Source organism: Pan paniscus, chromosome 8, assembly GCF_029289425.2.
Source record: "Pan paniscus chromosome 8, NHGRI_mPanPan1-v2.0_pri, whole genome shotgun sequence".
Lineage (NCBI taxonomy): Eukaryota > Metazoa > Chordata > Mammalia > Primates > Hominidae > Pan > Pan paniscus.
Genome location: NC_073257.2, coordinates 111,398,403 through 111,469,589, shown reverse-complemented (window position 1 = coordinate 111,469,589; position 71,187 = coordinate 111,398,403). Strand labels below are relative to the sequence as shown.

Genomic DNA, 71,187 nt, shown 5'->3' with positions numbered 1-71,187 from the left:
CAATGCCATCTGCTTACCAGCCATTGAGAATATTAACAAGAAGTCATTTTAATTGATTTTTTTAAAGACAGGGTCTTGCTCTGTCACCTAGGCTGGAGTATGGTGGCATGTTCATGGCTCACTGCAGCCTTAAATTCCTGGGCTCAAGTGATCCTCCTGCCTCAGCGTCCAAAGTAGCTGTGATATTGTCCGGCTGTCCCCCCACCCAAAATCTCATCCTGAATTGTAATCCCCATAATCCCCATGTGTCAAGGGAGAGACCAGGTGGAAGTAATTGAATCATGGGGATGTTTTTCCCCATGCTGTTCTCGTGACAATGAGTTCTCATGAGATCTGATGGTTTTGTAAGGGGCTCTTTCCCCTGCTTCACTCAGCACTTCTTCCTGCTGCCTTGTAAAGAAGGTGCCTTGCTTCCTCTTTGCCTTCTGCCATGATTGTAAAGTTCCTGAGGCCTCCCCAGCCATGCTGAAATGCAAGTCAATTAAACCTCTTTCCTTTATAAATTACCCGGTCTTGGGCAGTTCTTTATAGTAGTATGAAAATGGACTAATACACTGGGATTACAGACATGAGCCACTGTGACCAGCTAATTTTTTAATTTTTTGTAATGATGGGGTCTCACTATGTTGCCCAGGCTGGAAGCAGTCATTTAAAAAAAAATTGGGGTCTGGCATGATGGCTCACACCTGTAATCCCACCATTTTGGGAGGCTAAGGCAGGAGGATTGCTTGAGCCCAGGAGTTTGAGACAAGCCGGAGTAACACAGTGAGACCTTGTCTCTACAAAAAAATAAAAACATTAGCTGGGCATGGTGGCATGTGCCTGTAGTCCCAGCTACGTGGGAGGCTGAGGTGGGAGATCCCTTCAGCCTAGGAAGTTGAGGCTACAGTGAACTGTGATCATGCCACTGCATGCCAGCCTGGGTGAGAGAGCAAGACCTGTCTCAAAAAAAAAAAAAAAGTAGACACTGCCATTGGTATAATTCTAGATGGATTACTGGTTATACTGTTAAAGCATAAAGTCTCAGGGAGCAGAGAGTATATAACCCTAATCACTAAAGGAAGGAGTAATCACAAGTCACCTGCTATATTTTTAAAAAGCACTTTACATGTATCACTTCTTCAATCTTCACAAAGACCCCACTAGGTAGGTAGCACTGTCAGTCCTACTTCAGAGATGAAGGATCAGAGGTGCAGAGAGGCTCAGTGGCTTGTCACACACTGGAAGTGGCAGTCAGTCCTTTAAAACCCACGTGGTAGATGCTCCCCAAGCAGAGTCTGTGGAAAATATAAACAGCTCCCATCACAGAAGGCTAATGTTCCTCCAAGACCACCTGGATCAGAATCCCCAGGGACTTAAAACTGCAGACTCCTGGGCCTTATCACAAACCTGTGGAATCAGTAGTATAGGACTCAGGAATCTACACTTGATTTTTTTTTTTTTTTTTGCTTTGTATATTGTGGTAAAATACACACAACATAAAAATTTCCCATTTTAATTATTTCCTAGGTGCAATTCAGTGGCATTAAGTACATTCACATTGTGGCAAAGACATTATCACCATCTATTGCCAGAATGTTTTCATCTTCCCAAACTAAAACTCTGTACTGTTAAGCAATAACTACTCATTGCCCTGCCTCCCAGCCTTTGGGAATCATTATCCTGCTTTCCTTCTTTATGAATTTGCCTCAAATTCATAGGTACCTCAAAAAGTAGAACCATGGGCCTGGCACAGTGGCTTATGCCTGCAATCCCAACATTTTGGGAGCTGAGGTGGGAAGATTATTTGAGGCCAGGAGTTTAAGACCAATCTGGGCAACATAGCAAGACCCCCTTTTCCTACCTCCCCCCAAAAATTATCTCGGCATGGTGGCATGTGCCTATAGTCCTAGCTACTTTGGAGGCTGAGGCAGGAGGATCACTTGAGCCCAGGAGTTAGAGGCTGCAGTAAGCCACAATCATGCCACTACACTCCAGCCTGAATGACAGAGCAAGATCTTATCTCTAAAAAAAATAAATAAAAACAAAAATTTAAAAATAAAAAAGTAGAATCATACAATATTTGTCCTTTTGAGTCTGGCTGATTTCACCTAGAATAATATTTTCAGGGTTCATTCATGTTGTAGCACGTATTGGAATTCCATTCCTTTTTAAGGCTTAATAATATTCCATTGTATGCATATACCAGATTCTGCTTATCTATCCAGCTGTTGGTAGACATTGAGTTGCTTCTACCTTTTGGCTATTGTAAATAATGCTGCTATGAACACAGATATACAAATATCTGTTCGAGTCCCTCCTTTCAGTGCTTTTGGGTATATACCTAGAAATGGAATTGCTAGATCATATGGTAATTATATGTTTAATTGTTTGAGGAAACACCATACTGCTTTCCTCAGTGGCTGCATTGTTTTACATTCCCACCAGCAATGCACAAGAGTTCAATTTCTCTATATCCTCACCAATACTTGTTATTTTCTGTTTTTTTAAAAATATATAATAGCCATCCTGATGAGTATGAAGTGGCAGAATCTGCTCTTTTGACGTGAACTCCCATATTATCCTTATTTATACTGAAATTTGAGAATTGTTGCTCTTTAGAGGTCTTATCAGCAGGAAGAGAAGCAGTGGGGAGCCTTCTCAGTCTGAGAAGCAAAGCAAAGGATTTGGCTACAAGTATCATCCATAGAAGATTGAGAAAGTTCGACATACATCCCACACCCCCACATGAAAAGCTTTTTAAAAAAAGGAATGGTCTTAAATCTACCATTTAAGAAGTTGGTAGATTGAGAAAGTGTAACAAGGAGACTGTTTCTGATCTTGGGAGCCGCTCTGAGTTGGGTCAAAGCAAGGAAAACGGTCCTTCAAACCAAAGAGTTCTCCACAGCAGCCTGGTCAATACTTTGAAACAACAAACAACATTTATCCGCACAGTGCACAAAGGAAAAAAAAAAATGTTCCTTTCTGGAAATAGCTGGCTAAGTTTAGTGAAGCTCTGCTACTACAAGAGAGGTGAACTGATACCAGTTAAGACAGAGAGAAGGGAAGGAGGCAAGTAAGAGGAGGTCCATAAAAGGGTGGAACTGTGAGCCTATGACCGTGGGTTTCCCTCCACCTGCAAGCTTCCCTAACACTTAGGTTTGGTGGGAAAATGTACTGGTAAGAAACTGGGGAAATGGTACCTAGGCATTCCAGTGATGAAAGTGTGCCCCCTAGTGGTTGTTCTCTACAATGTTCAAGTCATTAAGGATTCCCAGAAAAAGCGAGGGAATAGGCTGGTGGAGGGGTCAGTGCTCAGCCCTTACTAATTCATGACAGTTGGCTGGAATGCGGAGAATTTTGAAAATATTCCGATCAACTCTATTTCTCGTGGTAATCTGGATGTTGGCAGTACTTTCACTCATGAAGAGTGAGAGCTGCCCTTCTGTAATGCTTACATATCATACTGTGTTCCTCCGTACAACACTGACAGTTAGGTTTTATTATCGTTGGTGTTATTATTACTATTCTCATTTAATGGGTGATGGAACGGTGGCTTAGAGAGATTAAGTGACTTTTCCAAGGCCACGGGCTCTTAAACCATAGTTCCTCTCAATGTGTAAGCACATAATGACATAATGGAAAAGAAATAGTAAGATTTTTGGAAAGAAAATCCACACCACCTTACTTGAGTTCTCTGCTGTGGCAAGCGGGAAGCAGAGATATATATTAGAAAATAACTGTGGGGCCGGCGTGGTGGCTCACGCCAGTAATCTCACTACTTTGGGAGGCTATGGTGGGAGGATCCCTTGAGGCCAGGAGTACAAGACCAGCCTGGGGACACAGTGAGACCCTGACTGTACAAAAATGAAAATAAATCAATTAGCTAGGCATAGTGGAGCACATCTGTTGTCCCAGCTACTCGGGAGGCTGAGGTGAGAGGATCACTTGGGCTCAGGAATTCAAGGCTGCGGTGAGCCATGATTGGTCCACTAATGCAATCCAGCTTTGATGACAAAGTGAGACCCTGTCTCAAAAAAAAAAAAAAAAAAAAAAAAAAAAAAAAAAAAGAAGAAAAAGTAGATTTATGGTTGCCAGGAGGCTGAGGAAAGGGTGAATGGGGAGTAACTGCTAAAGAATATGGGGTTTCTTTTTGGAGTGATGGAAATATTCTGGGCCAGGCGCACGCTTATGCCTGTAATCCCAACATTTTGGGAAGCCAAAGTGGGCAGATTGCTTGAGCTCAGGAGTTCAAGATCAGCCTGGTCAAAAGAGCAAAACCTCATCTCTACAAAAAATTAGCTGGGTGTGATGGTGCATGCCTGTGGTCCCAGCTACTTGGGATGCTGAGTTGGGAGGATCACCTGAGCATGGCAGGCAGAGGTTGTAGTGAGCTGAGATCATGCCACTGCACTCAGCCTGGGTGACAGAGTGAGACCCTGTCTTAAAAAAAAAAAAAAAAAGTTAAAAAAGAAAATATTCTGGAATTACACAGTAGTAATGATTGTACAAATCTATAAATATACTAGCAATCACTGAATTTTACACAATTTAAAAGGGTGAAGATTATGGTATGTGAACTGTATCTCAAAGATGTTTAAAGACAGAAAAAGAGCTTCATAAATAATTGTATTTAAGTTACACCTCAATAAAGATAATAATAAAAGGGGAGAAGGCTTCACCAGCTTCCTCCTTGACTTTGGAAAGTTGGTCAGAAACACTTGTTTGCCTGGAGGATGGGACAAATTCCTACAAAGCCAGAGTCTCAGCTTCCAAAGCCTCCAGTGGGGAGACCTGCAGGGACTGGGGAGAGCCCAAGTGACATCTCAAGACCTCAGACACCCTCGGTCCTTCCTAAGGGAGCACAAATAGGGACACATGAATCCATCCTAACACAGCTGGAGGGCTGTCATGGGACAGAGGGACTGGGCTTCTGAGTGACTCCAGTGGGCAGAAATAGGACCCGTGGAGGAAATGACAAGACAACACAGTCTGGTCAATAAGAAGAAAGAGTCCTGAGGGACTGGAGCGGTCCAGATGTGGTGTGGGTCACGCCCTGTGTGAGTGCCCAACCTGGGCTGCACTCAAGCCAGGCCGCAGAACCACATCTGGGACCTTGTATATTGATGTAGTCTCCTGGCAGGGGACTGGGTGTTCCAACACAGAGATCCTCAGAGACAATATAAAGGATGAAGGAGGAAACAAGAAGAAACTGTTGAGAAGGGAGAGTCCAGAGAGGGTGCTGGCAGAATCCATGAGACAGACGTCTCCGTGGGCATCCTCTCAGTGTGAAGATGGCTGTTTCTTAGCAGATGAGCCTACAGATGAAGCCGGCATAGCTGTTAGCAGAGCTAGACTATAGACAAACCCTGAGGAAACATTATTCCAATTTATGTTTATTTATTTATGTATTTATCTATTTTAAACGGAGTCTTGCTCTGTCACCCAGGCCGGAGTCCAGCGGCACGATCTTGGCTCACAGCAACCTCCACCTCCCAGGTTTAAGCGATTCTTGTGCCTCAGCCTCCTGAGTAGCTGGGATTACACGCACCCACAACCATGTCCAGCTAATTTTTGTATTATTAGCAGAGACGGGGTTTCGCCATGTTGGCCAGACTGGTTTCGAACTCCTGACCTCAGGTGATCTGCTTGCCTCAGCCTCCCAAAATGCTGGAATTACAGGTGTTAGCCACTGTGCCCAGCCTCAAATTTAAACCCTCAAATACTCTCAGGCAGTAGTAGGTAGTGATTAAGCTAAAGGGTCTGGGGTTTTGCCAGTCCTGGGTTCAAATACTGACCCACTGCTTAAAGGCTGTGTGATCCTGGGTAATGCTTTAAGATTTCTGAGCCTCCTTTTCCCTGGTTAAAAAAAAAAAAAAAGGAGGCTGGGTGTGGTGGCTCACGCCTGTAATCCAGCACTTTGGGAGGCCAAGGCAGGCAGATCACTTGAGGTCAGGAGTTTGAGACCAGCTTGGCCAACATGGTGAAACCCAATTTCTACTAAAAATACAAAAATTAGCTGGGAGTGGTGGCAGGCACCTGTAGTCCCATCTATTTGGGAGGCTGAGGCAAGAGAATTGCTTGAATTCGGGAAGCAGAGGTTGCAGTGAGCCGAGATTTTGCCACTGCACTCCAGCCTGGGCACCTCAGTCCACCAAAAAAAAAAAAAAAAAAAAGAAATAATAACAGGACTTACCTCACAGATTTGTTCTGAGGATTAAACCAAATAATGTAAATAAAGCACTTAGCCTATCATATATTAATGGTAGCTATTTCCAATTGAGCTAAACACATTTAATTATGTCAAAACTATTAGGTGTTTTTTGGTAGATACAGGTAGCTGGCAAACATTATGGGTTGCTGAAAGCTATCTACTCCTCCTACAACTTCACATCACACAAGTTTTGAGTCAAATTCTGCCACATTTTGTAGATAAAAGACACACTTTTATCAGCCAATTCACACAAAAATAATCTGTTTTGAAAGCTGATTACAGCTCTGTCCTTCTGGGTGCTCTAAACATGCCCTGCATGAAAGGTCTGCTTGAGGGGGACTCGATAATCTGGAGGCAGGATTAGGTTAACCTAAGGCTTTGGGCAACTTGACTCCCTTGGCCTCATGGCTGGACTTGGGAACATTTCAGAATCTAGCGTCAGGTACCACCCAGAAAGGTGAAATGGATATGGCCCAGCAGATTCTTTTTTCTTATCATGAAAGGGCAGAGAGTGACTGCAAACTATTCCAGCCAACTTGCATATCTTGGATACCACTGAGTCGTGGGGCTTTTTCTTTCTTTCTTTCTTTCTTTTTTTTTTTTTTTGATGGAGTCTCGCTGTGTCGCCCAGGCTGGAGTACAGTGGCGCAATCTCAGCTCACTGTAACCTCTGCCTCCCAGGTTCAAGCGATTCTCCTGCCTTAGCCTCCCAAGTAGCTGTGATTATTGGTGCGTGCCACCACGGCCGGCAAACTTTTTGTATTTTTAGTAGAGACAGGGTTTCACTGTATTAGCCAGGATGGTCTCGATCTCCTGACCTCGTGATCTGCCTGCCTCGGCCTCCAAAAGTGCTGGATTACAGGCATGAGCCACCGCGCCAAGCCTGTTTGTTTTTGAGATAGGGCCTCGCTCTATCACCCAGGCTGTAGTGCAGTGTCAAGACCACATCTCACTGCAGCCTTGACTTCCTGGGCTCATGTGATTCTCCCACTCCAGCCTCCCAAGTAGCTGGGACCACAAGTATACACCACCACGCCCAGGTAATTTTTAAATTTTTGTAAAGACAGGGTCTCACTATGTTGCCCAGGCTGGTCTCAAACTCCTGGGCTCAAGCAATCCTCTCACCTTGGCTTTCCAAAGTGCTGGGATTACAGGTGTGAGCCACTGTGCCCGGTCTGGATATTATTGATTTTTAATGGTGAGCACTCATTTCTAACTGGGCTTATTAACACACATCTTTTCCCCAGTGAATCCCCATCCAACATATTTATTATGCTCATTACAATGCTGTGGTGCTAATGGGAGACAATAAAAGGCCATGTAGTAGAAGTGAATGTTTGACTAAATGCTAGCTGATCACTTCTGTATTATGTACAACCTCAGATTAAAGGGCTGACCTCCTCTAGAGCACAGTTTAAGTGAACATATATTTGCTATTATACTGTAGACCACAGACATCTGGGAGCTGACTGCATTTCTCCAGTGCTTCATACTTCTGAAATAGAAACTTGCTTTTAGTTTAGAGCAAAACACCTAGATTCAGAGTCCATTAACATTACAGAAAGCCTCCTATGAGCCAGGCAATTTTTTAAATCCTTCAGCTCATTTACATCTCACCACAGTCCTTTGAGGTGCAGAGTATGACTCACTTTATCGATGAGGAAACTGTGGTTCAGAGAGGTTAAGTTACTTGTCCGAAGTGGTCAGATATTAGGCAGAGGAACAAGGAAAAAAAAAAAAGAATAAGAATCTCTCTGTAAAAGCAATATCTCACTTTAGGTGAGCATCAAAAAGGAGACTAAGTGTGGTCACCGAGCCTGCCTCCCATTTCCTGCAGAGAGCCTGCCCTTAGTAAGGAATGCATTTTTCTTCTCGTGTCATTTCAGTGCATCTAATTTACCTCCATTTGGGCATTAATTTCATGCTTTCGATTGACTGCAGAGAAGTATTCTCTTTTCTTGCGGTCCGGCTGAGGATCTCCAGGCCTGTTCATGCTGCCTGGGCCATGCCCAGTCCCAGACCACCCCCATCTAGAGTTACAGCGAGCTGAGGGCTAGGGTTACTGCACTTAACACTGAAAGGCCCCCTCATTTCAGCCTTTTAGAGCCAGGAGGCTCATCGCTCATCACTCATCACTTGCCAGTTGGCCGTTGTATTTAGGGCTTGCTTTGTTTCTGCAAGTGCTGAAAACAAGCACTGGGTGAGGGGCCATCGAGAATGGAACAGGCTGAGCAGGGCTGGAGGATGAGTGACAGGGGAATTAGGAGAGGCGACATTCCCAGGGTGTTGGGCTCGTGGACACGCGTGAGGGTTTCCACGGTTGACACTGTGCTTGTGACGAAGGACCGCCATGCACTGTTCCCAAATGGGATGACTGAGGGCCTACTACGTGCAAAGCATTTTTAAATGGGAACTTCAACACAGACCCTACCTTTGAGGAGAGGCTTATAGGAAAAGGATAGGGTAGGTTTCCCCCAAATTTACCCCCAACACACACAATCAATCTGTTCTTCCTCCTCTCCCCTTCACATATCTCCAGTCTCCATGAAAGATAATTGCCCAAAGATGTAGAATATTTGGCAAAAAGAAGGTGAAGAAAAAAGAATGAGAATCTCTCTGTAAATGTGTCATTTCACTTTATGTGAGGAACAAAAATGAGAACAAGTGTGGCCACTAAGCCTGCCTCCCAGCTGCAGAAAGCCTGCCCTTAGAAAGAAGATTCATTTATCCTCTCATGTCACTTACCTTCTCACCTAGTCCAGGAATCAGGAAGTCATCCTGGAGTCTCCCCTCTCCTGCACCTCTTACATCTGATCAACTATCACATCCTCCAAATATTATCTCCCCTTCTTTCCCATTTCTATGACCCTGGTTTAGTATTTCCTTGTCTCTTGCTGGGACTATTGCAATAGCTCCCCATGAGTTTCCCTGATCCAGGATCAGCCTCTTAGCCCACCCGCTCTCCACTGCAGCCAGAGTGATCTCTCTAAAGCGCACAGCTAATCACAGTGGAAATCTGCCCGCAGCTTTCCCATCACCCACAACATAAAGCCCAAGCTCCCTATTCATTCCGTCTCTCTTTCAGTAAGTATTTGATGAGCACATTCTGTGTCCTAGGATCAAGTATACTATGCCAGGATCCAGAATACAGGAGTGAAGGAAATCGACATAGTCTTTGTCCTCAGGAAGTTTTCAGTCTAGTGAGGGAAACAAAACAAGTAAACAAGGAAACATAATATCAAGTTGTGACACAAGCTGCCAAGTAAAGGAACTGGGGGCTAGGATAAAGAATAACCATGAGTATCAGAATCACAGATAGCTATGAGAGAGAGAGGAGAGAGAGGAGAGATAGAGAGAGAGAGAGGAGAGAAAGAGAGGAGGATGAATAATAGTGGGCACCTACTTATGACCAGACACTCAGGGGGCATCTATGAGAACTGAAGAAGGAGTAGGAGGTGGCTGGAGGAAGAATGGGCACAGCACAAAGGAGCTTGATGCATTTGAGAAGCAGAAGGCAGTCGTGTGGCTGCATAGTGATGAGCCGCCGGGAGGCACGGAGAGTGTGGGGTGGAGAGAGACAGGGTTGGACCGTGCCTTGTAGGCCACGAGGAAGCATCTGGATTGCATTGTAAGGACACAGGAAAGTCACTGAAGGCTTTTAAGCAGGTAAGTCATGCAATCTGACTTACATTCTTAGCACATCACTTTGGTGACTGCCTGAAGATTGGCTCAGAGGGACACAAGAGAAGTCACATTATGTGGTGAATTGAGTCCCCCAAAATTCATGTGTTAAAGTCCAAATGCCCAATACCTCAAAATGTGACTGTATTAGGAGACAGAGTCTTTAAAGTGGCAATTAAGTCAAAGCGAGGTCATTAGGGTGAGTCCTGACTCAATAGGACTGGTGTCCTCATAAGAAGAGGGGATCGGGACACAGACACACACACAGGGAAGACCACGTGAAGACAGGGAGAAGAAGACCGCCATCTACAAAGGAAGGAGAGAGGTGTCGGAAGAAACCAACCCTGCTGACATTTTCACCTTCGACATCTAGTCTCCAGATTTGTGAGAAAGTCGATTTCTGTTGTTCAAGCCACCCAGACGGTGGCACTCCGTTACAGCAGCCCTGGCAAACGAACACCAGAGGGCTGTCCAGTTAAGAGCCCATAGCCAGGCATGGTGACTCACGCCTGTAATCCCAGTACTTCGGGAGGCTGAGGCAGGTGGATCACGAGGTCAGGAGTCTGAGACCAGCCTGGTAGTGAAACCCCGTCTCTACTAAAAATACAAAAATTAGCGGGGCATGGTGGTGCGTGCCTGTAGTCCCAGCTACTTGAAAGGCTGAGGCAGGAGAATCACTTGAACCCAGGAGGTGGAGGTTGTGGTGAGCCAAGATCACACCACTGCACTGGGCAACAGAGTGAGACTCCATAAAAAAAAAAAAAAAAAAAGAGCCTACTGAAGGGGCTGGGCTGGGGGAAAGATGAGGGTGGCTCTTTCTGGAGGAGAGAAAGAGGAGATGGACTTCAGCAAGAGCATAAAGTTCGATCTACAGAACTCTGCGATGGGCTAAGGTGAGGAGGATGGAAGGACTGAGGAAGATGCCCAGGTTTCTAACCTGTGCTAAGAGATGATGGTGGGGCCCTTCACTGAGGTGGGGGAGACGAGGGAGAAATAGGAGTGGGAAGGGAAGGGAGACACCTGATCACAACCTCTGTGGATTTCCATGTTTTCTATGACAACTGAGATAACTTCGGCTGTCCCCCAAAATAAATAAATTAACCCAACATAAGGGTTTTTTTTTTAATTAATAGACTTTATTTTGGGGAATATTTTTAGAGTCACCAAAAATTAAGCAGAAAGTATGAGAATTCTCTTTTTTAAATCTTACATTTTTATTTTTATTTTTGAGAAAGGGTCTCAGCTCTGTCACCTAGGCTGGAATGCCATGGCACAGTCACAGCTCACTGCAGCCTCACCCTCCCAGGCTCAAGTGATCCTCCCCCCTCAGCCTCTTGAGTAGCTGGGACTACAGGGGTGTGCCACCATATCTGGCTAATTTTTTCATTTTTGTAGAGATGGGGGTCCCACTAGGATGCCCAGGCTGGCCTCGAACTCCTGGGCTCAAGCAATACACCCACATCAGCTTCCCAAATGCTGGGATCACAGACGTCAGCCACTGCACTCAGCCAAGAATTCTCATATGCCCCTCTCCTCTGCATGATTTCTCTTATCATTCCAACATAAATTTTTTAAAATTATTTTTAATTGGCAAATAAAAATAGTGTGTATTTATGTTGTACAACATGATATTTTCATGTGTACACAATGTGCAATAGCTGAATCAAGCTAATTAACAATCTATTACCTCCCATATTTATCATTTATTTGTAGTGAAAACACTTAAAATCCACCCTCTTAGCAATTTTTAAGTATACAATACATTGTTAATAACTGTCATCATCATGTTGTACAACAGGTCTCTTGAATTTATTCCTCTTGTTTAACTGAAATTTTGTAACTTTGTCTGCCACCTCTCCTCCCATTCCCATTCCCGGTAACCACTGTTGTACTCTCAGCTTCTGAGTTCAACTTTTTAAGATTTCACATATAAGTGAGATCATATAGTGGTTGTGTTTCTGTCCAACATAAGTTTTAAAGCCAAAGGAAATTGTTGTTAGAGTCAAAACAAAACCTACACATTTCTGCCTGTTTCTCCTCAACATAGAGAGATGGTGTCCATGTGGGGAAGCTTGGTAGTGATGTAGCAAGTGAGGACAACTGGCCCCTACTTCCCCCTCCAACCCCCCTCCTCTAATTTCCTACCTCCCCTTTTACAGAACTAGTTTTACTTTCCTTCATTCTGCCTGGCAAATGCCTTGCTATTTATGCCTCAAGGCTTGACTCAAGTGTCATCTCCCTGAAGTCTGTCCTGACTCCTCCTATTGGGCCAATAATACCCTGTGCAGCCCCCAGGTTTTCACCTCCCATCGCAGAGGGAGGGAGATGTTCTTCCCGAGTCTGTCGTCGCCCCCACCCCACCATGACACTTAACTCACTGGAGGGTGGGGAGCCTGGCTTATTCCTAGTGCTCAGCACAATGCTTGGCTGTAGTAAATACCCATGAATATTTTTTGAACTGAACAGAAAGTGATGGGTGCCACTAAAAAAGAAAAAAAAAAGGCAGGAAGAAAGACCAAAATGCTCTGGGAATTTAGGACTTCAGAAACTCAAAGTCAGTCGGCAAGACTGCCTACTAACTGCAGATCACAGCCTCCCCGGGAAGAGGAGTCATGTGGCTTATTGCAGGAGAAGGTACTTAGAGAAGGCTAAAAGCTGCTAGCAACAGGAGCAGCTGTTTGTGGTGAGCTGTTGTCTAACATGTCAGTGAGCGAGGCCCTGGGTATGTGCCAAGTGCTGAAGGGAAAACAGATCATCATCTGTGTGGATGGCCCAAATCCCTGACCCTCCATTAGCATGACCTATTGTGTGCGAATGTAATTTGACACGTAATCTGTAGACTTTTGGGTTGAATTTGATTTTGTCAACCTGGTAAATGAGTGTTGGTTCAATAATCTATCTTCTCCCTGGAGGCAGTAAATTTCATTTAAGAGGTGACTGGGTCTTATTAAGCTGTGTGAATTCTTGTAGCTCCTACAGAAGAGGATATTACATATCCCTTGTCATATATTTGTTGTGTTCGACAAATAGGTTCTGCTGGAGGTTTTGCCATGAACTGGCTGTGTGACTTTGGAGAAATCATGTAACTTCTCTAGACCTGCAGGGGGTGGGTAAGGTGCAGGGAGAGCCTGGAAACAAAGCAAAGAGCCTTGAAAATTTCCTTCCACATTCTGTGATCTGAAATCTTCCTTGCTGCTGGTATCCTGAAGAGGATTGATGCTCACCAGACGAGGGCCTCCCTGCGGGCTTCCTTCCTTTCTATAGGCATGCACCACGGTTTATTGTACAAACCATGGTGGGGGAGATTTCCTTACAAAAATCACTGATGCACAGAAAAGAGCACTTATAGTTTATATACAAATAGAAGAGCCAGTTAATATGCTGCTATTTTTATTGGAGAAGCATGACTGGTTCAAGTTGTCTAATTTTAAAATATAAATAATAGAATGTATAAAGCTATTGTATATTCTTTCATTCCATTTTTATTATTTTTTGGGACGGAGTTTCACTCTTGTTGCCCAGGCTGGAGTGCAATGGCGAGATCTCGGCTCACTGCAACCTCCACCTCCCAGGTTCAAGCGATTCTCCTGCCTCAACCTCCTGAGCAGATGGGATTAATGGCATACGCCACCACGCCCGGCTAATTTTTTGTATTTAGTAGAGATGGGGTTTCACCATGTTGGTCAGGCTGGTCTCGAACTCCTGACCTCAGGTGATCCACCCGCCTTGGCCTCTCAAAGTGCTGGGATCACAGATGTGTGCCACTGCTTTAATTCCATATTATAAAGTCAGTGAGTTGGAGGAGAGTGGCACCAGCGAGCTGCACATAATAAAAAAAATTAAAATTAGGCTGGGTGTGGCAGCTCATGCCTGTAATCCCAGCACTTTGGGGGGGCCAAGGTGGGTGGATCACTTGAGGCCAGGAGTTTGTGACCAGCCTTGCCAATATGGCAAAACCCCGTCTTTACTAAAAATACAAAAATTAGCCCGGTGTGGTGGTGCACGCCTGTAATCCCAGCTACTTGGAAGGCTGAGGCAGGAGAATCGCTTGAACCCAGGAGGCAGAGGTTGCAGTGAGCTGAGATCGTGCCACTCACTCCAGCCTGGGCGACAGAGCAAGACTCCATCTCAAAAAATAAATAAATAAAATAAAGTCAGTTAGTGGACAAAAGGAGAGGGAGGGAAGAAAGAGGGAATGGAAAAGGAGAGAGGAATGACAAGCAGAGGATTTCAGAGGAATACAGATACATAGAAAGAAAAGGGGGTGAAGCGAAGAGAGGGAGGAGAGACAGGGAGAGGAAAATAGGGGAGCAGAGACAAGTGGAAAGAGAAAGAGATTAGTATCAGGTAGACAGAAAACAACAGAGTCTAAAATGCCCGGACAAGGTTGGGCATGGTGGCTCACGCCTGTAGTCCCAGCACTTTGGGAGGCCGAGGCAGGAGAATTGCCTGAGCACAGGACTTCAAGACCAGCCTGGGCAACACGGTGAAACCCTGTCTTCACAAAAGATACAAAAATTAGTAGGACATGGTGGTACATGCCTGTAGTCCCAGCTGCTCGGGAGACTGAGGGTGGGAGGATGGCTTAAGCCTAGGAGGTGTAGGTAGCAGTGAGCCAAGATCGTGCCATTGCACCCCAGTCCAGACAACAGAGTGAGAACCTGTCTTAAAACAAATAAAAATAAAATGCCCTGCCAGGCCCTGCTACCCACAGTACTGTCATTTTCCATCAGAGGGTCATTTATTCTCACTTGCCCGCAAAGTGCAAGTCTGAAATTTATCATTGTCCACAATCACAGTATAGGATGACGGTCAGCTAAGGGAGGAATTCTTCTCTAGGCTCTAGGGCCAGTGACAAGAGCACTGTTTGCCCCATGCCTGAGGAAATCAAGCAACCCCAGTCACAGGGCTGGGAATTTCCTCCCCCAGAGGCCACATCACCTATTTATGGCTGACTTTTTCCTAATGTAATGATTTAGTGTCCTTGAAATGTGATCAGCATATCCATTTGGTTATTCAGGGAATAGAGAGAGGGATAAACAGAAGCTGATGGCATCAAAACCATGATGTTTGGCTGTGTGGTTATTCACTGAATGAGAACACCTGCCCCAAGAGAAATCCATTTCCATCCACCAAGCTGAGCACCTGGCAAAAGCCATATCCACTCAGAGGAAATGATGTCTTTTTCTAATTGACCCAAAGGCACTGGTGGTCCTAAGTAAGCCAGCATCCAATCAGAGTGGTGAGCTTATTTATCTGAAGGAACACTGAGATGGTGGACAGCCCTGGAGGCTTGGTCTGCACGTAGGCTCTAGTGCCCCGAGTCGACGTTGGAAGAGGAAGGAGAGCTACCTTCAACCTCACCCCATTTTACACTGGCTCTCGGGCTTGATCCTCATCACATCCCTAGAGGTAGGCGAGGCAAGAAGATTTTCATTCCCTTTTCAGATTAGGATGCTACTGCTCTGAGAGATTAAGAGACTGGCTCAAGGTCACATAAAATAAGTACATTTTGGAACTCATGACAATACCAGGCATAGGTGTGTATCAGTGAACAAAGGGCCATGGAAGCTAAGAACAGACATCCGTTCTCTGGACTCTGAGTCAGATGCTTTCGCTGACTCCTTGAAAAGGAATTTGGGGCTATCACCAAGTCCCTCTCTTATCCGATTTTGGTCATTGTCAGGAATGTGTGGGTCTTCCTTAAAGGACCAGCAGGAGTGGGGGGCCCAGAGAACCCAAGACTTCCCTCAAGGAACAGCCCAGGAAGGAAGCCTAGGAGACTTGTACCTTTCTGTAGCCTTAGTCTGTGTGGCCTCCGGTCCCTGGCAACATCAGAAGGTACTGACAGGTCCCTCAGAGACAGTGCCAGGAGGAGTTGTGCATCCCATGGTCATCACTAGAGGGCAGAGGCAGGTCACTTGACTGCTTCTCACCACTCAGGAGATGCTAAACTAACAGGATCATTGATAGAGCCAAAGTATGGGTGCAGTTCTTAGCAGAGACATCACCAAGAGCAGCTATTGAGGAGGAAATGGACATCCACTTGAAGCGGCCAACAATTGGTCAATGTGTCTCAAAGAGTTTTCTGGAGAAGGCAAACAGATCAGCTTTATCTCCAGCTCTGATACTAGCTGCGTGACCTTGTACAAGTTGCTTAACCTCTCTGAACCCCTCAGTTTTCTCTCATCTGTAAAATGGAGCAACTATTATTTGGGCCTTCCATGTCCTTAACTAGCCAGTCATCTAGTGGACAATGTAGGTGCCTCTCTAACACATTCAGTCTGAGTAGGCAAGACAGTGCTGTTAAGGATTAAATAGAAGGAGGAAGAAGAACTCTGGGCCTGTTTTATTTATCAATTCCCTCAAGTTACTGTTGTTTGCTGAACTTGTACACAATTCCAACCAGACAATAAATTCTCCCAATGTTTATAACATTAGCAATATTAAGAAAAATATACTTCATTTATATTGCATTTTATACTTTTCTAATCTTTTTTCCCTAAATTATTTCATTTATATCCATCTCTGTGGGTAATACAAAGGAAGCAAAAAACACGATCCTTGCCCTCAAGGAGCTTATTTTCTAATTGAGAATGGAAATAATGAGACCACAAACAAGACTACTTTTTTTTTTTTTTAAGAGATGGAGTCTCACTCTGTTGCCCAGGCTGGAGTGCAGTGGCACAATCATAACTCACTGCAGCTTTAACCTCCCAGGCTTAGGTGATGCTACCAACTCAGCCTCCTGAGTAGCTGGGACTACAGGTGCATGCCACCATGCCTGGCTAATTTTTGTATTTTTTTGTAGAGATGGGGTTTTGCCATGCTGCCCAGGCTGGTCTTGAACTCCTGTACTCAAGCCATCCACTGCCTCAGCCTCCCAAACTGCTGGGATTACAGATATGAGCCACTGCATTCGGTCACTATTTCATCTACCTTCAGAGAATGTGCAATCACTGTGGGCTGTGCTGGCTGGAAAAGACTTCATCATTAAGAGGCACTTGACTTGAAGTTCGGAGGAGTTTTGGAAGAACTGAGATGTTTCCCCAGGAATGAGCATAGTTAATAAAGGGGTAGCGGGAGCAGGATGGTAAGGAGATTGTGTAGATCATTAAAAAAAAGTGGGAAATTTGGTTGACTAGGCAAAGTAATAGGAGTTCATTAGTGGCCTGAGTGTATATTTGATCCTATGCACAGCGAGGAGCCATAGTGTGGTTGAAAAAAATATAGGTACCTTTGAGTAAGAGTCACTGGGGAAAATAAATCAGTGCCTGCATGAGGACTGGGTTTGTCAACTATATACTCACACCAAGGGGGCAAGTTAGGAGGTTATTACAGTAAAGTGCTTAGGCTTTAAAATCAGATAGACCTTGATTTGAACTTGATTCTGTCACTCTAGAGCTGGATGTCATTGAACAAGTCTCAACATTCTCAAAGTTTGATTTCTTAATCCATAACATGAGAAAAATGGCACTTACTTTTCAGAATGTTTCTAGTATGAAATGGGTCAGGGTGAAAGCCCAGTACCTGAAAAGCATTAGGTGCTCAGTAACGTTAGTCCTCCCTTTCCTTCTGCTTTAAGTGAAGAGAGACTCTTGGGGAAATCATTTGTTGACTGATTGGTTCAACAAACAAACAAAGGGAAGAAAACAAGGACAGGTCATGCCATTGGCCGAAGCTGAGATGTGAGTACCTTTGGAGAGTGGTGATGAACTTGAGATGACAGTGGGGTGCACAAGTAGAATTATCCTCTAGGCATTTGGAAATATGACATTAGAGGGAAACCAAGGCCAAAGCTGTAGATTCAGGGGCCCGTAGTATGAAAGTGATAGTTGACACTGTACAATGACCAGCTTTAGGATCTAAAGAGTGTTGAAAAGCCACTGAGCCTTGGAAGGTTCCCTTAAGTGGGGATGGAGAAGGAAGACTGAGGAGCTATACTTTGTGCAAGGAAATCAGGCAAGTACGTGGTGTCAAAACTATGAGAAGACTTTCCAGGAAAAAAGTCATTATGCCAAATGTTAAAGAGAAGTAATAAAGGACAACCCTGAAGAGAAGCCACTGGACCAATGCTGACCTCAAAGAGTGACTCTTTGAGAAGAATGACTCCTCAGGAGTGCTGGAAAGTGGGCACAGGTGTCTGGGAAGAACTGAGCCAGAGGACCACAAAGGCAACTTCCAACCAGGCATCAGTGTCCACCACCTAGAAAGCAAACATCAGTTAGGCTGGGGGAGAGGGAAGGAGCTGGTGAAAAAATAGGCAGAAACTGACAGAAAAAGGGAGGAAAGATATTTAAGAAAGAGGCACCAGTATTAAGAGAAGGTAATATGGAGAGATGGCTACATGTTTGAGAGAGAAAGGAAGGTAGAGAATATTACATTGCAGGGTGGTGGTAGGACCTCAGAACTCAAAATTTAGAAGAATTATTTCTTTTTCTTTTCTTTTCTTTTCTTCTTCTCTTCCTCCCCCTTCCGCCTCCCCCTCCTCCCACTGCTCCCCCTCCTCTTCCTCCTCGAGACAGGATCTCACTCTGTCATCCAGTGGCACCATCTCAGCTCCCTGCAGCCTCAACCTCCCCAGGCTCAGGTGATCCTCCCACGTCAGTCTGCCTAGTATCTGGGACTACTGGTGTGCACCATCATGCCTGGCTAATTTTTGTATTTTTTGTAGAGACAGGGTTTGGCCATGTTGCCCAGGCTGGTCTCAAACTCCTGGGCTCAAGCAATCCTCCCACCTCAGCCTCCCAAAGTGTTGGTATTACAGGTGTGAGCCACCATGCCTGGCCTCAGAAGCATTATTTCTAGAAATAGGAAAGAAGCTTTTATCTAGACTTTAAAAGGAAGCATTACTTGTAGAGAGAAGAATGGTACTTATTCCTCTGAAGACTAAGGAATAAAAACTTAATTTGAGGAGAGCCTCCCAGCTGGCCCCTTCCTTCTCAGAAGAGTGGGGGAGAATGGATAGATGTGTTTAAAGGCTTAGGAAGGGGGGCCCTCCCTTGAGGAACACAGCAGAACAGCCCAGGCACAGAAGAAACAGGGGAGCTAGAGAACATCTACTGAGGAATGGCCAGGAGGCTGAGGATAGTCAAAGAAACCGAGGTTATTTTACTGGGAGAAGAGAGGGTCTACACAGCATTCAATGGCTGACTTTTAAATATGTGAAGAGTTGACATGCAGAAGTAGACATCTGTGAAAACAGGAGTTGCCAGTGATGGAAGTTGCAGGAAGGCAGATTCCATGTGAACATAAGACAGAATTTTTTCACACTTATTGAGTAGAGGGGTGAGTGGTTCTCCTATGGGTAGTGTCCAGGAGATATGGGACAGTGCCTTGCTTAGGATGCTGCAGGCAGAACTGGGCATCGGAAGAGTTAGACTTTGGTGATTCTTAGGTGAAATGTACAGCTGAATCTACAGGCATGTAACAAATTTAGTTTAAAGACTCTCAAGGCTGGAAGGGGCCCAAAAGGTGATGTAATATAATAATCCTTTGACTCTTGAGTCCCCTCTGTGAGAGGTTCACCAAGTGATCAAGGACTGTAAAATATAGCCATACTGAGCCTGAATCCACCAGTAGCCATGGGGGCAATGGGTTTCTAGTTACTCATTATCTGGATTGAGAACAAATCTGCGTACCTCCCAGATAATTCACTCTCAAGATGACCCCAGTGAAACTTTCAAGATAACCCTTCTCAATGAACCAGGAAATAGGTATGAAATATTGATGAATCTTGCATATAATTTTGAGTTGTTCCTCACTTTTTAAAAATTACTTGTAACCCTCAACTTAAAAAAGAAATTCTGGGTTATTATTCATATTTCAAAGGAATCCTTCCCTTTAAAAAATAATTCAGCTTGGGATATTTTTAAAGAACAAACTCCAGTGATAAGTTTAAATGTACTCAATTTTTCTCCCTACCCATGGCAAAAAGCCCTTTGCATACAACTTTCCAAGAACTCATTGTATCACACAAAGTGAATTTCACTGGTATTTTAACATAACAAACGCTTTGCTTAATTTCCAACACATAGGTGGTCAATGGTCAGCCTAGGTCCATACAAAAGGAAGTGTAGCATAGGGCGTCTAATTTCATCCAGAATTTCAAAATCTGCACTAGTCAGTTTACCCAGAGGAGAGAGGTAGAAAACAGAAATGTTCTTAGTGGCACTGGGTGAAAAGTCCTATTGAGGTTATTGCTACTGTTTACTTGCTGTGGCCCTTGGGGAGAGTGACTTAATCTCTCTGAGCCTCAGTTTCTTCATGTGTAAATAAGGAATCTTCACATAGCTATTGTGAGGATTAAAGAGAATGTCTACAAAGCAACACACACACACACACACACACACACACACACACACACACACACACACACAGCCTGACACATAGTAAGAAATCTCCCTGCTGCCTCCACAGGGTTGACTTTGCTTTACTTCCCAGCAAGCACACCCAAGGGTTGTTTTTTGTTTTTGTTTCGTTTTTGCTTTTGTTTTGAGACAGTTTCTCTGGGTCACCCAGGCGGACTGCAGTCGTGCGATCTCAGCTCACTGCAACCTCCGCCTCCCGGGTTCAAGTGATTCTCCTGCCTCAGCCTCCCAAGTAGCTGGGACTACAGGCCTGTGCCACCATGCCTGGCTAATTTGTGTGTGTGTGTGTATTTTTAGTAGAGATGGGGTTTCACCATGTTGGTCAGGCTGGTCTTGAACTCCTGACCTCAAATGATCCTTCCACCTCGGCCTCCCAAAGTGCTGAAATTACAGGTATGAGCCACCGTGTCTAGCCTGTTTTGTTTTTGAGACAATCTCACCCTGCCGCCTGGGCTGGAGTGCAGTGGTGAGACCATAGCTCCCTGCAGCCTCGACCTCCTGGGCTCAATCAATCCTCCTGCCTCAGCCTGCCTAGTAGCTGGGACCATAGGTACGCACCACTGCACCCAGCTAGTGTTTTTTTATTATTTTTAGTAAAGACAGTGTCTCACTGTGTTGCCCAGGCTGCTCTCAAATACCTGACCTCAGGTGATCCTCCCACCTCAGCCTCTCAAAGTGCTGAGATTATAGATGTGAGCCATCGTGTCTAGCCCCAAGGATTGCTAATGCTGTTTTACACGTTGTAAAGCCAAGCCACAAACTAAAACTGCGGCCAGAACAAAACCTGGCTTCTCTATCCTGGTTGCAGCCTGCCAAGCAAGCTCACCATCTCCGCTGGTGAGGCATTCTAATAAGTAGCAGTAAAAGAAGAGCAGACACTGATTTTGAGAAGGCATAAAGTAACAAGAGCTATGGGAGATAGATAACCTCCAAACACACAGCCCTTCCCTCAAGTCCTGCTGATGCCCTAGGTCTAGTTCCTACGGGAGAAAGCGACTGAGCGGGAGGTCTGACTGCAAGGTGGAGTCATGAAAAGGGTGGGCTTTAGACTCACATGGCCTCTCTCAGCCTCCAAGAAACCCCCAACCACCACCATCATCTTCTTCTTCTTCACTATGGTTAAATGGCAATTTCACAATCTTACACAAAAGTGAACAAAAGCCTTTTAACTACATGCTCACCAGAATGGCTAAAATGAAAGAGAAATGCAATAAAAATACTAAGTATTGGGGCATGTGGTGCCAACACTGGTAGGAGTGTAAATTGGTCTAACCAACTGTAGAAAACTGCTTGGCAGACCCTATTAAGGCTAATATTTGTGTCTATGACATAGCAAGCTGGGTGCAGTGGCTCATGCCTGTAATCCCAGCACTTTGGGAGGCTGAGGTGGGCGGATCACCTGAGGTCAGGAGTTCGAGACCAGCCTGGCCAACATAGTGAAACCCTGTCTCTATTAAAATTACAAAAATTAGCTGGGTGTGGTGGCACAAGCCTGTAATCCCAGCTACTCGGGAGGCAGAGGCAGGAGAATCACTTGAACCTGGGAGGCGGAGGTTGCAGTGAACCAAGATTGCACCACTGCACTCCAGCCTGGGTGACAGAGTGAGTAAGACTCCGTCTCAAAAAAAAAAAAAAAATAGCAATTGCACTCCTAGGCATATACTGAATAGAAATATGTATTGTGGTCACCAAAAGACAAGCTAGAACTGTGCTGTCCAATAGAGTAGCTCTAGCCGTATTAGCTATTTACATTTAAATTAATTGCAATTTTAGAAAATTAAAAATTGAGTTCCTCAGTCACACCTGTCACCTTTTGAGCATTTCAAGTGCTCAAAAGTCACATGTCACTAATGGCTACCATGTTGGACAGCACAGATATAGAACATTTTTTATCATCGCAGGAAGTTCTATTGGACGCTGTTTTAGCATATCGTAGTGGTGCTATTCACAACAGCCTAAAAACTAGAAACAATCCAAATACCTATAAACAGCAGAATGGATACATTGATTGTGGTATATTCACACCGTGGAACACTCTAAAGTAACTGAAATGAACGACCTACAACTACATGCAGCCGTAAGGATAAATCTCACGAACGAATGAAGCAGGCGCACAAGAGTGCAATCTATATGATTCCATTTAGATAAAGTTCCCAAACGGGCAAAACTAACCTGTGCTGTTAGAAGCCAGGACAGTGGTTACCCTTAGTGGCTCCAGGTAGTAGTGACAAGAAGAGAGCATGGGGGTACTTTCCGGGGACTGATAATGTTCTGCTTCTTCATCTGGGAGTTGGTAGCATGGAAGGGTTCCGTTTATAAAGATAGAGCGAGCCGTACGCTTGGGGTTTTCTATATGTATCTCCCACTCCAATAAGAAGTTTACTAATCGCTCCTTTGGAAAACCTCAGCTGTTATTAATCTGTTACTTACAATCTAGGTGGGGTGGGGTGGGGGCATATTTTCAACAAAGCAAACGTGGTTTAGAGATCAGTGCCCCCTCCCCCTGACGCCTCCCCAGGACTCCCTGCAGGGGCCTCCCCGTGCCCCTTAAGCCCCACCCAGGACGTCCTACCTCCGCGACCGTCAGGACTGCTGGCTCTTGCAGTTTGGACTCCCACCTGCAGAGTCGGCTAGGCTCTCCCGGGGCTCGCCGGGGCACTCCCGGCCCAGCTGGCTCTGACCGCCCCGGGCCCGCCTGGGAAGCAGCGGCCGGCCCCTGAGCGCCCCGCCCCGTGGCACCTGCGCTGCTCCGGGCGGTTAGAAAGGATCCTTCCCTCTCGCGCGGGGCCAGACTGCACTGAACTCTCTCCAGTCGCGGACAAATCACAGTCCTTCCAGGGCTCGGGCCCCTGGAGTTGGGAGGAGGCGCCCGGGAAGTCCCCACTGGCGTCCTGAACCAGAAAGCGAGGAACTGGGCGGCTGCAACTGGGGCCTTGGACCTCCCGGTCTCCCGCGCGAGTCTCCAGGGAAACCCCTGCCCACCCGGCCCCACCCTGGCAGAGGCGCGGCCCCAAGTCACTCCGGCGGCGCGCGCGGGCCCAGGAGAAGCTCCGCGGAGAGGGGCCGGGTTTCCACTCCTTACCCTTTCCTCCCTGCAGTGGTGGGCTAGAGAGGACTCGAACCTCCCCCAGGAAACGTCCTTTCACCTTCCCCTTCTGTCGAATGTCCCAGATGCAGCCGAAATCAAAGCCCTGCAGACCCCGCCGGGCGCCACCTGTCCCAGGTTTACCCGCAATGGCTCTGCCGGATCTCTGTGGTGACACGCGACCGCGGAGCTGGGGTTTTCGGTCCTTGTGCCGCCCTGTTTCCCACGACCCCCCCGCGCCCCTGTTCCCACCCCCCTGTTTCCACCCCCCTCACCCCGGGGACCTGGGAGTGCCTCGAGGGCGGAATAGAGTCCTAGACATCTTCCTAGAACGTCGACGCAATATCCTAGGTATTGAGCTTGATCATCTTATTTAACTTTTAAAGCCAAAATGATTGATACACGAATGTTTACTATATAAACATTCACTGAGTTGCATCCTTAACTATTTGCATGTTTTACTGTAGGCAAAAAAAAAAAAAAAAAAAAGAGGTGCTACAAGCATACCCATTTTATAGAGGAAGAAACTGAGGTTCAGGGCACTTCTAACTTATTCAAGGTTTCCACTGCTGGTTGTGGTGCTGCTGAGAATAGAATAGACTCAGTCTGACTTCAGAATTCATCCTCTTAACTCCTCAAGATCAGGCTTTGCAGGAAAAAGTACTAGCCATCTAAAACCTATCCCACTTCTTCCCTCAGTGGTGCCAACCCACCCTGAGCTTATTGGGTGGGGAGGGGTTACACACTCATCCAAGGGAACCCAGGAGGGTTGAACCTGAAGTGACCTCTGAAATCATATGGTTCACCCTTCTCTCTACCATAGATCTCAAAAACCACAGCCCAGAGGAACAACTTACTTGGCCTGTCCCAAGTCTCATGGGTCATTAGAAGGCCTGCCTGGATTTTGATTCCTCCTGACTCACAGGACAATTTAATGAAGCAGCAGTTTGTCCTGTCAGGGGGAACTTTTACCCTGGAGAGGGAGCCCAAGGAAGAGGTACCTGCGTTGGTCAAGGGTTTTCAACCTCTGATGGAGGAACCCCAGCAAGGAGCAGTAGGGAAATCCTCCAGTGAAGTGGTGGGAGCTATTTATACCTGGAGACTGCAGGCTCCAGAGCAGGGTAGGGAGCGGGCTGGTCTAGGCTGGCTTCAAGTATCTCAAGACACGCAAACTTGCGGAAGCCAATCCACAGAACCAGTTCTGTTTCCTCTGTGAGGATCACAAGCCACTTTTCCAGAACAAGAGGGAATGCAGAGTGAAGGAAGACCAACGCAGGGCAAGAGGAAGCCCAGCAAGGAAAGTGGGGGTGTGGTGCTGGGAGCACTGAGAGGCCAAGGCCCAGCAGGATAAGGGACTGCATTGGAGGCAAAGTAGTTTCTTACTTAGGAAACCCCCAGTGGAGCAAGGGCAGCTATTCCTAGAGACTTCAGTTCCAAGAGCGAAGGTGCTGAAATTCCACCTGGGGAGTGAGCTCTCACAGGGTGCTTGCCCAGATCTTGCTGACTTTCCATTCCCTGCACCTAATGAATGTAGGGGAAGTCGAATTGGGTCCCAGACGCGGGTCCTGGGTTTCTTACACATCCTAGTGTTCCCCAGGCCCCAAATTTTGTGCCCTGGGGTCAAGGTCTTCACCAAGGTCTTAGCCTCCCTCCTATTCTAGGTATTGAGCTGTAGGACGAGGTGCAACATTGTGGGCAGGGATATCCTTAGGCAGCATTAGGGGGTACAGAAGAGGTGGGACCTTCGGCTGGGTTGGAGATGGGTTGCCAAGTGTCCTGAACTAGGCCCAGGGAAGCCAAGATTCCAGTTCCACATTTCCCTCGAAGCTAGCAGCCAAGGCCACAGCTCAACAGCACCCAGGCAATTCAGGCAGCCATGAAGCACCAGGGAAGAGGTGCTGACGGAGCCCAGAGGGCATCCCACAACCCTCCTGGCCCCATGAGCTCCTACTGTGGTACCTGTCCCAGAGGGAAAAGATGCCAACCTGGCCCTCCACAACCTCCTGTGGAGGGACAGAGACAAATAAATCTTTGCATGACACCATGTTATGATATTGGAAAGTACCTAAGACTCTGGTGGCACAAATGTAAGAGTGATTACCTCTACTTAGGTGGTTCAGGAAAGAAGCTTGGCCTTGAAGGAGAGGCAAAAGTTCACCAGAAAAATGGGGGTGGAAGGGCATTCCAGCTGGACGGGAGGGCATGTGCTGAGGCATGGAGGCTGAGATAGCAAAGCACTGTTGGAATGACTTCGTTTTGTCATTCAGGCATTGACTTAAATGTAATCTCAACAGGCTTTCCCGACCGCCTACTTGAAAAGACCCCCGCTCCCAGCGTTTGGTTCTATTTCCTTTTTAGAATTCATCTTCTGTTTTTGCATTTGTTTATTGTCTCACCCTCCCTCCACCCACACCTTCACACCTGAAAATAAAATCCACCAGTCTAGGGACACTTTTTTTTTCACCGTTCCCAGCAACTCAACAGTACAAGTGAATACATAGTAGGTGCTCAGTATACCTAGTTGAATGGATGCATGAATGAATGAAAGTCTGCAGCCGCAGGCTGTGAGAAGCAAGTAACAAGCCAAGAATTTCCTCTCCAGCCCTTGGCCTAAGCAATCCATGGAAAGGTAACGGCTCCAGAAGAGGGAGCGCGGTAGGGAAGGGGATTCGGGCATCACGGTGGTGGGAGGCTGTGTCCCAGTTCGGGGACGACGTGAAAGAGGAGGGACCCGGCCGCGAGTTGCTGCGGGACCAGCAGTCTGGTGCACTGGCTCACGCTCGGCTCTGGGGTCTTTCTGCCGCCTGAGAGGCAAGGGGAGGGAAGGTCTTCGCCCCCCAAGTGCCGCTTCTCTAGCCTCCCGCTAGGCCCTTTCGGATGTGTCCAAGTCGCATCCTGGGCGGTCAGAGGGCTTCGGAGGGCTCCCTTGCCTGCCTGCCTCCCTCCCTCCCTTCCCTCCTTCTTTTTCTTCCTCCTCCTCGGGTCTCTACAGCTCCCCAGCCGGGCGGCCCCGCCACAGCCTAGCAGCCCCACCCCCTCCTGTAAGGGAGAAATTGCTAAACTTGTAGCAATAATGACCCAGCATTCAGGCCGCCGACTCCCGCTGAACGTCTCAGCGCCCCGGCCGGCCCGGCCTAATCAGCGCGCCCCTCCCTGCTGCCCGCCCAGCCCCCGTCCCCCTGCCGCCCCCTCCCCCAGCGCACAAAAAGTGGGGAACAAAACCCCCGCACATTTCTCCGTCCCTCTGTTGAGCAGACTGCTGCACAAAGCCCCCGCTCTGAGAAGCAATGGGGAGCTCGGGGGGGACGTCAATCCGACGCGCTGGGGTTTTTGTTCGCGCAGGGGACCTCGCCTTCCTACCACACCTTTTGTTCGGGACTCCAATAAAAAGCCATTCTTTCCGCACCTTCCCGGCCCGGAGCCGCCTTTCAGCGAGGCCCGGCCCCACAATGGCGCGGCGCTCTGAGGCCTCCCCATTCACCCGCCTTGGCACGCTCACAATCGGCCGTGTGGCAGCACAGCCCTCGCACAGGCATTCTCCGCAAGTGACAAGGAGCCGCATAAAGCCGCGGCCGCCGGGGGAGAAGGGAGGGCGGCCAAGGGGGAGAGCTCGGCCGCAGTGGGGCGCATCGCAGCGCCCCCGGGCGCGTTGGTAGCCCTGGCTGCAGCCAGGGAAGGAGCCGCCTTCGCGCGGCCAACAGCTGGGACTGCGAGCGAGGCTTCCTTCTCCCTGGCGACCCTCGAGGTGGGGCAGAGTGCAAGACTTGACCGAACGCAGGTCTATACAGCTAGTCCAAGCATCTGGGTAAAACTTAGGGGGAACTGCAAAGCCAGGGACTTCAAATGGCCCTGAACCTTCGACCTGTCCAGCCCGTAAGAGTAAACAGAAATTAATGAACAAAGCCCCGAAGAGATCAGACTTGCAGCCTGGGGCCTGGCTCATGGGAGACCAGGCCTGCGATCGCCCAGGGAGGATGATTTTCCCCTCGCACCTTTTCCTCCCCTTCCCGCCCTATTTAAAGGATTCCTCTCCACTCTTTGGGGCTAAACCAATTCTGTAGCCGGCCAACGATTTGAAAATATTGCACCTTGTTTATTGACTCCTGTAGTGTGTGGCAGCGGGTGTGTACACGGCGTGTGGTTATAGTTATATAGATAGATAGATAACATGTGCTGAATACAGAATACGAAACAGAAAGGAAACCCGGTAACACCTCCGGTGGGCCACCAGGTCCCGAGTTTGTTCAGCCTCCCCCCACCCCCAACTTTTGATCTCATTCGGCTGGTTTTCCTCGAAGAGTCCTGCGTCCCCCGACAATCCGGAGATCTGGACCGAGGTATCTGCTGCGGAGGGGAGACAGCTGCGAAACGAAATCGACTGTGCTATGGCGCTCCAGGCCCGCAAAGGGGGCAGAGGATCGGTAGGGCCTGGAATTTCTCAAGCCACGACCCCCATTTTTCTCTCCTTCATGCTTTTAATTTGTTATGTCCTTGGGCTCCCCGCCAACGCTTCGCGGAGGCGGCGGAAAGGCCGAGGGAGAGAAGCCCTTCTCGCTTTGGAAGAACCAAGCGCGGCCAGGGTCCTAGCCTCCTGGTCTCCTCTCGCTGCCAGGGTCGGGGCCATCGTCCTCCCCGGCGCCCAGCCGGCGTTTCTGCCTCAGAGACAGCCCTGGCGACCGGACCCAGTCATCCTCCTCGCCCCTGAGTCCCCTTCCCCAGGCCTCGAGTGAGCTGCGATCCGAAGCCCTGAGGAGCTAGACGTATATATTTTTTTAACGAGGGGACCTGACCTTTAGGTCAGGCCCTTCTCGAGCTTCAGTCCCGCGGCGCCAGGCTGCGCTGGGGTGCCCGCCGCGTGACCCGCCCCGTCCCTACCAGGCCCGGATGCCCTGCAAGGTGCCCTGAGCGCACGCGGCCCCGGCTGCAGTACCCTGGTGCAACGGCTGTGCGCCGCCGCCGCTGCCGAAGCCTCCTAGGTTGCTCACGTTCACAAAGGGGCCGCCTCCGGCCGCGCTGCAGGCGGGCTGCATGGCAGTGGTCGCCGCCGAGGTCCCGCCGCCGCCGCCGCCGCCGCCCGCCGGGTACGCACAGCCATAGCTGCTGCTGTAGGCCGCCGCTGCTGCGGCGGCGGCAGCGGCGGCGGCGGCGGCCGCAGCCGAGTTCCCATAGCCGTAGGCGGGGAAGCTGTTGTAGGAGTAGGCGCTGGCACCCACGCTGTAGGGCGCGCCGTAGGCCTGCGCGCTGGGCGTGACGCACGGCTTGCCGTCCCGCACCAGCACCGGGACCGCCACGCGGCGCGGCGGCGGCGGGGGCGCGTGTGCGCCAAGCTCCAGAGACTTGTCCTGCCGCTGTCTCTTGCACTTGTACCTGCGATTCTGGAACCAGATTTTCACCTGAGTGGATGTGAGCTTCAGGCTGCTGGCGAGGTGCTCGCGCTCGGGTGCCGACAGGTACCGCTGCTGCTTGAACCTGCGTTCCAGCTCGAAGACCTGGGCTTGCGAGAAGAGGACCCGGGGCTTCCGGCGGCTGCGTGGCTTCGGCCTCTCGCTCTCCTCCGCCGCCTTGCAGTCTCCGGCCGTCTCTAGAGACTTCTTCAGCTGGCAGCTTTCTGCGGAAGAAGCAAACAACAGCGTCCTTAGCTGTTCCCGGCCGCACCGCGGCTCCTGTCCTGGAGCACCGTGACCCTTTTTGGTGGCTGCGCAGAGCGTGCGGTAGTAAATGGCTGGACTTTTGGGAACGTTTGTGGCTCCTGGCGCTGTGGGACCCTGAGACAGCCCCAGTACCCAAAGAACGCCCTTAGCAGGCGGAGGCGCGTTTCGTGGAGAGGGGTAGTTAGTGCGTGTTTATTTGGATCTTGAGCATCTGCGAGAGAAGAGATTACTCTGTATTAAATATGCGGCTCGACGTGCTAATGACTATTTTCAGGATGAAGGCTTGCAACTACATAATAACTACAGTATTTGCAAACTCGTTTGCATTCTACTCCACCAAGGATAACTGAAGGTGTGAGGCGTGTTGGTATGAGTGGGCCGGTGGGCATGGGTTGCGCGAAAATCTGTTCTGAGTGTAACGCTTGTGCATGGCTCAGGGACTTGTGTGTGTGTGTGTGTGTGTGTGTGTGTGTGTGTGTGGCTTATAAAAGACTACATGCGAATGTTATGACAACATCTGTGTGCACTTTGAAAATGAAGTTTGATTGACTAGTTATAGACAGTTTCATGCGGATTTTCGGCTCTGGGAACTATGAGAGCATAGGCCTTGGCCTCTGCCACATCAAACCGCCTCTTGGGGAAAGACTGTGATTCTGTCCTCTTAAATACACTTCCTTGGGGACTTTATTTGATTATCCCATCTCCCTATCAATTCACTTCCCGTCCGATGTGAGCAGCCAAGATCTCGGACTCAAGTTCGGCGCGTTTTCTATTAGGCCCGCAGCCTGGGACACAAAGCAAAACGTTACGGATTTTCAAAAAAGGCTGGCGCCTTAGGGATGTGAGAGCTATGGTCGCGCGGAATAGACATTGTTCCCACGCACTTTCCGATCATCTCCTCTCTCTCTACTGAGTGCCACGGGTTCAAGGACGCTGAGCTCCAAGCAGAGAAGGGAGGAAACCGCCCAGCTGGCCTCCACCAAAGTTCCTGCCCCTGCGGGTGCGAGAGACACAGGCTGCTTGGGCTGTCTTTTCGGAGAAGAAGGGGTGGCTGCCCTGGGCTAAGAGAACTCATCTCACCCTAGAGGGAAAACGAAAAAGGTCCAGGCTCCTGCCCTTTTTGGGGGAAGAGGCTTTTGGGGCGGGGGGAAGAGCAAAAATACTGCCAGTTATGAGGACCCAGGCGTTGAGCCCACGTCGCCTCTCAGCATCAGGGCAGCAGTAACCACCTTCCCTTCCCTCATTTCCCCCTTTGTGGGGGAGTAGTTGTCAGGGTCACCTCGTCCTTGTCTCTCCACCCCGGCTCCCTTGCAGGTACCTGCGCTTTGTGGAGCTGTCGGTGACCAGGGCGGAGGCATGGCCCCAGCCAAAGGGTAAAGGGGTGGGCAGCTGCGCTGGCAAGGTTTGTGGGCTGTTTGTGTGCGCTCTGCCATTGCTCCAGGTGTGCGGGTGCGTTTTCTTTCCCCCTCTACTCACTTTGGCTCCGGTCCCTCACGACCTCGGGCTCCTCTTCATGTTCCTTGGGCTCGCTGCACGAGTCTCGCAGGACCGTGTGGACATAGCCCTGGGGACACAGCCCTGAATCCCCGTGGCCGTCTGCTGCGGCTAGTGAGTTCAAATAGGACAATTTCTCGCCCTCGTCTTCCTCGTCCTCCTCCCCTCCGTCAGAAAATTGCGTCCCCTCAGCTGCGGCCAGCATGCAGGGCGCAGAGTGGAAGTGGTGCTCCAAGTCCGCCTGCAAGTGCGCACCATGGAAGTGCTGGTGCTGCTGCTCCAGATTCAAAATGTCTTTGACTGAGAAAGGGGTGGAGGTGACCGGGCTTGGTAACATCATCAGGGCCACTTAATTGTCCAGTCCAAATAATAAATCCCGGCGGGGGCGGGGAGGCAGTGCGGCGGCTCCAGCTCTCCTCCTGGACTCCGCCGCTGCTGCCGAGTCGGGCTTTTGACAGACGCGGTCCCACTCCAGTCTAAATCGCCTCCATTGGCCGGGACCTGGGGGTCTGGGTTTTGTTACAGCCACTGCAGGGACTGGGGCCCGGGCTCCTAAGCCTCTGTCCGGGAGACTTGCGTCACGTCGGGGGGCGGGGCTGGCGCCCCAACCTCCCTCCCTATAGGTTCTGGCTCATGTGGGCCACGCCCCCTGCTCTCTGCGAGTGGGATGTTGCGGCTCTACCAGAAATAGACAAGGACTAGTATAGAGTCCTGAAGTCCGAGACGCTGCGGGCGAGGCTGCACTGATCCGGTTCCTGAACCATTGATTCCCGCGTGGCTGCACCTTCCCGACCTAGGCCAGTTCTGGGAGGCTTGCTGTCCACGAACCAACGCCAGGGAAGGATGCCCCAGGAGTGTGTTTTTTTCAGCTGCTGCGCGGGGCAGGAAAACTTCCTGGCGGGTAAATACTGGGCGCTGGATCCACGAGGAGATGCAGTGTTTTATCTATCTATGGGTGGGCGACATGTCCTTTTTCAACTTGTTGCCTTTGCTCAAGCTTTCTCTCCACTTGGAACATGTTTCTGACCCTTAGCCTCCACGAGTGGAAAATGTTCTCCAAGGAAGAGCTCCTAGATCGTCTAGCCGGAAGTCCCCTCTTTCAGGCTCTGAACTTGCAGCTTGTGTTAGCAAAGGACATGCATGTCACTTATCACTTCCCACTTAATTCTATAGCTGTATGTGCCTGCCTGGTCGCCCCAGTTAGACTGTAAGCTCCATGAGGGCAGTGTCCCGGGGTTGCTTTTGCCCTTGTATCCCTGGCAGCAGCCGCACAGAGCAGTATGTGAAAGGAAGATAGAGTTATGACTAAACTTTGGTATTCGACAGCTCTTGCTTGGCCTAGTCAGTGTGTGATCTTCGGCATTTCTAAGTCTGTTTTCTCGTCTATAAAACGAAGGCAGTAATACCTTTTTTGGTTGTTGCTAGGGTTGAATGAGGCAAAACATGCCAGAATCTTAGTGCAGGGCCTCACGCGTGTTAAGCGCTCAGTACGTGTCAACGACTGCTTTTCTGTATGGGAGGTCAGGCAGTGTTTGTTGACTGCATTGGTGGTGCGTGGCTGGAGTGTGGCACATACTGAGAGCAGGATCTGTCCTCACAAGGGAGGTGACCCAGCCTTGGCAGCCTTCTTTTCCGCCTATTGAAATCAGGAGCCTGAATGTAGGCCTTGCCTCTCCGACAGGCTTTTAAAATTTCTCTACCTACACGCCTTCTGGCACCTTCATGAGGCCCTGGTTGTTTTCTGGGGGAGTCTATGCAGTCCCCCACAGATTCTGGAAACTCTGAGCTGGAAACTCTGGGACCATCTTCTCCCACAATAGGCATTTGCTCGCTACCAGGCCTAGCCCAGTGAGGAGCAGCGGGCGCTGCTTTGAGGGCCACAGAAAGACCCGTGTGCAGCGCTGGCCTTAAAAAAATAGAGAACGGTTCCAGCTCAACCGTGGCTGTCCTCATCCGGCCCCAGCCAATCCAAGCATTTTTTGGCGGTCAGGATGGCGGAGCTGAAAGAGACCCGTCTCACCTGGAAGGGGCAGGTGAAAGGTGCAGGGACGGTGGACATTGCCTCCGAGCGGCATAAGACACCGGCTGGGAGTGGGTACGAAGGTGGAGGGCTGCCACGCGGGTCCCGCAACGGCGACAGGAGTGGGTGCCCAAGGTTGAAGGGAGAAAGAACAGCCTGTCGGGAGGTGGGAGAGGCGGGGCTCTGCAGAAGGGAGCGGAAATGTTGTGGAGAGGCAGCCCCTGGGTCCGCCCGGGGAGCTGGGATGCCGCGCGAGCCACGTGCGCCCCGGAGTACTTAGGGTAGCGGCGGCCCGCAGGCAGTAGGGAGAGACCCTCTGTGGGCAGGGTCTTGTGCTGGAACCGCCATTCCTCAGCCACAGGGGCGCCCGGTGTCTTTCTGCTTTAAATCCTGAAACTATTGACGCCCCAGGCGGAGACCAGTGTCTACAAACCAGGCGGTGAGTCTGCAGAGGGAGGAATGTGCCTGGTTTTGCCGTGGATCCCGAGCGCTCGGGCACAAAGATTCCGAGGTGGGGGCAGAGGGGTGCACGGCACTGCGGGGTGGCGGACCTCGAGTGTGTGTGCATCACGGTGGCCGCCGAGCATAAAAGCAGGAAGCTGAGCTCCAGCCCCACTTCCCCACCCCACCTCCGGGGCAAAACTGTCTCAGGGGAAATGTTTCTGCTTCTTCTAGTCCCCAGTTTTCTTCTCCTCGGTGATTTCATGATTCTGGAAAAAGAAAAGGAGAAAGGCTATCGAAACAATCTCTCTCTCCCCAGTTTCCAACCGAAGCCTGCATTTCTCCTTGTTACATTCCCTTGCTTCCCATCTCGCTTCGCTCCTAGGCCTTTCATAAATCTAGCCCAACAATCCAGGTCTTAAAACTGCGACCAGGACAAAGCGCCCCTCCAGCGCCTGATCGCCGATACACGCCCACAGACGCTCTGCAGCCGCCGGAGCCCACCAGGGCGCCTCTGTGAGCTCATGCAGGGGGCTGTCTCCTCCCCACCAGCCGGCCCACGGGTGCCCCTCTACCCCAAATTCCGCCACCCCAGCCGCTCCCGGGCCAGGTACCTTGCGCCAGGCCTAAGCGGTTGTCTCTTGAGGACCCTGGGCAGGTTGCTCCTCAGTAGGCCACCAGGGCCTGTGAGGACTTCCAGGCGAAGGGGCCTAGCGGGCGGCGCCTAGACCTTATCGCCGCTTCCTTTCCTCATACCCAGCCCAGTGCAGTGCTGTTCCAGCCTGCGGAAAACCTCTATCAGCTACCGCATCCCTAAGGTTGATCTGAGTTTTATGCCCAGAGCAGGAGTTTGGGTTGTCTCCAGCTACCCCCTCAGTATTGTTCAGACTCCCTTGGTCTGGTTCCCCAGTGGCCGTGCTTCCCCGCAGGGATCCCCGCCAGGCCAATCTCATCTAGGTGGCCTCCTTTTCCCGCGCGCGCAGCCTGTACCCTCGACGGCCGCGGGCCTGAAAGGAGGAGAACTCGAGAGCGGTAGTTGTACAGCAGCAGTCGCTCCACAGGAGTCTCTTATCAGAGTGGGATCTGGTTCCAACGCCTATCCAGTTACGATCGCCTTCTGGGGCATTTGCATTCTCTTGTCTGAAAAGTAGATCTTTGAAATCCTCGAGCTGTGCTCTACTAATAATAGGTTTTCGTTCCAGACAGTTTAGCCAATTACTGTCAGATAAAGTAAGTATGGCTGCATCCATGGAAGCGTTTGATTTTATTTTAATCGAGTGTATCTGCCTTCCTACCCTTTCATCACCTCATACGTTTATACAAGCTCTCTCCCCCACCCTATTATTAAAGATCATCAGTAAATGGTGGCAAAGTCCTTGAAGGGGAAGTGCTGTATGGATGCCTAAACGTCTGTACCTTTTTTTTTTTTTTTAAGGAAAACCACATGCTAGCCATTACAATAAATGCATTATCAAATGAAAAATGTGACAATTTTTTGAAAACTGTTAAGTGTTCTCATAGCTGTTATTGTCTACACAAAGATTGCTTAATGCACATATAAATATAGGCAGATAATGGATAATTTTAGTTGTAAATGCCACTGCTTATCTCGTTGTCTCTCAACTTTTCAAATTGTCATTTAATTATGTAACCAAGGCTGCAAACAAGTTGAAAGTTATCGTGGCTTTCTAATCAAAATGTAACAATGTAACACTACAATCAGAAGAGATTTTTCTATTAAAGCCTGAAAAAATCATCCTGTGATGAACTCAGATAGCGAAAACATTTCAGGTGAATCTTTTCATTTTTTTAATTGCTCTCCTATAAGTTTCATTTTCAATGTCAACTTATGAGAGAGAGACTCACTAAATGGGTTTTTGTTAATTTGTTGGTGGTAGTGATGGTGGTGGTGGTGGTGGTGGGTGTGTGTGTTTGTGTGTATGCGCAAGTGTGCTTTGCTTTGGTTTTTTGTTAAGGAATGTTAGAAAGCTATCCATTTTTTTTAAAGCAATTCAGAAGCAATAGCATTTTAATTGCGAGACGGGTGAATACATTTTGTGCTTTTAATGTCAACTAGGTTAGTGAGTCCTAGAAGGCATTAAACTGTTCTAATTTCTTGGGAGGTTTTTTTCTTGTCGAAGGAATTTCATAAAAGAGATTTTGAAATGCTGTTTTAAGCACTAGTTTGTTTTGCATGTGTTTGCAGGAATGCCAAATTTTCCTAGATTTTATTTGGAATTGAGTTTTCTAAATTAACCACTATTTCTCTTTCCTGGGAGAAAATTAGTCCGAATACAGTAATTTGTATAGTTCCTTGTAAATTACAGGTCCTTGCTGAGAATGTGACTTTCGATTTCTCAGGGAGAGGACTTCACAGCTATCTTTGTGGATCTGCCCCTCCAAAAATTTTAAAGATAAAAATGTAAATTACCCTTTCTTTACCAAAACCAGTTCTGTTAATAAAACATGTCGAAAAGACTGTATCTTTGTTGAATGAAAATCAATTCAATATTTTTTCAAACGAAAAACACCTAAATAAAGGACTCCTGTATACAGACATTTATTTGTACTGTTTGCGTGTGCTATTTGGGCGTGCAGTGAGCAGTTTTAACTTGAGGATTAAATTGGAATTCTGAATGCATTCCTTAACTTTTTTTGTTGTTGCTAGCGTGCTTTTAACTTTCTGTAGCGAAATTTCAATGTGTATAAACTTTTAAAAATGTAATCTGACTTCAGAAGAGCGGCTGCTGTCTTGGGCAAATTAATTCATTCGAATCAGAGCGGCTGCCTGCTCTGTGCGGATTGCTGATTTTTAGTAGTGGGGGAACAGAGAAAGAAATGTGGTTATCGCGTTCCAAGAAGCAAGAGAGATTCTTCGTGTCTCTTCCAGCGTTATCTACTCGAAACCGTCTGCTCTCAACCGTAAACCGGCTCCGTGGGATCTCAGCCTCCTAGGACGTAGAAAGCTTCCTCCAAATCTCCCTGGGGGTCACGTTGGCACAAATACCTTCAAACCGTCTGAGAACGAAAAAGACCTTTCTCATTTGGAAAGAAACGTTTACTGCAGTCTTGTTTAAGTAACATGTTTAAGTAACGTCTTATGCGGCCTTCGCCGCGTCCAGCCTGGAGGTCCGGGCCTTCGGTCGGCACTGGGAGAGCGATCCCCACGGTTCCGCTAGACCTTCGCTGCGTCAGCGGACGGCCAGGTCTGCGGGCCTAGCCCCCCGATTGCCCTTGGCCCCTGAAGCTGCAGGGACGCCCAGCCATCACCACTGCCCCGGCGCAGTTCCTGCTCGGCTCGCCTGACCCTGCGGAGATGTGGGGGTCGGGTGGGGCCGTGGGCTGCTGGCCTTGCTCAGAATCAGCCAGGGAACAGCAGAGAGGGCCGAGGCTCCAGGCGGGTGCGGCGCGCCAGGACGCACGCCACAGGGGTCAGAAGGAGTGGCGCTCCCTAGGAACCAGGTCCAGGCTCTGGACCTCGCAGCCTCGCCTGCATGTCAGGTCGGAGGTCCCCGGTTCGGTACCTCCAGGTTGCAGCGACTGTAAGGGCCCCAAGCCTCATTGTGCCCTGCCTGGTACTGGCGCCCCGTCTCCAAGCCCGTGCACGTAGGGCCTAGCAGTGCTGGGCTTTTTCCTGGGGCATCTCTCTCCATCCGCCCGCCAAGGGCCTGGGGCCCTAGCGAAGAGGACTAGGGAGACTTGGTCGGCCCGCACAAGGTGTGCCTTTGTCCTTGAACCTGCCTCTACGTTCTCGAACTCCCCTCCACCTCTCCGCACTCCTGCCAACCAGAGGCGAGGACCTTCTTACCTCTTGAGGCTCGCCACATCCTGAGGCCAGGCAGAGCTTCTGAGTCGGGGATCCTAAAACGCGCGCGCTCTTCCGCCTGCAGTCCTCCTCCTCTCCCTCACTGCTAGCCTTTTTCCCCTCGTAGCCCCTTCCTCTCTGACGGAGCCCATTTTACTCTGCCACCCCTTTTCCCTTCTGCCCTTCCCCCACTTCCTTTCTTCCTCACCTCCTCCCCCATCTCCTCAGCTTCCTTTCTTACTGTTTCCACTCCTCCCCACCTGTTTCCCTCCTGCCCATTTTCTCACTCTTCCCCTCATCTTGTTTCATTCCCCTCTTTTCCCTCCCTTCTTACCCCCTCCACTCTGATGCTCTCAGGCTTTTTTATTGTGGCCCCTGCAGATGTTTGATGTGAAGGGAATCAGGGCAGCACAGGAGGGCTTCGCTGAGGTGGGGTGAGACTAACTGAGCAAGACTCCACTCCTGAGCCCCACATTCCTTCCCCCATCCCACCCCTCTGCTTCTGACCCTCAGGGCTGCTCAGGAAAATGCCCATGCATCCCTGGGCTTGTGAAAGGGAAGCTACTCTGTGCCCTGTTCCAACTGGTAAGACCTCTCCCACCTCCCAAGCCCCCACTCCCCCATGGCCTCAGCAGTGGGCCCTAGCTGGTCTGTGGGGCTCCAGGTGGCAGGCTTGGCTGCCCTCCCCATGGAAATCCCCACTCCAGGCAGATCCTTCTCCGTTTCCTTCTATTGTGGCAGTCTGAAGAGAACCAGAGCAGAGCTGGAGGTGACCATGAGGCCTGGGCCCCAGGCATCCCTGAGAGCAGATGGGGGCTCCCAGACCAGGAACACCCACCCCCACTGCACCACACACAGGTGAGAGCAAACTGACTTTCCTTTCTTTCCCAACAGTCCCACTTTAGACTGGGGGTTGTATTGTCTTGAGTTCACCCCAACTGGAAGGTGTTTCAGAGATTGCCTTAAAATGCAGGGGCCAAATCTAAGAGAAAAGAGTGGGGTCCCTGGCTTCTCACACCAGCCAAGGACAGAGCACTCTAGCTGCTCTGGGTCCACCAATAATCTCCTACCTTTTCCCTAACTGGGGCCAGTGGGGGCCACTGAGTCACTGGCCTCCTGAGAGGGGACTAAGTCTCATGCATTCTCCCCTGGGAGCTGGGCTCCCCAGATGCATGGCAGGCAGCCAGCCAGCCACCCTCTATCTTTTACCTTCCAGCTGCAGCCATACTTTTGAGATTGGTGGCAGTTTCATCTCCTGAGAAACATAGGTTTCCAGTAGGTGGATAGAGACATGATATAAATGTTTCTACAGACTTGTCTTTCTCCTTGAATGAAGAGGAAAGTGCTTTCCTGTGTAAACACATTAGTGAGTGCACATGTGGATGGGCATGGGGAAGAAGGCACTCAGGACTCCCCATAAATGTAGACTCCACATTAGGGCTCTGCTCTTTCAGATCATGTGGTCATTAACACAGGGCTGGCCAACACTCATTCTAAATTCCCTCCCTCCTTCCCCACCCACCCCGCCCCACAATAATGTGAATTACTGGTAGTGACATGAGATTTGGAGAGAAATGTTTATATGATCCAAGATGAAAATTAAGTTCCATGACTATCAGATGCACTATTTCTATAAGGCAATTTATGGGATCATTACAATTAGTCTTGTACAAAGTAGTTCCATAAGGGCCTGTCTAAGCTGTAGTCAGAGAAGAGGGAATAGATTTTATTGCCAGAATTGTAATGACTGTGTGTGTTGTTGAAAGTAATAAAACTACATTGAAATATTCTGAAATTTAGACTTTTAAAAACTCCATGTGTCATGCCCTCCACATTAGTATAGTAGAAGGGTGGCCTGTATGTATATATATGTATGTATTGTGCCCCCACATAAGTGAGCGTGTACACAGGCAGATGTGAATATCTTATACCTCCCACAACTGGTAAGTCAGTAAGCATGCATGTGAATGGCTGTAGACAGACCTCCTGAGCATTCGTGTGCAAAGGTTGCCCCGGTGACACCCTCCTCTGCAAGGAGAGTCCATAGATGAGGAGGTTGAGTTTGGGATGGGGCCCAGGGAGATGTTGCTTTCTCTAAGTCATAATCATAAGTCATGCCTCTGTCTTGGGCTGGAGCACTGGCCCTGTAGTCCACCAGATCTAGGTGTGGAGTCCTGCTGTTTTTGTAGTCTTGTGACTTTGAGCCAGTCTTTCAACCTTGTTAAATGGCTGTTTTCTCACTTACAAAAGAAGATAATAATGGTGTGGACTTTATAGGCCTGCCTTAAAGATTAAGAGAAGCACTTACAGAGCGTTCTGCACCTATGCGAGGAGAAACGGTTCTTGCGGTGGCGGCTGGGGGTGTGCGTGGTGAGGGGCGTTGTTAGGCACAGAGGTGCCGAACCTCTCCTCTAGCTGAGCAGAGATCGGCGGAGAGTTGGGTTCCCAGGCCCTCTGTTTTCCCACTTAGAAAAGCATTATTTAATTATCCATCAAATTTTGTGTTTTTGGGGGTCTTCAAACAAGGACGCTAATTCTTAATCATTAGTTTTAGGAAATACTCTCAGAATGACCAGCAGCCTCCTCTCAGCCTCCCCACTCCCCCAGTAGCCACTCCCCACCCTCTGAAGCTAAAGCAGCCGCAAACAAAACCCGCACTCCAACCCAGCTTCCCACTCCCACAAATGCATCATTTTTAGCTGCTGTAAACAAATCCCTGAAGTCTCATGTCATTGTTATCGTGTTGAGATAAAGATCTGGCCAATTAGCCTCCCCACTGGAATGCAAATAAATCAGCTGCTGGGGACCTGCCCTGGCGGTGGGTGTCCCTCTCTCACCCAGGCCTTGCCCTGCACCAAACTGTGCCCTCTCTCCTTTTACCTCTGCGGTGGGTGACAGCATCTGGCCATTGGATTTGCCTGGTTTCTTATCTCTCCGCTTGGCCCCACACCTGCTGTGTGACTTTAGGCAAGTCACTTACCCTCTCTGAGCCTGTTTCCCTTCCATAAAGGAGTTACTGGCGGCTACCTTTTAGGGTTGGTAGTGAGTGGCTGTAACAATAGAAATAATACAGCTGACAACAATAACATTAGCAATCCCACCACCAATGACCATATGGACAGAACTAGCTACTGTTCATGGCTTTTCTACAAGCACCAATGGGCTCAGAGGTGAAGAGCCTCCCCTTCCCACCCAGCCCCCACATAAACTGGCAGACCATGGTCAAGAGACTTCTACTGGGCTGGGAGAGTCCGCTGTCTCATTGGGTATGAAGATCCCAGAACATCTCCAGGCTGCTGTAAACTCTTGCTAAGTGTCCGCCATTGTTACTGCTTCTGCTTCTTGCAACAGCTCTTGTCTTTGGCCCTATTAATATAACCATTTCAGAGGAGGGAACTGAGGCTCAGAAGGGTGAGGTAAATTGCCCAAAGTTGTTAAAATTCCTTGCCTTGAACACTCAGCTTCCTCTCTTCCCCCGCGCCACGCAGGGACTGCCTGCCCAGACGCAGTTCTCTCTACTCTGCGAATTCCTGCTCCCTACTCGACAGCCCTCCCCCTCCTCAAATCTTCCTGCAGAGCCCTGACGGTGGTTCACAGCCCCCGAAAAGAATGTGCCCCGGTGACAGGATTGACTGGAAGCTGCCTTGAAAATAAACACTGCCGGACGGTGGGGCGGAGCCTCCTCTAGCCCCCTCCCCTTCCCTCCTACGCGTACCCCCACCTCCGCCCCCCAGAGCAGTTTCCTTTCTCCCTACCTCCGTCCTTCGCTTTCTGTTCAGTATGGGGCTGCCAGCCCTCGTCCCCGCCTTCTGAAGTGCCCACTGTCAAGTTAACACTAATCATGATAATAAACTTTCCACCGGTGAACAAAGCGTTCCACACAAAGGTCTCTTCCGATCGCTACATCCCTCGGAGAAAAGTATCATCGCCCCTCCCGCCCCATGTTAGAGCCTTGGACATTGAGACCCCAGAAATAAAATTATTTGTCCAAGGTCACGAAGCAAGTAAGGAGTGGGTGCAGGACGCCTCCGCTCCACGCCTGGGTGGGCTGGAGACAACGTCCTGCCCCAGCCAGACTCCGGGAACCATGACTCCACGGCCATCCGGCCCCAGGGAGGCGTTTTTCCAAGTGACCCCGCCTCCCCCCGCGACCCCCGCAGGGTTGACCTATTGTCCCGGAGGCCTCGCTCGCCTCCTCCTGGGCGGTATCTGCAACCCCGACGCCAGAGCAGGGCCCGCTGGGAGCCCACTGCTGGGTCCCTGGGAATAGGTCACAGGACTTTCCAAGGAGGCTCCCCTCCTGCCTCTGTCCTGACCTCTTAGACCACTCTGCCGACGCTCTCGGGAGAAGTAGGAACTTCCCACTGGAAAGCAAACCCCCTGCAGCCCGGCGGAGCCGGGAATGCGCTGGAGCTAGGCTTCAGACCTTGGCAGCCAGGCATCCCGGAATCTGCGCAAGTGGCTGCATCTCGGGGAGGCACCGTGCACTTCCTGGAGCAGAGCTGTGGATTCAAATTCTGTCTCCATGGGTCTCCAGGCAAATTCCGTAACCTCTCTGAGGTTTCTGCTTTTCTGACTTGTGGAACTGGGAATACTAGAAGCATCTACCTCTTAGGTCGCCTAAGGATTCAAGGAAATTACCTCTGTGAAGCACTTAGCGTGGTGCCTGGCACAAGAAACGCCCAATAAATGTTAGTTTATTATTATGAAGCCCGGGACAAGTGGAGGTTGATTTTTTTCCGTTTGGGGTGTGGGCTCTGTGTCCTTGCTCACACGGAGGCTGCCGATGTGACCAGGTGGCGCCCTTTGAGGCCGCGGCTGGCCACGGGGAGAGGGGTAGAGTTTTTGAAGAGCCGGGCTCACCCCAGTTACTCTGTTTGGGGCGGGCCCCGGCGGTTACGTTAATGCGAGCTGCGGCCGCCTGGCGACCTCGCTGTGTGCGTCTGTCCTGAGCCGCGTGCGTGTCGCGGCCTGGGAGTGTTAGGAGCCGGGTCCCCTTTGACGCGCTTGAGGGGACCTCACCTGCGCCTGGTTTAGATTTTGGCCGGGACAAGAACCTCAGATTCACCTGACGGATGCGTGGCGTCCACGCTGTGTACACAAACCCCAGCGAGGCTGGAGTCCGGGTGCTCGGCCTCCGGTTCATCGAACAATTTGCGCTATTAATGGTTATTTTATTTATATCGTTAGAATTGTTCCCCCGGGTCTGTTTACACCAAACGTCTGGCCGTCCCGGCTGCACTGTTTGGACAGAGGATTATACTAATGGATAACGAGCTAGGAGGGGAGAAGAAGGCGCGGCTGGAAACGGGGCTCCAGGACACCGCGCCGGGTGGGCCTGGAGGGAAAGGGGAGCGGGGCCTCTCCCAGGCTCGACCTCTGACCTTAGAAGGGAAGGAAACTTGTCAGCCGCAATTGGAAACCTTGGCCTCCAGCGGGGTGGAGGCTGGCTGCTCCCGGGACCCCTACCCCTCTTCTCTCTAGGCAGATACCAAACTCGAGGTCGTCTTGCTTGGGTGAGCGCGCGTCAACAAGTAAACAAGACCGGGAGCTACCAGGATGGCGGCCGCTTTGATTTCCTCGCAGTCGGTGACGGCCTGCTTACTGCTTCGGCCTCCAAATCCGGATTACGGCCAAGCCCCGGGCGCCTGGCGGCCGGCAAGGTTAGAGCTGCCTTCAAAGGGCGGCCGCCCAGCGAGTGCGCACCTCCAGGAGCTGGAGACTCCCTGCAGCGCCCGGCGCAAGGTGCGCACACGCTTACCCACTGCTGGCCCGGGAAAAAAAACGCTACCCGCGCACCCATCCAAAGCAGTGGAAAGGGCGCCATCTGACAATGGGCGAGTTGCCCACTGGCGCCCAGGACCAATGTAGGGTTTCATAGATCTTGGCAGCCTTCAGTTTGAAAAGACTAGGCCTGGAATTCTTGACTTTGGAGACAAGTGTCTTTGCTATAGGGCTAGGGGCTGATGCGTGAATGTAGCTAATCGTTTAGCATTTACTACATGCCAGACACCGTGCCTAGTGCTTTTAGTCTCCACATAATCGTAGGAACGATTATCCCTTTTTACAGAAGAGAAAACAGGAGGCTTCGGTAACCTGAGCAAGATCTCACAGCTAGTAAGTGGTAGAGCCAGGATTCTAGCCATATAGTGTGTCTACAGAGCTAGGGCGGTGGTTCTCACTGTTTTGTGGTTTGAGCACTTGCTCGGGATCCTCTCCCCAGATACGCGTGACCCTTTGCCAACAATTCCAGGGGCTTCAGGGAACCTCCTGGGTCTGGTTATAAAACTTGCATTTGATTTCACGTCAATTTTGAACACAGAATAAGAAGGTAGTAGTTTTGTTTTACACCTTAAGATTCCTGAAGCTCAGAGGGGTAAAGTCACTTGCTCGAAATTACATTGCTGGTAAACGTGGAGTTAGGCTTTCAGGTTTTTGAGGTTTTGCCTTCGCGAGCACCACTTCTCCAGTCTCTCCAAACCCTGAAGTTCTCCTTTTCCTTCCCGCTTGGCTCCCTATCTCCTCTCTGGCAGGAGGACGTGGTACCAGCCCTTGAGAGGATCTGGGTTTCTTGAGGGGCCTCTGGGAGGTGATCGGCTGGCGGGGGCGCAGCGCCAGACCCAGGTTGCCCTGTGCTCTGCGGACCCTGCTGCCACAACGCGCGCTCCGGTGAACGGTTTATCTAAAGACAACTTCTGTTTCTCGTTCGCGGTCTGGAGTCGCCCTGCAGCCAGCAATGAAAAATGCGCCTTTTCCCGAGACTCTGGCGCTGGTGATTTATGTGGGAACGGTGCTCGCCCGCCAGGCCCGGGCTGCTCAGCCTGGCCTAGAGGGTGGAGGGCGGGGGCGCCGGCCTGAAGGAGAACCTGGTGCCCCCGCCCTTCCAGCGCCCGCTTTTACGGCGCCCGTTCCATCCCTACCTCCAGGACATTTTACAGCCGCTCCCCCAGGAAGCCCAGCGCTTTATCGCGGTAAAGTAAACACCATTATCCTAGGTCCATTAACACAGAGATTTCGGCGTTGTAAATAGACCGCGTGAGGGAGAAGGGCAGCCCCTGCGAACTCCCTTGTAAAACGGTGAAGGTTCTCTAAGATTTATGGCTGCTGATTGGCCCCGCAACCTTCTAAGAAATCCCAGGCTTGGCCAAAGCCAGAAGATGGGGCATTCCCCCTAACCTAGAAATCTCGCCCCGGAGTGTTAGGACTGCAAGGGTAGGGGGTCCTCAGGACGTGTCTGGCTCAGTCATTAATTTTCTTTAAGTCACAAGCCTAGGAATGCCGATTCCTTTCCGGCTGTGGATGCAAAGATAAACTCTTAGCAGGAGCTGCCAGCCCAACCACCAGGATGCTTGTGTTCAGGCTTCTTTCTCATTTGTAAACTGGATAGTGCTTTCAGCAGCTACTTTAGGAGTCTATAAAGCGGAGGGACTTGTAATTGGTGGGCACTGCCCAAACACCCATTAAGCCAAGGGAGGTATTTGGCCGGCTTGTTTGGCATTACTTCTTTAGCCTGTCTTTCCAAAATGATATGGCCACCATATTTATTCTTGGGCCAGCCTGTAAATATGAAATCATGTAGAGATGATTGTGCTGGCACAAGAGTGGGCAGTCCTAGTTCTCCACCTCTCTGGGTTTCTATTTCTGATGAATATTTTGTGAATGGTTCCAGGAAGTTTCTGCTCATCTGTGGAGTGGTTTTCTTAACCCCTCAAATCAATATTTGTATTAAACAGTGGATTCTGAACTAGGAAGAGTGGCTCAGTTTGACTGGGAAAACAAAGGGACAAGTTGTCCAGGCCCAGGGAAGCTGCAGGAGAACCCAGCCTCTCCTAACCCTTGCCAAAGTCACTTTCAGGACACAGTCCATGCCCAGAGTGCCTCCTTCTTTATCCCTGAGAACTCTGTAATTCTGGTGCAGTCCACCACCTGGCTGAAAGGTTGGGTTCTGGGGAGGAGCAAGAGAAAGAAAATAGAGAGCAGGGTTGCCAGAAATTGTTTCCTGGCGTAACTGGCTCTGCCTAGAGCAGGACTGTTTAAACTTTTTGTGTGTGCATGCCAAGGGCCCCATTGGCAGTCTGGTGAAGCCTATTGACACCCCCCCAGAATAATATTTTTAAATGTATAAAATAAAATACATAGATCACAAAAGAAACCAATGACATTAAAATACAATTATAAAAATATGTTTTTAAAAATAATGATATGGTAATATACACAATTCTTTATTATTTGATTAAATAACAAAATCTAGTGGCAGATCTGTCTAAACAACAACCATAATTTCAAAGCAGTGATGAGTGTAAATAGAATTTCAAGGTATCTGCCATAGCAGTAATGTTCTCTAACAATATCAATGATTTCTATTGGTGGCGGAGTCACAGGTGCTACTAATACTACTGGGTTTATTGCCTTTATCAAAAGACATTCAGAAGAAATGCTAGGCAGGGTGCAGTGGCTCATGTCTATAATCCCAGCATTTGGGGAGGCTGAGGTGGGAGGATCCTTTGAGCCCAGGAGTTCAGGCCCAGCCTGGGGAACCTAGTAAGATCCCATGTGTACAAAAAATAAAAATAAAAAAATTAGCTGGGCATGGTGGCATGTACCTGTGGTCCCAGGTATTCAGGAGGCTGAGGTGAAAGGATCACTAGAGCCCGGGAGGTCAAGGCTACAGTGAGCCATGATCACTGCACTCCAGCCTGGGTGACAAAGTGAGACCCTGTGTCAAAAAAGAAAAAGAAAGAAAGAAAGGAAAAGAAAGAAAAGTAAAGAAAGAAAGAAAGAGAAAGAAGGAAGGAAGAAAGGAAGGAAAGAAAAAGAAAGAAAGAAGGAAAAATGTTAACTTCTAGTTACAGCTAATAAAAATAAAAAAGATATACAGGTAACCTCATTTTATTACACTTTGTTTTATTATGCCTCACAGATAATGCATTTTTAACAAATTGAAGGTTTGTGGCAACCCTTCATTGAGCAAGTCTATTGGTGGCATTTTTCCAAAAGTGTGTGCTCAGTTCATGTCTCTGGGTCACATTTTGGTAATACTTGTACTATTTCAAACTTTTGGATTATTATTCTATCTGTTATGGTGATCTGTAATCAGTGATCTTTGATAATACTATTGTAATTATTTTGGGGTACTATGAACTGTGCCCATATAAAACAGTGAGCTTAATCGATAAATGTTGTATGTGTTCTGTCTGATCCACTGACAGGCCATTCTGCCCTCCCCTCCTCAAACCTCCCTATTCCCTGAGGCACAACACTATTTAAATTGGGCCAATTAATAACCCTACAATGGCCCGTAAGTGTTCAAGTGAAAGGAAGAGTCACGTGTCTCTCTTTAAGTAAAAAGCTAGAAATAGGACTAAGCTTAGTGAGGAAGACATGTCCAAAACTGAGATAGGCTAAAAGCTAGGCCTCTTGCACCATTTAGCCAAGCTGTGAATGCAAAGGGAAAGTTGTTGAAGGAAATTAAAAGTGCTACTTCAGTGAACATACAAATGACAAGAAAACAAAACAGCCTTATTGCAGATATGGAGAAATTTTGAATGGTCTGGATAGATCAAACCAGCCACAACATTCTCTTAAGCCAAAGCCAAATTCAGAGCAAGGCCCTAACTCTTTAATTCTACGAAGGTGGAGAGAGGTGAGGAAGCTGCAGAAGAAAAGTTGGTTGCTAGTAGAGGTTGGTTCATGAGATTTAAGGAAAGAAGCCATCTCCGTAATGTAAAAAAAATGCAAGGTGAAGCAGCAAATGCTTATGCAAAAGCTGCACTAAGTTATTCAGAAGACCAAGCTAAGTTAATTGATGAATGTGGCTACACTAAACAGCAGATTTTCTTTTTCTTTTCTTTCTTTTTTTTTTTTTTTTTTTTTTTGAGACGGAGTCTCGCCCTGTCGCCCAGGCTGGAGTGCAATGGTACGATCTCGGCCCACTGTAGCCTCTGCCTCCCGGGTTCACACAGCAGATTTTCAATGTAGATAAAACAGCCTTCTCTTGGAAGAAGAGATCATTGAGGACTTTGATCATGAGAGAGCAGAAGTCAATGCTTGGCTTCAAATCTTCAAATGACAGGCTGAATCTCTTGTTAGGGGCTAATGCAGCTGGTGACTTTAAGTTGAAGCCAAAGATCGTTTGCCATTCCAAAAATCCTAGGGCCCTTAAGAATTATGCTAAATCTACTCTGCCTGTGCTCTGTAAATGGAACAACAAATCCTGGATGACAGCACATCTGTTTATAGCATGGTTTACTAAATTTTTTTTTTTTTTTTGAGACAGAGTTTCGCTCTTGTCACCCAGGCTAGAGTGCAATGGCACAATCTTGGCTCACCGCAACCTCTGCCTCCCAGGTTCAAGTGATTCTCCTGTCTCAGCCTCCCGAGTAGTGGGATTACAGGCATGTGCCACCACACCCGGCTAATTTTGTATTTTCAGTAGAGATGGGGTTTCTCCATGTTTGTCAGGCTGGTCTTAAACTCCCAACCTCAGGCGATCTGCCTACCTCGGCCTCAGTTGAGATCTGCTGCTCAGCAAAAAAAAAAAAAAAAAAAAATCAAAATATTACTGTTCACCGACAATGACCCGGTCACCTAGAGCTCTTATGAAGAGGAACAAGGAGATTAATGTTATTTTCATGCCTGCTAACACAGTATCCATTCTGCGGCCCATGGATCAAGGAGTAATTTTCATTTTCAAGTCTTATTTAAGAAACTCAGTGTCTAAGTCTATAGCTGCCAATATATAGTGATTCCTCTGATGGATCAGAGCAAAGTCAATTGAAAACCTTCTGGAAAGGATTCACCATTTTAGATGCTGTTAAAAACATTTGTGATTCATGGGAGGAGGTCAAAATATCAACATTAACAGAAGTTTGGGAGAGGCTGATTCCAAGCCTCATGGATTACTTTGAGAGGTTCAAGACTTTGGTGAGGGAAATAACTGTAGATGTGGTAGAAATAGCAAGAGAACTGGAATTAGAAGTGGAGCTGTGACTAAACTGCTGCAATCTGAGGATAGAGCTTGAATGGATGGCAAGTTGGTTCTTATAGATGGGCAAAGAAAGTGGTTTCTTGGCCAGGCGCGGTGGCTCATGCTTGTAATCCCAGCACTTTGGGAGGCAGGTGGATCACGAGGTCAGGAGATCAAGACCATCCTGGCTAACACGGTGAAACCCCGTCTCTACTAAAAATATAAAAAAATTAGCCGGGCATGGTGGCAGGCGCCCGTAGTCCCAGCTACTCAGGAAGCTGAGGCAGGAGAATGGCATGAACCTGGGAAGGTGGAGGTTGCAATAAGCCGAGATCGCACCACTGCACTCCAGCCTGGGTGACAGAGCAAGACTCCGTCTCAGAAAAAAAAAAAAAGAAAGAAAGAAAGAAAGAAAGGGGTTTCTTGGGATGAAATCTGTTCCTGGTGAAGATGCTGTGAACATTGTTGAAATGACAACAAAGGATTTCGAATATTCCATAAACTTAGTTGACAAAGCAGTGGCAGGATTTGGGAGAATTGACTCCAATTTTGAAGGAAGTTACTGTAGGTAAAATGCTATCAACCAGCATTGCATGCTACAGAGAAACCTTTTGTGAAAGGAAGAGTCAATTGATATGGCAAACTTGATTGTCATCTTCTTTTAAGAAATCGCCACAGCCATGCCAGCCTTCAGCAACAACCACCTTGATCAGTCAAAAGAACCATCAATGTCAAGGCAAAAGCGTCTACCAGCAAAAAGATTATGATTTGCTGAAGTCTCAGATGATCGTTAGCATTTTTTTTAGCAATAAGGTATTTTTAAATTATGGGATGTACAATCCTCTTGCACACTCAGTAGACTATAATATAGTGTAAACATAACTTTTATTTGCATTGGGAAACAAAAAAATTTATATAACTCACTTTATTGCACCACTAGTTTGATTGCAGTGGTCTGGAACAGAATCTACAATATCTCTGAGGTGTGCCTGTATTTTTCCCTTTTTAAGTTCATGTACTTAACTAAGGACCTGGATTTGGTCCTCAGATCCCTTGGGAATTCATAAACTGCCAGGTGAAGAACCTGTGGTCTAGGATCAAAACCTAGATCACTTCATCTGAAAGAGTGATCTTTGGATCATCTGCATCAGAATCTTCTAGGGGTGTTTGTTAGAAGATTCTAGAGTCTCTTCTCCTTCTAAGACCTCCTCTGTGGGTAGATCCAGAATGCTGCATTTTCATCTTAATGCTCAGAGGATTTTTTTCACACAAAAGTGTAAGAATCACTGCATCTGATCCTCACGGATTAGCATCAACACTTTGGTTGGCTGCTTGGATGATGAAAGGAAGATCTCCTTGGAGAGCTGGGAGGTGGGTGGGAAAGCAGGGATTCTAGACTTTTCTGTGGAGACTGCTTGGAGGTGGTGTACGTGACATTGGTGGGCACAGCAGGTGAGGCATGTGGGAATAGCAGAGATGGAAGTGGAGATGGGGCATCTTGGTGAAGGTTCCCAAAGTGCTGGCAAAGGCTCTGAAAAGACTTCAGGAATTAACTGAAATCAATCCTGTATTTAATCTGAATCCCCATTCCTACCTTGATGCTATATTTTACACACAAGAAGAGAAACTTGTTGAAGACCACATTGTTTGTGGAAGAGGTAGTCCACTAGACTTAAATGCCAAGTTTAATTCTTACGCTTGGTGGTGGTGAGTTCAGAGTGTAATCACATGGTCAGTGGCAAGGCAGATATAACTTTTTCTTCTTGAAGCACTGGCTTCCATTTGCTTTCAGGTGTTCCTAGGTTCTATCATCCTTTACAGAGTCTTCCTGAGTTGGCATATTTGGAGCTTTCACTCAATGAGTAATTACTTGCCATGGACCAGGTGTTGACCTAGATGCGATGGAAGCTACAGAAATGAAAACAAGAAATGATCACTACTCTTCAGGAATTTTCACAGATACATTCTCCAGTCACTATCAGTTGTTTTGTTTTGTTTTGTCTTGTTTTGTTTTGTTTTGTTTTGTTTGAGACAGGCTGAAGTGCAGTGGCATGATCATAACTCACTGCAGCTTCAACTCTTGGGTTCAAGTGGGAGCCTGGCTAATTATTATTTTTTTTCTGTAGAGATGAGAGTCTCCTTATGTTGCCCAGGCTGGTCTCAAACTCCTGAGCTCAAGCAATCCTCCTGCCTCAGCCTCCCAAAGTGCTGGGATTATAGGTATGAGCCACCATGCCTGGCCTAATCACAATCAATCTTAAGTAACCTTGATAACCATTCATTCTTTTGAGCCAAGCCTAATTTGATATTTGTGCAGTTGCCAAGGCCAAAGTCTTACTGGAAGGGAGGAGAAGAGCTTTTAGTATATTGATTAATTGGGGACCTGTCTTCTCTGTTGTAACAGGTAACTAGTTAGACCATGAGCTTTGATGAACACTGTTATAATGTTTAAGTGTTGAACAAAGTGGGGCTTGTTCCAAATGTTAAGAAATGGGTAAGATACACTCAATAGGACACTTGAATATAGCTATGAAATTGCTAGCCCCAGATCAAGCAAGGGATTATAATTGAAAGCACAGAGTAAACCCAGCTCTAACTAATAAATGTTCACCTGGCATGAGCTTCAACTCTAGCAGTCCTGTTTGCCTTGTTTATATTCTCCCATGTGCTTTCATCAGGGTCTTAGATCACACTCATGATAGCAGGTGGGTCTGTGTGAAGAATTCAGAGATTAATGAAACCATGGCAGAGTGGAAAGGGAATAGGGGCTAGAGACAAAAGATCTGGGTTCCAATTCTGTTTTTGTCACTGAAGAACTTTGTGACTTGGGTAGAAAAATTGAGTTTGAGTTTTGTTTGGTAAAATGGGTATAGTAATACCTATTTCATAACCTTTGTTGGAAGGAGTAAGATAATGTGTAATAAAAGTGGTTTGCAAACTGTAGGTTACTATGCAATGTCAATAGCTACTATGTGCTTTTGGAGCCAGATAAACCTGAATTCTAAACCTGGCATGAACCATTTACTTGCTAAGTAACTTGTCTAAGTTATTTAACTTTCTGAACTTCAGCTTCCTCATCCATAAAGTGGGACTAATACCCACTTATCTGGTTACTGTTCTAATATTTAAATGAGATTGTTGTATGTAAAAGAGTGTCCACCACATTGTAAGGATGCCTACAGCCATTCCTAGGTTGTTAATGCTAGGATGGCAGTGGCTGTGTCCTATATATCTTTGTGTTCTTAGAATGTGGCAGAGACTGCTACACATAGTAGACTCTTAATTTTGGTTGAATAAATAACTAAGGAAGCTTTGTATATATATCTCCATGCACAACATAAGCTACGCTTACACAAAGTATTCATTGGCCAAGCAGAGCTACTCCTGGGTTTATTTCAACCCCAGCTCTACCCTAGTGGGTCATTTGCATTCATCTCTCTCCCTGGAGGAAGATGAGGTCGTGATGAGACTCAGAGTCTGCAGCAGCAAAGGGCTCCAGTACATGGCTTTGGTAAAAGATACAAATTTCTATATTACTATTACTCAATCAAGCAGTCAATCAACAAATGTTCATTGAGTTACCACTATGTACTAGGCACTCTTCTAGGTGTTGGGGATTCAGCAGACAGACAAGGTTTCTGTCACTAGTCCCTTTAGACAGCAAAGAGAGTGACTTCTAGAGTTTCTGCTTCTTTTCTTGTTTTCTTTTTGAGATGAGTAGATTTGAAGATCTGGAAGTTGAAGCCTGGGAAACTTGTCGCAGTCACTGAGATGGTCTCCATTTGAGGATATTAAGGATCTATGAAGGACTGGAGAATTAAGCATACAGTAGTCACATACACTAGTCAGTAAAGACATAATACACACACACACACACACACACACACACACACAGAGAGAAATTAGTTTTCTATTGCTACTGTAACAAATTTCCACCATGACTTAAAAGGAAAATTCCTGCCCCCTCTCCCATTTTTTTTTTTTTGTGTATATGGGGAGAAAGTTTTGGATCTACTCTCTTTGCAAATTTCAAGTGTACAATACAGTACACACAGTACCTGACTTACGATGGTTCACTCACACTTTTTCAACTTTATGACTTTTCGACTTAATGTGTACATTAATATTCATCCAGCCATTCTTTTTTTTTTGCTTTCAGCACAGTGTTCAATAAATTACATGAGATATTCAATACTTTATTATAAGATAGGCTTTGTGTTCAATGATTTTGCCCAACCTAGGCAGAAGTGTTCTGAGCACGTTTAAGGTAGGCTAAGCTAAAGCTATGATGTTTGGTAGGTTAGGTATATTAAATTCATTTCTGACATGATATTTTCAATTTATGATGAGTTTATCAGGGTGTAACTGTATTGTAAGTTGAGGAACATCTGTATTATTAACTATGCTCATCATGCTGTACATTAAATCCCCAGAACTTATTTATCTTGTAACTAAAGTTCATACCCTTTGACCAGCGTCTCCTCATTTCCCCCAGTCCCCAGCTCCTGGCCACCACCATTCTTCTCTCTTTTTCTATGAGTTCAGCTCTTTTAGATTCCACATATAAGTGAGATCATACAGTATTTGTCTTTCTCTGTCTGACTTATTTCACTTAGCATAATGCCCTCAGAGTTCATCCATGTTGTTGCAAATGGCAGGATTTCCTTCTTTTTTATGGCTGAATAATATTCTATGTATCTATAAATCGCAATTAAAAATTTGTTTACAAAATTTGTATGGGTACATAGCAGGTGTGTATATTTATGGGGTACATGAGATATTCTGATACACACCTACAATGTGTAATAATCACGTCTCACATCAGGGTAAATGGGGTATCCATCACCTCAAGCATTTATTCTTTTTTGTGTTATAAACATTCCAATTACCACTCTTAGTGATTTTTACAATGTACAATAAATTACTGTTGATTGTAGTCACCCTGTTGTGCTGTCAAATACTAGATCTTATTCATTCTAACTATATTTTTGTACCCATTAACCACCCCCACTCCTCACACCCACCCACCACTCTTCCCAGCCTCTGGTAACCATCATTCTACTGTCTGTCTCCATGAGTTCAATTGTTTTAATTTTTAGCTCCCACAAATGAGTGAAAACATGAAAAGTTTGTATTCCTGTGCCTGGTTTGTTTCACTTACCGTAAGGACCTCCAGTTCCACCCACGTTGTTGTAAATGACAGGATCTCATTATTTTTTATGGCTGAATAGTACTCCATTGTGTATATGTATCACACTTTCTTTATCTACTGGCTGTTGATGAACATTTACATTGATTCCAAATCTTGGCTATTGATATGGTTTGGTTGTGTCCCCACCCAAATCTCACCTTGAATTGTAATAATCCCCACGTGTCAAGGGCAGGACCGGGTGGAGACAATTGAATCATGTGTGCAGTTTCCCCCATACTGTTCTTGTGGTAGTGAATGAATAAGTCTCAGAAGATCTGATGGTTTTATAAATAGAAGGTCCCCTGCACAAGCTCTTCTTGCCTGCCACCATGCAAGATGTGACTTTGCTCCTCCTTTGCCTTCCACCATGATTGTGAGGCCTTCCCACCCATGTGAAACTGTGAGTCAATTAAATCTCTTTCCTTTATAAATTATCCAGTCTGGGTATGTCTTTATTAGCAGAGTGAGAACTGCTAATACAGCTATTGTGAATAGTGCTGCAATAAACATAGGAGTGCAGATATCTCTTTGATATACTGATTTCCTTTCTTTTGGGTATACATTAATACCTAGCAGTGGGGTTGCTGGATCATATACTAGTTCTGTTTTTGTTTTTCGAGGAACGTCCATACTGTTCTCCATAGTGGTTGTATTAATTTACATTCCTGCCAATCGTGTACAAGGCTTCCTTTTTCTCCTCATCCTTGCCAGCATTTGTTATTGCCTGTTTTTAGGATATAAGCCATTTTAACTGGGGTGAAATTATATCTCATTATAGTTTTGATTTGCATTTCTCTGATGATCAATGATGTTGAGCACCTTTTCATATGCCTGTTTGCTATTTATATGTCTTCTTTTAAGAATCCCAGCAGTTTGGGAGGCCAAGGTGGGTAGATCACCTGCGGTCAGGAGTTCGTGACCAGCCTGGCCAATATGGTGAAACCCTGTCTCTACTAAAAATACAAAAATTAGCTGGGCATGGTGGCGGAAGCCTGTAATCCTGGCTACTGGGGAGGCTGAGGCAGGAGAATCACTTGAACCTGGGAGGTGGAGTTTGCAGTGAGCCGAGATCATACCATTGCAGTCCAGCCTGGGCGACAAAAGCAAAACTCCGTCTCAAAAAAAAAAAAGAAATGTCTCTTCAGACCTTTTGCTCATTTAAAAAATTGGTAATTAAATTTTTTCCCATTGAGTTGTTTGAGCTCCTTATATCTTCTGATTATTAATCCATTGTCAGATAGATAGTTTGCAAATATTTTCTCCCATTGTGTGAGGTCTGTTCACTTTGTTAATGGTTCTTTTGCTGTACAGAACACAATTTCTTCTGTCTTTCATCTGTTGGAAATGCAAATTTTTAATTTTACAATTCTGTAGGTCAGAAATCTGACACAGATCTCACATGGCTAAAATCAAGGTATAAGCTTTTCTGGATGCTCTAGGGAAGAATCCATTTCTTTGAATTTTCCAGCTTCTGGAGGCTACCCACATTCCTTGGCTGGTAGCCCCCTGCCTCCATCTTCAAAGCCAGCCATGATAGGCCAAGTCCTCATGCTGCCATCTCTGTGGTTCTCTCTCTGACCTTATGTAGTCACATCTCTCTGTGACCACAGATTGGAAAAGTTCGTTGCTTTTAAGAATTGATGTGGTTGTGCATGGTGGCTCATGACCATAATCCCAGCACTTGAAGCTGAGGCGGGTGGATCACCTGAGGTCAGGAGTTTGAGACCAGCCTGGCCAACATGGTGAAACCCCCGTCTCTACTAAAAATACAAAAATTAGCCAGGTGTGGTGGCGGGTGCCTGTAATCTCAGCTACTTGGGAGGCTGAGGCAGGAGAATTGCTTGAACCCGGGAGGCGGAGGTTGCAGTGAGCCAAGACTGCACCACTGCACTCCAGCATGGGCAACAGAGTGAGACTCTATCTAAAAAAAAAAAAAGAAAAGAAAAAAAAGAAAAAAAATTGATGTGATTGAATTGAGTTCGCCTGGGTAATCCAGGTTAATTTCCTCATATCAAGGTCAGTACTCCTAATCACAGTGCAAAATTTTGCTATGTAAGGTAAAATATTCACATCTTCCAGAGATTAGGATGTGGCATCTTTGGAAACCACTCTTCTGCCTATCAGGGAGTGGGAGAAGGAGGAGGATGGGCAAAAGGATTTCCCTGATGTCTTTACCAGAAAAATGGGCTTTCAATAACTGAAAAGTTAAGAATTAAGAATGCAGCTAAAGGTCAACTTTTTCTAGTAAACTATATTACACTCTGCTGCTTAGTCAGCAGCTGAATACATAAGACATGACACTCAAGGCACGAGTCAGCTCTATTAACTTCTGCCCCCTTCTCATCCAGGAGCCCCTGCTACACACAAGCCATCTAGGTGCAGGCAATCAGATCTGTGTTAATTGCCCTTTAATCTTTGTTATGTTTTCGTGTTTCTATCTGATGTCAGATGAGCCCCAGGTGGTAGAATAGCTGAAGTTTGTCTTCAGTGCTACCCTTGTCTTCACCCTACCACTAAGCAGACTCTTCTGCTTAAAAGCACACACACAACTATCTGAGGATATTTCTTTCTTTCTTTCTTTCGTTCTTTCGTTCTTTCTTTCTTTTCTTTCTTTCTTTCCTTCCTTCCCTCCCTCCCTCCCACTTCCTTCCTTCCTTCCTTCCTTCCTTCCTTCCTTTCTTTCTTTCTTTCTTTCTTTCTTTCTTTCTTTCTTTCTTTCTTTCTTTCTTTCTTTCTCTCCTTCTCTCTTTCTCTCTTTCTTTCTTTTACAGAGTTTCAGTCTTGTTGCCCAGGCTGGAGTGCAATGATGCAATCTTGGCTCACTGCAACTTCCGTACCCCAGGTTCAAGCGATTCTCCTGCATCCGCCTCCTGAGTAGCTGGGATTACAGGCACCTGCCACCACGTTTGGCTAATTTTTTGTATTTTTAGTAGAGATGGGGTTTCACCATGTTGGCCAGGCTGGTCTCGAACTCCTGACCTCAGGTGATCTGCCCACCTTGGCCTCCCAAAGTGCTGGGATTACAGGCATGAGCCACCAGGCCTGGCCTATTTTTTTCTTTTTAAAGGAATACATATGGGGAAAGACTGGAAGAGAACACTCTAAAATAACAGTAATTGTTAGGTGGTGAAACTGTGGATTTCTTTCTTATTTCTCTTCTAAATATTATCTAACATTCTTTGTATTTATCAATAAAATATATATTCACAAGTGTCAGCCATTTGATGGAGAATGATTTTCAATATGGAACTGAGAGTTGGAAGCCAAATCCTAGATTTTATACTTTTATATCTGAGGAGGCAGCCTTGCTCAGAAGTGAGAAATACGAGAATCATGTGTAGCTGAGTTGGAGTTCTAATTCCTCCATGTACAACCTAGTTGACTCCCTGCAGATGACTTCATTTCCTCAGCTGTAAAATGAGAAAACTCAGTGGTTTACCTTATAGTGTTACTGTAGGAACTAAATTACAGATGCATGAAAACTTCTTGGGCTGGTATCTGGCATGTAATAGGCCCTCAAAAAACATAAATGTTATTTTTAGAACTCAACCATTGCTTAATCCAGCCCTCAAAGCAAATATAAAATCCATTATCAGAGAGAGCAGGAGTGGTCATACTCCTAGTTTCTGAATGTGATAATTATGAACAAGCAGAATGTTTCCACTTGGGAACCTTCAATTTGAGTGAAATCTCATAAATGACCTAATCATATACACTATTTGCAATGCAGGATATTAAAGCAAATAAAAAAACAGCCTTCCAAATTTATTTACTTGTTAGTTATGGTGCACTTAATATATTCCGGCCCCTCTAGAGACAGATTTCTGTTCCCAGGAACTTATAGTGTACCAGAGAGAAAAGAAATGAGCACATAAAAAGCTTTAAAAAGAGGCAGAGTAGCTGGCCTGGCATGGTGGCTGACACCTGTAATCCCAACACTCTGGGAGACCTAGGTAGGTGAATCTCTTGAGCCCAGCAGTTTGAGACTAGCCTGGTCAACATAGTGAAACCCCATCCTTACAAAAAAACACAAAAATTAGTCAGGCATGGAAGCACACACCTGTAATCCCAGCTACTCTGGAGGCTGAAGTAGGAGGATCACCTGAGCCCAGAAGGTGGAGGTTGCAGTGAGCCATGATCACACCACTGCACTCCAGCCAGGGCAACAGAGTGAGACCCTGTCTTGGAAAAAAAAAAAAAAGCCAGAATAGACAAGAACTCTGGATTCTGGAAGGTTAGAGGAGAGGGCTTCTCTGCAGAGGTCAGGGAATGATTCATGGAGGAGGTGGGGTTTGAACTGGACCTTCAAGGAGGTGTGTGGTTTTGACAGGGTGATGAGGTGGTGAGAAGACATTCTGAATTTCCCTGCAAGCATTTTCACATACAAGCTGTTACCAACACAAAGATTCAATCATGTCATTCCCCAGAGTTATACTCTTTGAAATAGGGAAGGGTTTCAATGCAATATTACATGGTTCCTAAAATGATAAGTATGCAAATAATTTAACGTAAGATGCTTATGTTAAACAGTTCTCACAAAAGAATATATCAGGCCGGGCGCGGTGGCTCATGCCTGTAATCCCAGTACTTTGGGAAGCCGAGGCAGGCGGATCACGAGGTTAAGAGATCGAGACCATCCTGGCGAACACTGTGAAACTCCGCCTCTATTAAGAATACAAAAAAAATTAGCTGGGCGTGGTGGCAGGCACCTGTAGTCCCAGCTACTCCGGAGGCTGAGGCAGGAGAATGGCATGAACCCAGGGGGCGGAGCTTACAGTGAGCCGAGATTGCGCCACTGCACTCCAGCCTGGGCAACACAGCAAGACTCCGTCTCAAAAAAAAGAACATATCAAAAATGTATGCACAGTATCATCTCAGTTATGTCAAGTACACAGAAAAAAGATGAAAGGAAATACTTGAAAATGTTAATACCTGTGACTAGGTATTAAGAGTATGGATTTTTTCTTCTATGTAGTTACTGTGCGTATGTGTGTACTAAATAGAAAGGAGTATATAAAACATATGCTCAGTTTTAATAACAACGAGAATATAAACACATAACTCACCACCCAGGTAGAGAAATAAACCATTGCTGGGACTTGGAAGTTCCCTTCTTTCATAGTGTGCCTTCCTTTACCCCCAGATATTATTGTGTTGTCTATTTCCTTAGAATTTTTCAATCTGTGTCTCTCTAAACACCCTATTGCCAAAGTTCTGGGGAAAAAACCTGAGTCTCAAACATAAATCTAGCTGCCTATGAAAAGAACAATATTGTCACTATTAGATGATGGAGCTATGGAGGAGATAAGGTGAACAGAGCCTCGGAGTCATAGTCCTGCTGTAGCTTTCCCGAGAGTTTACCTGCACCATCTTGGACGAGACAATGGGCAAGACCCCTCTTCATGGGAACAAAACTGTTCTTTTAGACTCTCCATCAGTCTCTTCGGGACTGCCTTCACCCCTCTCCGATGCTGGCTCACCGCTTTCCTGTGTCCCACATTCTTTTCATGATTACTGCCTTATTTTGTAGGAACACTGCTTCCAAGAGCTTTTTGAAAAAGGGAGGATACATGGGATATCAACAATCTAAGACCCTGAATAGCTTAGAATTACTTTTATTCTACCCTCATCTTTAGTAGATGGATTGTCTAGATCTAGAATTTTTGTTTGGAAAATGATTTTTCTTCATTATTTGGAAATCTGTCTGTCTCCCCTTTTTCTGAGACAGAGTCTTGCTCTGTCACCAGGCTGGAGTGTAGTGACAGGATCTCCACTCACTGCAACCTCCGCCTCCTGGGTTCAAGCAATTCTCGTGCCTCAGCCTCCCGAGTAGCTGGGACTACAGGTGCACACCACTATGCCTGGGTGATTTTTTATGTATGTATGTATGTATGTATGTATTTTCTATTTATTTATTTATTTTTAGACAGAGTCTCATTCTGTCACCAGGCTGGAGTGCAGTGTCACGATCTTGGCTCACTGCAACCTCCACCTCCCGGGTTCAAGCAATTCTCCTGCCTCAGCCTCCCGAGTAGCTGGGACTACAGGCGCGCCACCACGCCCAGCTAATTTTTGTATTTTTAGTAGAGACTGGGTTTCACCATGTTGGCCAGGATATTCTCAAACTCCTGACCTCATGATCCGCCCGCCTTGGCCTTCCAAAATGCCGGGATTACAGGCGTGAGCCACCGCGCCCAGCCTTTCCCCTTTTTAAATTCTTTTCTTTTTAGAGATAGGGTCTCACTATGTTAACCAGGCTGTTCTCAAACTTTTGGCCTCAAGAGATCCTCCTGCCTCAGCCTCCCAAAGTACTGGGATTACAGGCTGAAAACATGGTTCCATGGTCTTCTAGCTTCCCATGTTAAGTGTTGAGAAGTCCTAATCTTCCCTAAATCACCTTTGCTTTCTCTGGACTCTTGTAGAAGCTTTCTTTCCCCTCAATATTGTGAAATTCCACCATAATGTGCCATCCTGTGGGTCTATTTTCATCTGTTGTGTTAAGCACTTGGGGGATCCTTTCTGCTTATCAATTCATGTCCCTCGGTTTGCTAAATGTTTTCAGGTTATTTTATTGGTTTTTGTCCCCTCTATTTTTTTATTTTCCTCTTCAATTATTTGGATATTGGGTCTTTTGGGGTGGCCTTTCTTTTTTCTTATTTTGTCATTTTTTTTAACCTCTTTGACTTTTTGCTTAACTTTCCGGAAGACTTTCTATGTAGTATCCTATTCAATAGCTGAGTTTTTCATTGTTGCTTTCATGTTTTTAATTTTATGAGCTCCTCTTTATTTTGTTCTCTGAATGCTACTTTGTTGAAACACAACATTCTGTTCCTGTTTCCTGGTTGCAATATCTTCTTTCTCTTAAGGTAATATTGATAGTTTTGTTTTCTTCTCTCTGCATAATTGCTGTATCTTTCAAGTTACATTTGACTTTTTTTAATCTTTGTATTTCATGATAATGGCTTTCCTTGGATGTCTCGTGCTACTTGGATGTATGTAGACTTCTGATTAAGATCTGATCTAAATGTGCTGATGGGAACCTCGAAGAAGAGTGGGACTTCTGACTCTGAGCCTCACTGTATTGTGATTTGGGTGAGCTGTTTGTTGCATAACGTTCAATGTCAGAATCTGTAGGTATTTCCTCTTGGTCTGGTCAAATTCTCAGGGAGGCATCTTCCATTTTTCATGCCTGATGCAGCTTGTTCTGAGACTTTGAGGATTCTATGGTACACATTGGATTGGCTCTCAGCTTTCCCCATTGCTAGCTTGGAATTCAGCTTCTTGATTCTATTACTTCTACCTTGTCTTATAATTGGGAGGTGAAAAAAACTAAATAGCAAACAAACAAAGGTAGGGCTATGGTGTGAGGTTAAATTCTGGATCCTAACATAAAATTTTTATTTCAGAAAAGAGCCAGACCTATGTAAGAAGCTGCAAAAATCAAGGACATTATGTATGTCTAGCTGTTCAGCTAACTTTTCAGTCACTTGGGGTAATAGAGGAAATCCTGGATTTCTAGAACAGCAGAATGTTAGAATTGGAAGGCACCTTGGGGCTAATCAAGCTGACACATGTGCAGAAAAACCCCCAAGCCAATCAGCCTATATTTGCTCCGCATGGCATTCTCTGAGCTTTGTGTTTGCCTGGCCTAAGGACAGCCAGCTCCAGAGCCTTAAGTACACATCTCCCAAGAGGAGAGGGGGACCCCAGAAGTCTGGGATCTTGAAGGAAAGGAGACGTTAACAGGTGATCTGCCCAATGGATTATGTACTCACAGAGGCACCAAAGCAAACTGTATACAAGTTGCCTCATCAGGTTTTGCCCCTTTCAGTAAAGTTCTGAATATTTGGAAAAGGCTTGGTCCTGGAGGGGAGGGTCGAAGCGTGATTATAAGGAAGAATGATGGAGAAACCCGTCATCTCCCATTGCGCTACCATGGGTAACGCAAGGCTAGAACCCTGATTTCCAAACCCATCATTAAAACCTGTGCCATAGGGCAAATAGTAAAATCTATTGTTATAATACTTCTAGCAGCCTTGATTGGTAGAATCATGGTAAAAAAAAAAAAAAAAAAAAAAAAAAGGAACCAGAGGCTTTTAAGATGATCTTAGATGTCATTCTGGTTGTTCTTTCTCTTGTAATTGCACTCATTTGGAAATGTACTTACTTGATGCCATACCCTCCCTTTTTTGTTTTAGCATATTTTGTATTTTTTTTTTTTTACTGGAAAATCTGCTAGACAAATTCTAAAAGAGCTGTAACCCTATTTTTGTATTTTGTATTTAATTGTAATTATATTTATATGAATGGGCATTAAATTCATGTTTTTCTAATTTCAAAATGTGTAAGTATCCTATTTTCCCACATACCCAGCCCCTAGTTTCCTTCTCTAGAGTCCACCAATGTTATCAGTTTTTAAAATGTATCTTTCAGAAACATTTTATCCACATACAATAAGCACATATTCCTTTTTTCTTCCTTTTTACCTTTTGCACAAATGGTAGCATTTTATACAAGGTTTCTGCACCTATCACCCCACCAAATACCACTTACTGTTGCCTCACATACTTCTGCGTAATAGTCCATTGTATGGATGAACCATGATGGATTTAGCCAGTCCATTATCGATGACCCCCTGGGTTATTTCATCTCCACTTTTTCTTTTTGGGGCTTTATTTTCTTTCTTTCTTCTTTTATTTATTTCTGAAAAATAGGACGTAAATATTTAGAATCTTTTTTGAGATGAAGTCTCGCCCTGTTGCCCAGGCTGGAGTGCAGTGGCATGATCTCGGCTCACTGCAACCTCTGCCTCCCTGGTTCAAGCGATTCTCCTGCCTCAGCCTCCCGAGTAGGTGGGATTACAGGTGCCCACCACCAAGCCCAGCTAATTTTTTGCATTTTTAGTAGAGACGGGGTTTCGCTATGTTGGCCAGGCTGGTCTCGAACTCCTGACCTCGTGATCCACCTGCCTCGTCCTCCCAAAGTGTTGGGATTACAGGCGTGAGCCACCGTGCCCAGCAAACATTTAGAATTTTAATAGTTATTGCCAATTTACTCACTAAAAAGATTATAATAGTTTACATTCTCATCAAATAGGAATGGAAGTGCCTGTTTTTTTTATAGTTTCACCAAGACAGGTTATCCTCAGTCTCTGAAATATTCATCTAATAGGTGTTATTTATTGAATTTTAGATAGCATTTTCTGCAATTTAAACAAAAAGCAAATAATTATCTGATAAAAATTACAAAACAGGAAAAGCAAAATAAGATGATTTTTAAGAATCACAATCCCATCCAGCAATAACAAAGTGATAACTTGGTGGGTGTTTACTGCCAGTGCTACAATTTATATTCCTTTTCTTCCTTTTTTTTTTTTTTGGTACAAGTATGGTAACATACTCTATTTATTGTTTCATAGCTTATTTTAAAAGTTTAAAAGCATATGATGAATATTTTAATATTTTTAATTACTTCTGTCTTTAATATATTCAGATTTTTATTATACAAATTTTGAAACATGTAAAAGTAGATAGAGCATCATAATGAGCATCCACATATCCACTACCTAGATTTAAAAATTATTAACATTTTTCCATTTCATTTCATCTTTGTCTTTGCTGAGTATTTTAACATACTTTCCAACTACCACATTTTACCTAAATATATTTACAGATATTTCTAGATTTTAGTAGACCACTATTCCTCAGTTCTCTTCATAATCTGGTACCATTACAAGTGATTATATACATATATGTGATTATGTTATATAATATATAATTATGCATATATCTAATAGGTGTAATTTGTTTATTTTTAAAAATAATCTTAGATGTCATTCTAAGATGACATTACATATATAATATACATATTATGTAATATATGTATTTTATATGTACATATACATATAATTATAGATATGTATTATACATACATGTAATTATGTGATAGAGTTATAGGGCTGCTCTGAGGCAAACCAGCAGAACCAGGCAGGCTCCTTATCCTTCAGTACCAAGCACCCTTGTCCTTTCTCTTAGAGAAACAGCAAAACCATTTACACAAAGTTGCTGGGAACATAACCAAATAATACATATTGAAGAGCTCGTAGGTCTTTTAAAATTTCTCTTCAAAGCAACATTAGCTGTGAGGTAGCTAGGGAAGAATTAATATCCTTGTTTTAAATACCAGAAAACAAAGGTTCCATGAAGCTCAGGACTTGCTGAAAGGCGACACACTAAAGAACAGAGTTGGGATTCAAACTTGTCTTCTTACTTTAAAACCACGTCCTTCCTCCTAAGAATTTTGCATCTTAAAAGAAGACTGCAGGAGATGGTGGTACTTTACACAATATGATGATTTGATGATGTGGAATTTTGGGCTTTGGAGGAAGGTATTTGGGTAAGGAACTACCTTTTCAAAGACTCCAGTCTCCCTGCCTACCTTACCAGGAGTTTGAGATGAGCTGATGAGGATCTGCCTTGGAGAAAGAACTGGTTGGGGAGATCTTGCAAAGAAAGAGCTATGGGATGTAGGGATTTACTGGACATTGGAAAAGAGGAAGAAGCATCAGGGAAGATGCCAAGGTTTGAGCTGGGATGAAAGGAAGAATTCAGGCTTGGAGCTGATTATGGGGAAGTGGCATGCTGCTTCCCATCCATTTCGCATGCTGCTTTTGGAAAAACCTCTAGATAGAGGTGTTGAGTTGTCACTTGGAGATGCAGGATTACAGTTCAGAAAAAATATCTATAATAATAGTATAATAGATAATAAAATATATTATCTATAATGAGTCCTAACTGTAGAGTTAGGACTCATTGAGATAGAGGTGATGGTAGGTAAAGGCCATGGCAGGAGATGAATAGAGACAGAATTGAGAGTAAGATGTGGAGAGGCCAAGGATGAAGTCTTTTTTTCTTTTCTTTTCTTTTTGAGAAGCAGTCTCACTGGGTCTCCCAGGCTGGAGTGCAATGGCGCAATCTCGGCTCACTGTAACCTCCACCTCCCAGGTTCATGCAATTCTCATGCCTCAGCCTCCCAAGTAGCTGGGATTACAGGCACCCACCACCACACCCAGCTATTTTTTTTGTATTTTTAGTAGAGATGGGGTTTCACCATGTTGGCCAGGTTGGTCTCGAACTCCTGACCTCAGGTGATCCACCTGCCTGGGCCTCCCAAAGTGCTGGGATTACAGGCGTGAGCCACCACACCCGGTAAGGATGAAGTCTTAACGTAGAGTCATGTTTAGGGTCATCAGAAGAAGGAAGTGACAAATGAAGGAGACAGAGAAGAAGCACTGGAGAGAGAGAATGAGAGGATAGTGTAGTACCACCAAAGTCAGATGAAGAGTTCCACCAAAGAAGGCAGGGCTTGGTCAAAAGACCAAAGGTGGCCCGGCTGAGGCAGGCGGATCACAAGGTCAGGAGTTCCAGACCAGCCTAACCAATATGGTGAAACCCTGTCTCTACTAAAAATACAAAAATTAGCCGGGCGTGGTGGCACACGCTTGTAACCCCAGCTACTCAGGAGGCTGAGGCAGGAGAATCACTTGAACCCAGGAGGCAGAGGTTGCGGTGAGCCAAGATCACACCATTGCCCACTAGCCTGGGCAATAAGAGCAAAACTCCGCCTCAAAAAAAAAAAAAAAAAAGGCCTATGGTTACAGGACATCAAGGAGGATGACAACTGAGAGAAAAGGCCATTAGATGTGATAAGAGCTGAAAGCATGTTTTGCACTGAGTGTTTTTGGGGAAAATCAGGTTGAAGGATTATGAAAGGGGTGCAGTATGGATAAAATAATATATCACTCCATCACCTTATGCGCCTCCGCAGGGGTGATCAGCCCCTGACCATGGCAAGGCAGTGGGACATACACTCCTCTCTCTCTGCTGCTCCAAGCCCCAGCTTCCATTCTCTTGCAGGTACATATTGCACCAAATCTGTTGTAGTTCCTTCAAACTTCCTTCTTCCTAAATAAAAACATTGACAAAGGTTACAATACTCTTTGCCCTCTACCACCCAATTACCTAAATAGCTGCATGATTCAAAATTTCACAAGGAAGGCCCTGGCAATAATGAGAAGGGAATGGAGAGGAGAAGGGAGAATGAGGGAGACTGTGTGTTTGTATGTTTAATTAAGATATACTATGCACATACAGGAAAGTACACAAATCTTAAGTGCACAGCTTGATGAATTTTTACACAATATATACTGTATAACCAATATCCAGACCCTGATATAGAACATTTCTAGCATTCTGGATGGCTTCCTCCATGCTCCTCGCTGTGATTATGGAGAACTTATCTAACTCCAGAGAGGAGAGTTGGATAAGTTCTCTCCCCATGGGGGAGAGAAGGAAGGGGCAAGTGTTGGGAGCAGCAGAGGAAATAACTTTTTGATATTCACACTCCTAGATAATATCTGCATCAATTGTCCTGTTTTTAATGTTTTGGCTGCTTGTGAGAAGCAGGGTAGCGTGATGGTAAACAGTGTGGACACTGGGTTGCTGCATGGGTTTGAATCTCAGTTCTACCACTTACTGGCTTTGTGACCATTCATAACTTATACAGCATACCTCAATTTCCTCATCTGTAAAATGAGGCAGTGATGATACCTACCTGATAGGATGAGGGAGAGGATTGAATGAGACACTGAGAAAAGTGCCTGGCACACGTTCAGCATTCAATACATGTTAGCTCTTTTTAAACCATTAATGGGAATTCCAGGTGCACTACCAGAGCCAATGGAGCATATATGTTGTGGGTGGGTCATGTTGACCCTTCAAATCTCATCCTTAGCTATATCTATAATACCGCTTATAAGGAACCAGGGTTTTTCACTACGTCTCCCTTCTCTTACATGGGTACACACTCTTTTCAGGATTCAGTCTCTCCCTGGCATCTCTGATCTAGCCTATCCCTGAGCTCTGCACATGCATCTGAGGGAGTGGAAATGCCAAGCCTAGCTCTGGTGGTGACCTTATCAAGACCTTTCCAACATACTTGCTGGGTCATCGGAAAGGCTTGCTCACTGTGCAGTCCAGCCAGCTTCCAAGGAATTCATCAGTGGGCTGGAATTGGGGTGTGTGTGACCTCGGCTGCTCCCATGGCTTGCCCCTTCCTTCTCCCCACCCTGACTTCACTTCTGGAGTTGGACCAGTTCTTCACAATCACGGCCAGGGTGACAGCAAGGTGTGATGGATGGACGAGGAGCCACGGAGTGGCAGGGTGCTTGGTCAGAAACTCAAGGCTGTGTTTATGAGAAGGAAGAGGCTGTTTCCTGGAGCAAGCATAATGCAGCTCTAAAAAAGGCACGGGAAATACATCATGCAAGGGAGCATAACCCTGGGAGGGCCGCTGGGAATCAGAGTACCAGAGAAGCCCTGGCAGGTCAAGGTGCCTCTGACAAGGCCTTTTTTATAGGCCATTTGCGTGAGGGTTTGCTGCTGTTCCCTGCAGAGCTGACAGCCACTCAAGGTCTCAGTGGGAGCTTGGGAGCTAATCTTAGCTATTGCTTTCCAGACCTTCTCCACTGGTCCTGCTGATGCATTTGGAAAAGAAATAACAAACTCTATTGTTTTAAAAAACTGCAAAAAATGACCATTTTGGCTATTGACTCTTCCATTGCTGCAAATAGATTGGGATCACCAGCTCCTTCCTTTCCCTCCAAACCCAGGGCAAAAGAAAGTTTAACTGGATTCTCCCTGTGGTTAAGAGAGGTACCAAAATGTGTTTTCTCCAAAGAGTCTTAACAGCTGTTTATCCCTAAAGCATCCTTGCTCCCCTGATTTCCTTGAAGATCCTACTGTGCTATAAAGGAGCCTCTGGATAAAATGAGCACTCTGTGTTGGTTTCCTGTGGCTGCTGTAACAAATGGCCACAAACTTAGTGGTTTATACAACAGAAATTCATCCTCTTACAGTTCTGGAAATGCAAAGTCCAAATTGAGTCTTATGAGGTTAAAATCCAGGTGACAGTAGGGCTGGTTCCTTCTGGAGGCTCCAGGGGAGAATCTGTTTCTTGCCTCTTTCAGCCTCTGGTGGCTGCTGTTATTTCTTGGCTTGCAGCCCCTTCCTCCATCTTCAAAGCCAGTGGCATAGCATTTTCTACCTCTGAGCCTGCCTCTCTCGTCTTCTGTCATGTGTCTCTTCTGTAGTCTAATCATCCTCTGCCTCCCTCTTATAGGACACTTGGGATTAATTTAGGGCCTACCTGGATGATCCAGAATAATTTCCTCATTTCAAGATCCTGCAAAGACCCCTTTGCCCATGCAAGGAAACATTCACAGGTTCCATAGGGTGAGAAATTGGATTTTTTGGGGGGCTGTGATGTTTTATGTTATGTGTCAACTTGACTGGGCTAAGGGATGCCCAGATAGCTGGGAAAACATTATTTCTGGATGTGTCTGTGAGGGTGTTTCTGGAATCAGTAGACTGAGGAAGGAAGACCCATCCTCACCCATGTGGGGGTGCATCTCCAACCTGTTGAGTGCCTGAGTAGAAGAAAAAGTGGAGGAAAGGGCAAATTTGCTCTTTCTGCTTAAACTGAAACATCCATCTTCTCCTGCCCTCAGACATCAGATAATGACGCTCTTGGTTCTCAGGCTTTAGGGCTCAGACCAGCACTTACTCCATCAGCCACTCAATTCTCAGGCCAGATGGCAGATTATGGGACTTAGCCTCCATAGCCGCATGGGCCAATTCCTGCAATAAATCTCCTCTCTCTCTCTCCTCTCATATATATATATAGCTTTTCCAAAAAAGCATCTTAAAAATTGAATCCGATTTGTTTTTTAGTTTAAGCATGTACTTTCAAGCTCACCACAATTCTCACACTCTATATTGGCATATTTCCAATCTATTCATTACTTATTCAGCCCCTGAAGGCATTTGAGTTTGCAACCTCTGGGGCAAGGCCTTTTGGGATGTGATAGAGGCTGCCACATTTTCAGGGTGAAAGCTGTTAAGATAAGGACAACTATGTTTACAGCCATATCCTATTATGTAGGAGATATATCTGTATCTATAGCTATGTCTACATCTATCTATCTCCTCTATTGGTTCTGTTTCTCTGGATAACCTTGACTAATACAGGGGCCATTATTTAGCCTGCCATACCCTCAAGTAACTATAGAAATTTATTGAACATTTACTGTGTGCTAAGTACCATGCTAAATGTCTTAATGCTGGTGCCCTTTTAACTCTCCAACCTTGTAAGTAGACAGTGGCCCTAATCTGCAAGCAATAACAGCTAACACTCACATGATTCTAATTATGTGCCAACCTCTCTTCTTGGGCTTTAGATATATTAACTCTTCTAACCCTCACAGCAACCCACAAGGTATGTATTATTGTCTCCATCTTAGAGGTAGGGAAACTAAAGCATGGACAGGTTAAGTAACCTGCCCAAGATCTTCTAGTAAGAGGCAAAATTGGAATGTAAACCAAAGCACATAATTACTAAACTTTCTGCCAGTCCAGCTTTGTTCTTCTTACTTTATAGCAGAAGAAAATGTACCTGGCTCTTGATTGTCCTTACTCCATTGACACAATGAAAGTGGTACTGTGATCTGAGGGTCACCTAGGAGGTGAGTGGGCCAAATATTAGGGTTTTTTTTTTCACTGCCTGGATGTGTTCCTTTGCATTCAGTAGTGCCCTTATATCCCCTTTGAAACTAAGCATTCTTGGAGGAGTAACATATTGTCATTAATACAGTGGTGTGAATAGGTTTACTGATAATTTTTTTGAGATAGGGTCTTGCTCTGTCTTCCAGGCTGGAGTGCAGTGGTGCAATCATGGCTCACTGCAGCTTCAACCTCCTGAGCTCGAGTGATCCTTGCACTTCAGGCTGGATGTAGCTGGGACTGCAGGCACCTGCCACCACAACTGGCTAATCTTTTTGTTTTTTTGGAGAGACAGGGTCTCACTATGTCTCGAACTCCTGGGCTCAAGCGATCCTCCCACCTTGGCCTCCCAAACTGGCATGATTACAGATGTGAGCAACCACGTCTGCCCCTGAGAAATTTTTATAATAGAAAGAGAAGCCCAAACTTGGGGAGTTAATAAAGAGAGAGCTGGTATGCAGCATGCCGGGGTCAAAAAGTGGGTGGAAGTTTGCAGAATAAAGTGAACCAACTTCTGTCCTGTGAGGAAGAGGACATGGGAAAATGAAGAAAGAAGAAAGAAGAAGGAGAAGAAGGAGGAGGAGGAGAAGAAGAAGAAAGAGAGGGAGACAGAGAGACAGAGACAGAGACATAAAAGCAGGCTTGACTTGACAAATGAAAATTAGAGTGTCAAATTTGCTTCAAGGTGGGCAAGCTGAAAGTGTGGAACAACCAGAAATTGGAGCAGGCACTTTACTGGGAAGCAAGGTGGAGAGAAGAGATGATAAAAGGAACTCACTTCTTTAGACTTTTCATTCCAATAAAACCCCAGTCCATAAACACAATCCGTTAACTCAAGAAGTATTCATTAAATTCCTACTGTGTGCTCAGGGCTTTTCTAAGAGCTGCCACTGGAGAGACTCCCACCATCATGAATATAATCATGATGTAACAGAAAACTGGCAACCCAGGGGCCTAATTATAAAAGCAATCTTTTCACCAGCAAAGCATTTTTTAATTTAATTTTATTATTATTATACTTTAAGTTTTAGGGTACATGTGCACACCATGCAGGTTTGTTACATATGTATACATGTGCCATGTTGGTGTGCTGCACCCATTAACTCGTCATTTAGCATTAAGTATATCTCCTAATGCTATCCCTCCCTCCTCCCCCAACCCCACAACAGTCCCCAGTGTGTGATGTTCCCCTTCCTGTGTCCATGTGTTCTCGTTGTTCAGTTCCCACCTATGAGCGAGAACATGCGGTGTTTGGTTTTTTGTCCTTGCGATAGTTTGCTGAGAATGATGGTTTCCAGTTTCATCCATGTCCCTACAAAGGACATGAACTCATCCTTTTTTATGACTGCATAGTATTCCATGGTGTATATGTGCCACATTTTCTTAATCCAGTCTATCGTTGTTGGACATTTACGTTGGTTCCAAGTCTTTGCTATTGTGAATAGTGCCACTATAAACATACGTGTGCATATGTCTTTACAGCAGCATGATTTATAATCCTTTGGGTATATACCCAGTAATGGGATGGCTGGGTCAAATGGTATTTCTAGTTCTAGATCCCTGAGGAATTGCCACACTGACTTCCACAATGGTTGAACTAGTTTGCAGTCCCACCAACAGTGTAAAAGTGTTCCTATTTTTCCACATCCTCCCCAGCACCTGTTGTTTCCTGACTTTTTAGTGATTGCCATTCTAACTGCTGTGAGTTGGTGTCTCATTGTGGTTTTGATTTGCATTTCTCTGATGGCCAGTGATGATGAGCATTTTTTCATGTGTTTTTTGGCTGCATAAATGTCTTCTTTTGAGAAGTGTCTGTTCATATCCTTTGCCCACTTTTTGATGGGGTTGTTTGTTTTTTTCTTGTAAATTTGTTTGAGTTCATTGTAGATTCTAGATATTAGCCCTTTGTCAGATGAGTAGGTTGCAAAAATTTTCTCCCATTCTGTAGGTTGCCTGTTCACTCTGATGGTAGTTTCTTTTGCTGTGCAGAAGCTCTTGAGTTTAATTAGATCCCATTTGTCAATTTTGGCTTTTGTTGCCATTGCTTTTGGTGTTTTAGACATGAAGACCTTGCCCATGCCTATGTCCTGAATGGTATTGCCTAGGTTTTCTTCTAGAGTTTTTATGGTCTAACATTTAAGTTTTTAATCCATCTTGAATTAATTTTTGTATAAGATGTAAGGAAGGGATCCAGTTTCAGCTTTCTACCTATGGCTAGCCAGTTTTCCCAGCACCATTTATTAAATAGGGAATCCTTTCCCCATTGCTTGTTTTTCTCAGGTTTGGCAAAGATCAGATAGTTGTAGATATGCGGCATTATTTCTTACGGCTCTGTTCTGTTCCATTGGTCTACATCTCTGTTTTGGTAACAGTACCATGCTGTTTTGGTTACTGTAGCCTTGTAGTACAGTTTGAAGTCAGGTAGCGTGATGCCTCCAGCTTTGTTCTTTTGGCTTAGGATTGACTTGGCAACGTGGGCTCTTTTTTGGTTCCATATGAACTTTAAAGTAGTTTTTTCCAATTCTGTGAAGAAAGTCATTGGTAGCTTGATGGGCAAAGCATTTTAAAAATTGAATCAGATTTTTAAGTTTAAGCAAGTACTTTCAAGCTTACTACACTTCTCACATTCTATATCAGCATATTCCTATTTATTCATTATTATCCAGTCCCTGA

The 71,187-nt window shown here is 46.4% G+C and overlaps 1 protein-coding gene, 1 long non-coding RNA gene and 1 pseudogene across 2 annotated transcripts; 1 reads left to right on the top strand and 2 right to left on the bottom strand.

Moving 5' to 3' along the window:
• Positions 1-27,401: 27,401 nt before the first annotated feature.
• Positions 27,402-31,004, bottom strand: NKX2-3 (NK2 homeobox 3). The gene is made up of 2 exons (XM_003825685.5): positions 30,457-31,004; positions 27,402-28,937 (listed from the first exon to the last, which is right to left on the bottom strand). The coding sequence occupies exons 1-2, from the start codon at positions 30,812-30,814 to the stop codon at positions 28,201-28,203; spliced, it is 1,095 nt and encodes a 364-aa protein (XP_003825733.2). The 5' UTR covers positions 30,815-31,004; the 3' UTR covers positions 27,402-28,200.
• A 1,763-nt stretch (positions 31,005-32,767) lies between these two features.
• On the top strand, positions 32,768-37,598 carry LOC130540508 (uncharacterized). The gene is made up of 5 exons (XR_008954490.1): positions 32,768-32,933; positions 35,263-35,357; positions 35,826-36,141; positions 37,254-37,325; positions 37,482-37,598. It is a non-coding gene; the product is annotated as an uncharacterized LOC130540508 (long non-coding RNA).
• A 23,522-nt stretch (positions 37,599-61,120) lies between these two features.
• LOC112441070 (U7 small nuclear RNA) lies at positions 61,121-61,163 on the bottom strand (annotated as a pseudogene).
• Between the last annotated feature and the right edge of the window lie 10,024 nt (positions 61,164-71,187).

What these genes read in the sequence shown, in the direction of transcription:
- NKX2-3 (XM_003825685.5), bottom strand. Translation starts at nt 30,814, where the DNA reads ATGATGTTACCAAGCCCGGTCACCTCCACCCCTTTCTCAGTCAAAGAC. An exon ending in CGTGAGGGACCGGAGCCAAA is followed by an intron (nt 28,938 to 30,456) that starts GTGAGTAGAGGG and finishes CTTCTTCCGCAG; the next exon opens with AAAGCTGCCAGCTGAAGAAG.